Genomic DNA, 72089 nt, shown 5'->3' with positions numbered 1-72089 from the left:
CCGTTCTCCAACCACTCCCTCCCTAAGCCCTCCATTCTCTCTCACCCACTAAGCCCCTGTTACGGCCTTAATGGGACACAACCGGGTTCTTTTCTGGTAGTACTAAAGTTCTGGTATGCGGCCCCAAGTTAGTAGAGGCTTTCAAGGGGTGAGCTAAGTAATGCAAGTAAAACAAAAGGGGAGGTACATTAAATACAACCGTTCATCATCACCTTATCCATATATATTTATTTTCTTATCACCATTATATATATATATATATATATATATATATATATATATATATATATATATATATATATATATATAACACTAAACACTCGGCGAGGCTCAATCGATGCAGTCCTGTAACGTGTTTTCTCATCCGTGGTACTACTGTCAGCAGGTACCGGGAAACAACAATGAGTCTACCCTGGCCACGGGCCAGCCAAACCACAATCACACTAAGTGCCTCTTCGTGATGGCCCACAATCACAGTCCAGCCTGGTGCTGGCAGATACCAATCAGCCTCACGCTGCTGGGGCCGCAACTCGCTGGTTACTCTCCTCTTTCAGCACCTTAGTCAGTCGTCTCTTCTATTAACCAGCCCCGGGTACGGCGAATCCCGTCATTGCCACTCCACAGGCAGACAGTAGGACACTTCACATCTCTCTTCTGGCGGCGGCTCACTGCTTCCTCAAAGCAGACTGGTGTAGGGACCTTGGCTGCCCTGGGTAGACTGCCTCTCCTTGTATCACAGCAGCCCTACGTTGACTCTGTGAATACAGACACGTCACCAGTACACTGGGACACTACATGGGACCACTAGGAAACATCACTTACTGGCTTAGACACATACATCCAACTCTGCTTATGACAGATGGCGCTGCTTTTCTAAACACCACCTCACTAGAGGTCAGCACCAGCTACCTCGCAAGCCGACTAGGACAGGAATCTAGCGCCTCTAGCTGCTATATTCCCATCATCACTAGATGGTATTGTCCATGTTGTGGGGGGTTTCGGGAGCGGACTCACAGATGGCGTTGACGTCGCTTCTCCATGCTCCGACGGTAGAGTCGAGTTCGTAACAGCCCCTCTTCTCCCCCACCCCTCATGCCCTCCCCCTCTCTTCTGCCTCCCAAGCCCCCATCCCCTCCTCTCCTGCCCCCCAAGCCCTCTCTCCTCCCATACCCTCCCAATAGGTAGAAAATAATAATAATAATAATAAAAATACCCTCCCAAGCCACCCCCTCTCCTTCACCCCCTCAAGCTTCCCCCTCCCCTCTATCCCCCAAACCCTCTCTTATAGCCGTCCCTTCTCCCCCACCCCCATGCCCTTCCTCCTCCCATACCCCCAGACCTCCCCCACCCCCTCAAGCCTCCTGCTCCCCTTTCCCTCCCCAAGCCCTCTCTTATAGCCCTCCCTATTCCCACACCCCCAAGCCCTTCCTCTTCCATTACCCGCAAACATCCCCCTCTCCCCATCCCACCCAAGCCTCCCCTTCTTCCCCACCCCCCAAGCCTTCCCCTCTCCCCTAACCCCCCCCCCCACCCCTTCCCAAGAATCCCCCTCTCCCCTATCCTCCCCCCCAAGCCCTTTCTTATAGCCCTCCTTCCTCCACCACCCTCGCCATACTAGATCCTCCCAGCCCCCTCATACCCCAGATCCCCCAGGTCCCCCTTCCTAGGCTCTTCCATCCTAGACCCTCCCTGTTTCCCTTCTTCAGGGAAACAACAGAAACTTAGGAAGGATAGAGGAGCGTCAGTTTCAAGGTGATGTACTCGAACATATATGGAATTACAGGAAAGGCAAGTGAACTAAGGGAAAGAGCACAAGAAGTGAACCCAGATATAATTGGACTCACAGAAACCAAACCCTCAGGAATCATAACGAATGCGGTGTTTCCTCACAACAACACTGTAATAAGGGAAGGAAGGAAGGAAGGGGAGGAGGCAGAGTGGCCCTGCTAATGAGAAAGGAATTGAGCTTCAATGAAATGGTTATCCCAGGCTGTGAGGGGTTCAGAGACTACATAACAGGCACCATGACGATGGGAGGACCAAGAGCAGTAGTAGAGGTGATATATAACCACCAAATGACAGAAGACCCAGGCAAGAGTATGATAGAAACAACATGGCAAATAAGAATATAATTGAGAGGACAGACTCTGTTACCTGTAGTAATAGATCCCATCTGCTCATTATGGGGAACTTCAATCACGGAAAGATAGACTGGGAGAACAAGGAACCGCATGGAGGTGAGGATACATAGAGAGCTAAACAATTAGAGGTGGCAACAGAAAAAGTTTTAAGCCAGCATGTCAGGGAACCCACAGGAACGAGATGCAACGATAAACCAGCGAGACTGAACCTAGTCTTCACTCTGAACAACTCAGACATAAGGGAAATCGGTTTCGAGACCCCAGTAGGAATGGGCGATCACAGTGTACTGACGTTTGAGTACCTGCTCGAAGAAGTGTCAATGAAGTCAAAGAAGGGACCTATAAACAAAAGCCTTGCATTCCGTAAAGGAAACTATGTGGAGATAAGAAAATTCCTAACAGATATAAACTGGGGTAACAGAGCTCAGGGGAAAGATGGCCCGAGACATGATGGACTACATCATTCAGAAGTGTGAGGAGGCAGCAGACAAGTTTGTCCCGGTCCTAAAGGAAAAAAATGGAAAGAAATGCAGATGAGAAACACATGGTTTAATCAGAGATGAAAGCTAGCAAAGCAACTAAGTAAAAGGGCGTAGAGAAACTACAGAAATAACAGGACACTTGAGACCTGAGACAGATAACAGTGGGCCAGGAATGAATATGTCAGGGTGAGAAGAGATGCAGATGGGCAATACGAAAACGACATAGCAAGCAAAACAAAGACTCAACCTAAATTGCTACACAGCCACATCAGAAGAAAAACAACAATGAAGGATCAGGTAATGAAACTGTGGATATGGGGAGACAGATTCACTACAAACGACAAGGAAGTGTGTGGGGAACTCAATAAAAAATCCAAGAGGTCCTCACATTAGAGCAAGGAGAAGTTCCAGAGATAAAAGAGGGAATAGTTAACCAGGCACCACTCGAAGAGTTTGGGATTACCAGTGGGGATGTAAGGAAGCACTTGCTAGAGTTGGATGTGACAAAGGCTATATCCCCAGATGGAATCTCCCCTTGGATCCTAAAGGAAGGAGCAGAAGCACTGTTCCTGCCTCTCTCCATTGTGTATAACAAATCACTGGTAACAGGTGAACTGCCAAAAATTTAGAAGATGGCTAATGTAGTCCCGATATAAAAGATGGGGGAATAGACAGGATCACTGAACTACAGGCCAGTATCCCTAACTTGCATTCCATGCAAGCTGATGGAGAAGATTGTGCCAAAAAAATAGTGAACATTTGAAGCAAAGGACCTTTCTGTCACAACATCAACTCGGGTTCAGGGATGGCAAGTCCTGCCTCACAGGATTAATTGAATTCTATGACCAGGCAACAAAAATCAGGCAAGAAAGAGAGAGGTGGGCAGACTACATATTTTTGTATTGCCAGAAAGCCTTTGATACAGTACCACACAAGAGACTAGTGCAAAAGCTGAAGATGCAGGCAGAAGTGAACGGGAAGGTACTCCACTGGCTAAGGGAGTACCTAAGTAACAGAAGACAGCGAGTCACTGTGAGGGGTCAGGCATCAGAGTGGCGAGACGTTTCCCGCAGGGTTCAGTCCTTGGACCCATACTGTTTCTAATATATGTAAATGATCTCCCAGAGGGTATAGAAGCGTTCCTCTCATTGTTGGTGATGATGCAAAAATTATGAGGAGGATTAAGACGGAGGAAGATAGTATGAGGCTACAAGATTACCTAGACATACTGAATGAATGGTCCAACAAATGGCTACTAAAGTTCAATCCGAGTATATGTAAGGTAATGAAACTAGGCAGTGGAAAAGAGGAGGCCAGACATAGGATACAGAATGGGAGATGAAATTCTTCATGAAACGGCCGGAGAAAAAGATTTAGGAGTTGATATTACACCAAACCTGTCTCCTGAAGCCCACATAAAAGGAATAACATCTGCAGCGTATGCGAAGCTGGCTATCATCAGAACTGCCTTCAGGAACCTGTGTAAGGAATCATTCAGAACCTTGTATACCACATATGTAAGACCAGTCCTGGAGTATGCGGCCCCAGCATCGAGCCCGTACCTTGTTAAGCACAAGACGAAGCGGGAAAAAGTTCAGAGGTGTGCCACTAGGCTAGTCCTGGAATTAAGAGGCATGTGTTACGAGGAAAGGCTGTGTAAAATGCACTTCGCGACACTGGAAGACAGAAGCATAAGAGGAGACATGATCAATACCTACAAAATACTCAGATATTTTTACATTTAGGATAAACTGTTTAACACGGGGGGTACGTGAACAAGGGGACACAGGTGGAAACTGAATACCCAAATGAGCCACATGGACGTTAGAAAGAACTTTTCAGTGTTAGAGTAGTTAACAGATGGAATGCATGAGGCAGTGATGTGGAGGAGGCTGACTCCATACACACGCGGAACCAAAGAGCTAGAGCTCAACCCTCGCAAGCCCAACTAGGTGAGTACAGAGAGAGAGAGAGAGAGAGAGAGAGAGAGAGAGAGAGAGAGAGAGAGAGAGAGAGAGAGAGAGAGAGAGAGAGACAGACAGACACACAGAGACAGAAGAGTGAGAACCGTAGTATACATTGTCAGGTGCTGAAGGTGGACGAGGCACTGAAGAAGGTACTTGCGGGGGGAATCTCCTTTATTGGTTACAAGAACTACGTCACCATCATCGTGGAAGGTCGCTACACGGACGCGAGGGGCAACAATCCCTTCTTCATCAGCAACAAGGCAGTTCCTGTCTTAGCTGCCCTTGGCTTTGGCATCAGGCGAGTAACCATTCTAAGTAAAGTCGACTCTCGGTAAGCACAATTTTCTTTGGCCCATCATATTACATTTTGGTAATTCTGATAGCTAGAATACGTTTTAATATATAAATATTTGTTTTAATAAATAATATTCTTATGTGAAATTTAATTTTACATAACTATTTAATAAGTAAAATATTAAATATGTAAAATTTAATATGTAATAAAAATCATGTTTATAACAATGTTTGTTATAATTTTTTATATATATACAAGATTGAAGATAAATTAAAATTAATTTAATTTTATGTTAATATTAATTTTTTAAAAGAAAGGGAGCTCCATTTCACCAGCGATTCAGCCAGCTAGTGACTCGCTTGACCGACGCTGGGATTATCAGCTATTGGACTAAAGAAGTAATTGCTCGGAGGGTGATGGAGGAGAGGACGACTGCCCCGCTGAACCACGAGACTCTCCGGGGAGAAACATCTCTGGTAAAATGGAGCTGGATTTCATGAAACATAAATCAGGTTGAGAGAGAGCGGCTTTATACTGAGAAGTTACTTACAAATTACTTAATTCTCTACTTCTGTGTTATTAGCAAGACCCTCGTTACGTTGTGATTTGTTCTATATTCGATTCCCAGGATGACGGGCAGCAGGTGGTGTTGAGCCTCAACCATCTGCAGGGAGCCTTCTACATGTTGCTGGTGGGCTCCTGCGTCGCCTTCCTCACCCTGCTGGTGGAGAACCTCGCCCACTGCTGCTCCTCGCCTCAGTAACACCTTCCTCACCCTGCTGGTGGAGAACCTCGCCCACTGCTGCTCCTCGCCTCAGTAACACCTTCCTCACCCTGCTGGTGGAGAACCTCGCCCACTGCTGCTCCTCGCCTCAGTAACACCTTCCTCACCCTGCTGGTGGAGAACCTCACCCTGCTGGTGGAGAACCTCACCCACTGCTGCTCCTCGCCTCAGTAACACCTTCCTCACCCTGCTGGTGGAGAACCTCACCCACTGCTGCTCCTCGCCTCAGTAACACCTTCCTCACCCTGCTGGTGGAGAACCTCGCCCACTGCTGCTCCTCGCCTCAGTAACACCTTCCTCACCCTGCTGGGGGAGAACCTCACCCACTGCTGCTCCTCGCCTCAGTAACACCTTCCTCACCCTGCTGGTGGAGAACCTCGCCCACTGCTGCTCCTCGCCTCAGTAACACCTTCCTCACCCTGCTGGGGGAGAACCTCGCCCACTGCTGCTCCTCGCCTCAGTAACACCTTCCTCACCCTGCTGGTGGAGAACCTCGCCCACTGCTGCTCCTCGCCTCAGTAACACCTTCCTCACCCTGCTGGGGGGAGAACCTCACCCTGCTGGTGGAGAACCTCACCCTGCTGGGGGAGAACCTTACCCTGCTGGGGGAGAACCTTACCCTGCTGGGGGAGAAAATTAACCTGCTGGGGGAGAGCCTCACCCTGCTGGGGAAGAACCTCACCCTGGTGGGGGAGAACCTCACCCTGCTGGGGGAGAACCTCACCCTGCTGGGGGAGAACCTCACCCTGTTGGGGGAGAACCTCACCCTGCTGGGGGAGAACCTCACCCTGCTGGGGGAGAACCTCACCCTGCTGGGGGAGAACCTCACCCTGCTGGGGGAGAACCTCACCCTGCTGGGGGAGAACCTCACCCTGCTGGGGGAGAACCTCACCCTGCTGGGGGAGAACCTCACCCTGCTGGGGGAGAACCTCACCCTGCTGGGGGAGAACCTCACCCACTGCTGCTCCTCACCTCAGTAACATCCTTCCCTACATTAGAAGTTTAAATTTAGTTGAAAAAAAGATAGTTGGTATATAGTAATTTATGACGTAATTTTGAAATTATTTTCTAATCTTATTAATAAGAAAATGTAGTAATAAATTGTATGCAAACATATATTTATATTTTCTCTATCCTCTGTTCATAATTTTGTTAACACAAAAATATAATATGTGTTTATGAAGGATAATAACTGGCTTTGAATTGTAAAACATTTTTTATTCTGTTGTTATATATAAATATAATCCTGTGACGAATCTTGTGAATAAGCAGTATATTTTTTAACGAGTTTGCCTCATTTGCTTAAAAAGGTTAAAGCTTTACTGCAGATGTATAACTGTAGATTATACATTGTTACTCGTTCAACAGCAATGGTATGTTGCTTGACATCTTCAATGGGTTTATAAATGGCTATGAATTAACTTTGGAAAACAATTAAATAATATGATTAATTTAAAAAAAAATTATATAGTTTACGGTGTTGACTGATATAATTTGAATAGATATGATAAACACCGGAACAAATTAATACAATAAATTAAGTTTGCATTACATTCATTATTAACAATTTTCACGGGATATTTAATTACGAACTCTTTAAATAACCAAGATTGACAATGAATTAAACATATTTCAGAACTCTAGATCGTAACCATGAGATTCTGAAGAGAAATAAGTCTTACACAAAAATATTTACAGTTATGAGTAAATATAAAATAGACTTAACTCCACAAGCAACAGGAGCACCAGGAACATGATAGTCAGTGCGCATCGTCCCCCGCGCAGCCTCCCGCCTATAAATACTTGAGGCTGCTCCTGGTGTTGTCATGTAGTCTTCAGCCGCCGTCCCTGTTGGCTCCACACTGGTAAGTTGAATATTTTTCTGTTCATGGGTTTTCAGGTGCGTAGCAGTAATGTAAGTTTTGTTATTGTAAGTCTGCATTTCGGAGTGAGATTTTGTAGGAGAAAGAATTAGGCAAGAAGTTTGGTTGAGAAGTGACATAGAATGTGTTATTGAATCCTGGAAAAAATTGGATAATAATAATATACGCTTCATTTTTATAATTATTAAATACATTTATGAATGACAAGGATTGATATTGTGCTAAAGTATCAGTTAAAAGTGAAGATGCATTGCTCTTTGTTGAACAGTGGCTTCTACTTCTCCCTTTGTTTTATCTCACTTGATATCTCCCCATGCCCGACATTTACCCGTCTCTCTATTTGTACCTATCTGTTTAATATTTGTCTGTAATTATTATTCTATATATCACACTGAAATTCTCATTCCATTCCCTTAAACAATAAACATAATTTGTTTTATTGATATTATTAACAGAACACAGAATTATTTCTAAAGTGATCGCATACAAAATCGTTATAATTTCTAAATACAAATATTAAATACAGACATGTAAGAAACATGGTTAGTAAAAACATGTCAGTGATATTTTAATTTTGCTGAGCATAGCTTAGTGCTGAAGGCAATTTGGTAATTATTTGTAATGAGAATATATTACTATTTAAATTGTTAGGTTAGATAACGACATTGCCAATTTTAACCGTTTTCTTGTTATTGCGTTCGATCACTTCCGTGCGAGTAGCAGATATGTAATGACTGATCGAATTGTCATGATTATATTTATGAAAATCTCTAATGATAGTCTTTGAATGTACAGATTTTCTTCTGAAATGTGAGTGAGATATTCATGAATATTTAAAAGCCTCGAACTCGTAAATACTGAGCCGGCAATGCCGTAAAAATGTTTTCATTTTCATGAAATCAAATGTTACTTTAGTTTACAGCTTCAGAATTACATTAATCATTTTTAAGCATTTCTTAAGCCGAGAATATTTACATTAGATAAACTTTCTCACATCCACTTCAAATTCTTCCTGTCAATAATAATCCTGTTCAACAGAGCCGGCCACGATGGAGCGACCATTCCTCACCAATCCTGTGGTGATCTCTAACCGCACCAGGATAGTCTGTCTCTGGCTCCGTGGCATGTCAGCAAGGGAAATATCCTCGACTACGAGGTTCAGCTTATCCACAGTGTACAGGTGGATCAGACGGTGGTATGAGCAGGGATCAGTGCTCACAAAGCCCTACAGCAGAAGACGACGCTCAAGTCCACACAGTGGTGAAGCTCAAATACCTTCCATAATTAAGCCACGGCCTCTTAAACTGACTACGAATGTCGTTCCCACCTGCCATTATTACCAACATCTGAAGCCAATAACACATTTTTACCATCAGATTGCATCTCAAAATTGCTACCAAATGAAGTGTACACAATGACTACTATGGAAGACAATACAAAAAACTTATACAGGCATATAACTCCGAAAATTCTAATTAGCGTAGAGAATATATCCAGATGCGCCAGTTTCATACTGCACAATCAGATAATTTAGTAATTCAAACAAATTGTGAATAAAATTTGTTTCAATTGATATATTTATAAACTTCACGACAAATTGGCAAGAGGTGAGGAAGTGTTACCCATGACATGAGACCTTATTCCCCCATACTTTTTTTAAGGCGCACTGGGATTCGCTGAAAAGGAAAGGTTTATGTCTGGAATCATTCCAGACTAGCAGTTGTTAACAAACTTCGTGATCGCCAACAGTTGGCTCTCAGGAGCTTCGCTGAGAACTGGGCTTGCAATCTCAGTGGGTAGTTGAGGACTTACACCCGTGTAACATATTGCAAAGCCTGGCAAAAATGACATTATTGTTTTGTATTACTTTTGCTCACGACGAAGTAGTGGGAATTAGACCAGGTGGCGTGCGTCCGGAGAGTCAGGTTCACTTGCTGCTCTGCCAGAAGGTGACAATATGTCTGGGTGCGAGTGCGTCTTCACTGGTAATTACCCTGAGTGGCCCCACTGAGATCGTTTCTTCAGTGTGTTTTCTCACCTGGGCTGCTATTTAACGTTGTCACCGTAATTTGTATTAGATCTGCCTGACTAGTCTTTGCGTTTGTAGATAGGGATGTTAAAGCGGCGTAGACATGGGATGTCAGCATGGAGTAGGTAGAAGGAGTGGGGGTGTCAGTACGCAGTAGACAGAAGGAGCGGGTTATCAATATGGAGTAGACAGAGGGAGTGGGATGTCAACATGGAGTAAACAGAGGGAGTGGGATGTCAGCATGGAATAGATAGAAGCGAGAAGTCAGCGTGGAGGAGGCAGAAGAATTGGGATGTCAGTGTGGAGTAGACAGAGGGAGAAGGATGTCGTCATGGAGTAGACCGAGGGCATGAGATTTAAATATTTTTCACTAAATATGACTGCATATTCCATCTTGATCATTTTCATGTTTAGTGCTTTTATCCCTCTAACTAGTGCTCTTGCATTTTAGAGTAATTGGAAGAGGATTTGTCGACTGGAAGGGAAGTATCAGGGGCAATCGCAAAGCCATAACGACCATATAGCACTTTGAAGGGGTCAGGAAAAGGATTTAGGATGGGACGGGGGAAAGGAATGGTGTCTAATCACTTGGACGGTCGGGGATTGAATGCCGACCAGCATGAAGCGAGACCGTCGCTCTACCGTCCAGTCCAGGACTTGTCCAAATGTCATATTTGTTCGAGACTGAATAAATGAATATATATTAACTGTAGAATGTATTATATTTATTATAAATAAGTAATAGCCTGCATGTAAACTGGCAAACGACCCTGTCATAAACATAAATTATTTTCAAGTTATAACTTTATGGTAATTTAAAGAGTTGGTTTTATATAAAAAAATGTATGCTAAAATGTTTTTTTAATTTGGTTTTCTGTAAATGGAATTCCAACTGGAGTGTGCCCAAGTTGAGTGGGCACACACACTTTTTGAATGCCAAATTTCAACCTATCGTTAATAACATATCATATTAACATAGCAAAATGTAATGAAACCTAAACCAACCTATCCCAACCTTAATCAAAAGTAACCCTAACCTAACCTAACCATGGATTAGAGAGTAGATAATGCCAATAATTATGTAATTGTTCCCAATCCCTTCCGTTGAGCGGATTTTCTATCTGAGAACCGGATTTCATGTCACATATTTCGTATTTCCTCACACACACTCACACACACACACACACACACACACACACACACACACACACACACACACACACACACACACACACACACACACACACACACACACACACACATATATGTATATTTATGTGTGTGTGTATATACACCCTCAAATATATATATATATAATATATATATATATATATATATATATATATATATATATATATATATATATATATATATATATACATATATATATATATATACACGTCTTCGATTTTTTATACCTGCATTTGGGTGAGGTGATATGTTACAACAGTTTTGGATGAGGTGAAAACAAACTTTCAACACAAGCCAGAAAACGAAACAATGGTATTGAAGGTAAGAATTGAAGTAATTGCAGAGGGCCTATTGGCCCATATTTCTTGATGCTACTATATAGGAGCGGAGTCTTAAAGTGGGTAGAATATAGTTGTGCATTAATTGGCTGTTGATTGCTGGTGTTGACTTCTTGATGTGTAGTGCCTCGCAGATGTCAAGCCGCCTGCTATCGCTGTATCTATCGATTATTTCTGTGCTGTTCGCTAAGATTTCTCTGGTGATGGTTTGGTTGTGGGAAGAGATTATATGTTCCTTAATGGGGCCCTGTTGCTTATGCATCGTTAAGCGCCTGGAAAGAGATGTTGTTGTCTTGCCTATATACTGAGTTTTTTGAGGCTTACAATCCCCAAGAGGGCATTTGAAGGCATAGACGATGTTGGTCTCTTTTAAAGCGTTCTGTTTTGTGTCTGGAGAGTTTCTCATGAGTAGGCTGGCCGTTTTCTTGGTTTTAAAGTAAATTGTCAGTTGTATCTTCTGATTTTTGTCTGTAGGGATAACGTTTCTATTATCAATATCTTTCAGGACCCTTTCCTCCGTTTTATGAGCTGTGGAAAAGAAGTTCCTGTAAAATAGTCTAATAGGGGGTATAGGTGTTGCGTTAGTTGTCTCTTCAGAGGTTGCATGGCATTTCACTTTCCTTCTTATGATGTCTTCAACGAAACCATTGGAGAAGCCGTTGTTGACTAGGACCTGCCTTACCCTACAGAGTTCTTCGTCGACTTGCTTCCATCCTGACCTGTGGCTGAGAGCACGGTCGACATAAGGTAACTTTCCTGTAGACATAATATATGTCTACAGGAAAGACTGCTACCAAAATATACTAATATTAAAACGCACGACCCAGCAGCAAGCAATCAAGCCTTCACGATAAAATATCGCCAAGATCTGATTCGTGATCAGATATACAAGGCAGAAAATGAAATCAAAGACAACAAAGCGCAACTACTTCATGCTACAAACGAATGGAGAAACAGCAACATCGACGAAAGTCTCCGTACTCGCATTGAACAACACCTCGACATCCTCAAGACCGACATCACCTCAGCACTGAAACAAGGATAATCAAGAAACTAACAACGTTATATGGAGGACCTATGGCAATTCCACGACCAAGAGATGGCTTCCTGAACCTTGCTGGAATCAACCTCACTGAGGACCAAGTCACTCTCCTAAATCTGGGTATAAACTGTCACGTTATGTCCAGACCGAGTGAGATGGCCCGGAAAGTTGGAGATTCTGTTGGACGACATATTCGACCTCGAAGCACAAAAGAAGGTCACCACCAAAGATACCTTACAAGCAGAACTTATTGCGGAAGGAGAAAAGAATCGGGGCAACTACAGAAGCACCAAACTGTCCCCCGAGCTCAAAGCGGCAGCTAAGAGCCTTCGTGAGAACAAGGAGATAGTTGTCAGGAGAGGCGACAAGTCGCCAATATACGTCATTCTTAAAAAAGAAGAATATCTGGCGAAAATGAACCTCATACTCTCTGACCAAACTAAATTACAAAGGGTAACGAAGGACACTACAGCCGAACTGAAAGCAAAGGTCAACAAATTGATCGAAACTGTGAACGCCAAGAAATCTGGACTCCACCTGCCAAAGATTATTGGGGAATATAAACCTGGATATGCGTATGGAAATGTCAAGACACACAAGCCTGGAAACCCACTTCGGCCAATCATCAGCCAGATACCCTCACCCACGTACAGACTGGCGAAACGACTCAACGGCTTGCTGACTCCTTATGTCCCTTGCGCCTTCAGCCTGAAGTCTCCAAAGGAATTTGTTGACTTGCTGCGGGGAACACGGGCCACAGGGATAAGAGCCTCGTTGGACGTAGAATCTCTGTTTACCAACGTACCTGTGGATGAAACAATCGGGATGAAAGCCGACAGAGTGCACCATGATCCGACCTGTACTCCTCTTGACATACCAGAAAACGGTCTAAGGAAACTACTCCAAGCTTGTACTAAAGAGGCACCTTTCTTGAGCCCGGATGGACACATGTATAAGCAAGTAGATGGGGTCGCCATGGGTTCTCCCCTAGGTGTCCTGTTTGCAAACTTCTACATGGGTACCATCGAGCAAAGAGTCTTAGTCGACATGAACTTGAAACCGGCCATATACTGCATGTATGTTGACGACATTTTTACACAGGTACCTGATGTCAGACATCTGCAGGAGCTGAAGGAGGCATTTGAACAGAATTCTGTGTTGTGGGTTCACTTACGAGATGGAGAAGGATGTGAAGCTGCCCTTTCTAGATGTAACAGTCATGGAAAAGAGCGGTTTCCACACTGCAGTCTACACTAAGGAAACGAACATAGGAATGTGCCTAAATGCCAACAGCGACTGCCCAGACAGGTACAAGAGGAGTGTTGTTAATGCATATGTCGACCGTGCTCTCAGCCACAGCTCAGAATGGAAGCAAGTCGACGAAGAACTCTGTAGGGTAAGGCAGGTCCTAGTCAACAACGGCTTCTCCAATGGTTTCGTCGAAGACATCATAAGAAGGAAAGTGAAACGCCATGCAACCTCTGAAGAGACAAATAACACAACACCTATACCCCCTATTAGACTATTTTACAGGAACTTCTTTTCCACAGCTCATAAAACGGAGGAAAGGGTCCTGAAAGATATTGTTAATAGAAACGTTATCCCTACAGACAAAAATCAGAGGATACAACTGACGATTTACTATAAAAGCAGAAAAACGGCCAGCCTACTCATGAGAAACTCTCCAGACACAAAACAGAACGCTTTAAAAGAGACTAACGTCGTCTATGCCTTCAAATGCCCTCTTGGGGACTGTAAGCTCCAAAAAACCCAGTATATAGGCAAGACAACAACATCTCTTTCTAGGCGTTTAACGATGCATAAGCAACAGGGCTCCATTAAGGAACATATAATCTCTTCCCACAACCAAACCATCGTCAGAGAAATCCTAGTAAACAACACAGAAATCATCGATAGATACAGCGATAGCAGGCGGCTTGACGTTTGCGAGGCACTACACATCAAGAAGTCAACACCAGCAATCAACAGCCAATTAATGCACAACTATATTCTACCCACCTCAAGACTCCGCTCCAATATAGAAGCATCAAGAAATATGGACCAATAGGCTTTCTACAAACACTTCTATTCAAAACCCATTGTTTTGTGTTCTGTCTTGTGTTGATGAAATTAATACCCTATTAATGCCACCTCTTGTTCTGTCTTGTGTTGATGAAATTAATACCCTATTAATGCCACCTCACCCCATCCACCTCACTCAAATGTAGATATAAAATCAGAGATGCGTAAGTTCTATTCAGTTGTGTATTTGTAAAACTAAAAGTCTTTGAAAATGTAATAAGTTTTACGAAACGCGCTCGTGTCGCGTCAGACTAGAAATAAAAATGAATTTTGGAGAATTGATTTTTGATTTACCTCCAACAGTGAAAAGAAATGTACGAAAGATTGAGAAAATTCGTGTTAGAATTATTAATCTTACTTTTTCGGTCATATTTAATAATATATGTCTACAGGAAAGACTGCTACCAAAATATACTAATATATATATATATATATATATTTATGATCGATGTTCCCTTCGGGAATCTTAATTTTAAGATGAATAGGAAAACCAGGGATATACTGAACATCTTGTTTCAGATTCTTTACTTTAAAATGCATAACGTTTCGAATACTTCTCGTATTCATCATCAGATCTAAAAGAAAAAACAGAAATCACAATCAAATAACTGGTAAACAAAGAACTCATACTGAATATAATTGCCTATCAAAGAAAGGAAAATGCTTAAAAAACAAAACACTTAGCGCACTTAAAGTGATCAATACAAATAAAACTTATTAACTGTCACATATATTAAAGCTAATTTAAAAATCCATTATATTACAAGATGAATTTTATAACTACTAAAACAAACCATTCTATTAACCTTACGTGAAGTGATCAGAAGTGAAACTTGATACCTAACACATAGATACTAAACACTATAACAAATATTTATATAATGACTACAAATCTACAAAAAATGTATGTAAAATACAAACAGAATAAACGACAATTATAAAGTACTAACCAAAATCTTATAAAAAACTCAAATGTTAAATAAAATTAAATACCAAAAAATGTATTATATATCCTAAATAAAAGATTATATTAATGTACAATGTCAAGACTTGAAATAAGTAAGAAAGGGCAAAGACATGGTAAACTAAACAAAATTATAATAAAATTAAACTACCAAAATGAACTATAAATCAAATTACAGGGCCTACTGTGCACTATACAGTGTACAATTGAACAGCTGAAAGGTTGCTATTCAACAGAGGCCGCAGCTCCTTTATATATAAGGATTCCATTACTCTCAAATCTGACTGGCCATTCATACAAGTGTCCAGAATTTTAAAATCAGATTCCAGCAGAGAATGATCAAACTCATAACAATGGTTTCTAATCTCCGAAAATGCTGGTTTAGACAATGGTAATCCAGTCCTAAAAGATAATCCCCGGTGCTCAAGTATCCTAATCTTAAAGTTCCGAATGGAACTCCCGATATATTCAGCATTACAGCTGGAACAATTATACATATATACGACATTTGAGCACAAGGGGGTAGGCACTTTATCTTTAAATTTAAAATAAGAGCCTATGGTATTTGTGTTGACAAAAATAAATCTAAAGTCTACGGCTGTTAGAACACTGCTGCAAGTCTCTCAAACGACTCCTTACTGAAAAGCTAATAGTTCCATAATAAATGGTAATTATAACAATTGATGGAGTAGCAATGGGGTCTCCTTTAGGTCCTGCACTGGCTAATGCTTTTTTGAGTTTTCATGAAATAAATTGGCTTGATAATTGTCCTTCGGCCTTTAAACCAGTCTTGTATAGGAGATATGTAGATGACACTTTTTTGTTATTTAAGGACCAATGTCATATTGAGAAATTTAGAGAGTATCTTAATGCAAAACATAGTAATATACGTTTTACTGCAGAGTGTGAAGTTGATAATTCATTGTCGTTTCTTGTTGTAAAAGTGAATAACCTTAATGGGTTCAACACTAATGTTTTTAGGAAACCAACATTTACTGGTTTAGGTTTAAATTTTAATTCTTTTGTTCCTGATATTTTTAAGAAAAATGCAATTAACACTCTACTGAATAGGGCCTTTGTTTAATGTTCTAATTGGAATAACTTTGATCAAGAAATTAATTTTCTTGTGAAATTTTTTTCAAATAATGGTTATCCTTTGCATATGGTTTATACCTTTATAAGGAATTTCTTAAATAAGAAGTTTCACCCATCGTGTAGGATTACTACAGTAGGAAAGGGATCTTAAATATATTAAATTACCATTTTAATGGCACTATTAGCTTTTCTGTAAGGAGTCGTTTGAGGAGACTGTTGCAGCAGTGTTATCCTCAAGTAGACTTTAGATTTATTTTTGTCAACACAAATACCATAGGCTCTTATTTTAAATTTAAAGATAAAGTGCCTACCCCCTTGTGCTCAAATGTCGTATATATGTATAATTGTTCCAGCTGTAATGCTGGATATATCGGGAGTTCCATTCGGAACTTTAAGATTAGGATACTTGAGCACCGGGGATTATCTTTTAGGACTGGATTACCATTGTCTAAACCAGCATTTTCGGAGATTAGAAACCATTGTTATGAGTTTGATCATTCTCTGCTGGAATCTGATTTTAAAATTCTGGACACTTGTATGAATGGCCAGTCAGATTTGAGAGTAAAGGAATCCTTATATATAAAGGAGCTGCGGCCTCTGTTAAATAGCAACCTTTCAGCTGTTCAATTGTACACTGTATAGTGCACAGTAGGCCCTGTAATTTGATTTATAGTTCATTTTGGTAGCTTAATTTTATTATAATTTTGTTTAGTTTACCATGTCTTTGCCCTTTCTTACTTATTTCAAGATTTGACATTGTACATTAATATAATCTTTTATTTAGGATATATAATACATTTTTTGGTATTTAATTTTATTTAATATTTGAGGTTTTTTATAAGATTTTGGTTTAGTACTTTATAATTGTCGTTTATTCTGTTTGTATTTTACATACATTTTTTGTAGATTTGTAGTCATTATATAAATACTTGTTATAGTGTTTAGTATCTATGTGTTGGGTATCAAATTTCACTTCTGATCATTTCACGTAAGGTTAATAGAATTGTTTGTTTTAGTAGTTATAAAATTCATCTTGTAGTTTAATGGATTTTTAAATTAGCTTTAATATATGTGACAGTTAATAAGTTTTATTTGTATTGATCACTTTAAGTGCGCTTAAGTGTTTTGTTTTTTAAGCATTTGTCTTTCTTTGATAGGCAATTATATTCAGTATGAGTTCTTTGTTTACCAGTTATTTGATTGTGATTTCTGTTTTTTCTTTTAGATCTGATGATGAATACGAGAAGTATTCGAAACGTTATGCATTTTAAAGTAAAGAATCTGAAACAAGATGTTCAGTATATCCCTGGTTTTCCTATTCATCTGAAATATATATGTATATATATATATATATATATATATATATATATATATATATATATATATATATATATATATATATATATATATATATATGTCGTACCTAGTAGCCAGAACTCACTTTTCAGCCTACAATGCAAGGCCCGATTTGCCTAATAAGCCAAGTTTTCATGAATTAATATATTTTCTCTATTTTTTTTCTTGAGAAATGATAAAGCTACCCATTTCATTATGTATGAGGTAAATTTTTTTTTATTGGAGTTAAAATTTACGTAGATATATGACCGAACCTAACCAACCCTACCTAACCTAACCTAACCTATCTTTATAGGTTAGGTTAGGTTAGGTAGCCGAAAAAGTTAGGTTAGGTTAGGTTAGGTAGTCGAAAAGCAATTAATTCATGAAAACTTGGCTTATTAGGCAAATCGGGCCTTGCATAGTAGGCTCAGAAGTGAGTTCTGGCTACTAGGTACGACATATATATATATATATATATATATATATATATATATATATATATATATATATATATATATATATATATATGTCGTACCTAGAAGCCAGAACGCACTTCTCAGCCTACTATGGAAGGCCCGATTTGCCTAATAGGCCGAGTGATTTTCTTTATTTTCAATAAAATGTTTCCAGTTGGTTTATTTTAAATATTTTTATTATGTTATATTATATACATAGTTATATTTATTATGTTATATCAATCTTGTCATTAATCACCCTTTTGAAGATGTATTATTAAATACGAGAGTACTTAAGGAAATTCATGTTTCAATTCTTCCTCCGTGGTATGACTCTGTCACATTTTTCATCACTTGATATGATTTATATGAATATGACTGAATATGAATACTTGAATATGAATGCATACTCTGTATTGATTATTTTCTTGTTTAGGGCTTCTATCCCTCTCACTAATTAGTGCTCTTGCATCTTGATTTAATTGGGAGAGGATTTCTCCAAAAGTCATCGGCGTTCGAGGTGAAGAAAAAGAAATAAATAACTGTAGAATGTATTACACTTATTATAAAATTATACAACGTTTCGAATCTGCATGGTTCATTCTAAAGTGATAGGACAGTACAGGACATATTTTATTTATACCAATAGGGGGTCAGGTGCAGTCAGGTAGGCCAATACAAATGGGTCAAGAATAAGACATAAAGGGGAGAAGACTAAGGCATAAAGTGTGAAGAATAAGGCGAAAATAGGGGACGAAGCACATAAAACGATTAATCAGGTAGTCGAAGTGGCATGTTGAGCAGTATCTTCTGTGTTGGCATCATGACGTTCCGGTCTTGTTCTTACTCTCATGGCGGGTAGAGTGAATAATTCCGTAATTCGGGTATTTATGGTGGTTGTTCTATTTTTATGTGGATTGCTTCAAGAATTTGTAATCTTCTTACATCTTGGGTTTTGTCTATTATACAGTGTTCTGCCTTGAGTGGGGGGGGGGGGGGCTTTTGGGATTTAAACCTCCAAAAGAGAGCTGTGGTTGTTACACCAGACTGTTACTTGCGTGCAGGTGGACAGTGTCCCGCAACCAATCCCTGGCGAAACAAACAACCAACCTCGGCAGCCACACTCCCGCTACAATCAGTCGACCAGCAATGGACATTAGAGTGCTTGAAATTTACCTTGGAGATCACCCTGTACGCCTCTTGATCTTGGAGAGAGGTTCAGCATCACATACTTAAACAGACGGCTCCAACACTGGCCTCGTTGTCATGTGTTCACATTCTCTCTCTCTCTCTTTCTCTCTCTCTCTCTCTCTCTCTCTTTCTCTCTCTCTCTCTCTCTCTCTCTCTCTCTCTCTCTCTCTCTCTCTCTCTCTCTCTCTCTCTCTCTCTCTTCTCTCTCTTTCTCTCTCTCTCTCTCGCTCTCTCTCTCTCTCTCTCTCTCTCTCTCTCTCTCTCTCTCTCTCTCTCTCTCTCTCTCTCTCTCTCTCTCTCTCTCTCTCTCTCTCTCTCTCTCTCTCTCTCTCTCTCTTTCTCTCTCTCTCTCTCTCTCTCTCTCTCTCTCTCTCTCTCTCTCTCTCTCTCTCTCTCTCTCTCTCTCTCTCTCTCTCTCTCTCTCTCTCTCTCTCCCGTTTTATGGTAAACCTAATCAGGACAAGAGCAAAAGACATTTAACATCTACATTTAATATACAAAGAAAACATACATAATACGTAACATACAAAATAGAACATTATCATACAACACTCTAAACTGTTATATGAGCTTACCGCAGAATTTGTGGTGTATGGTATTCAAGGCCCTGGTCCTCCACAATGAAACCCATACAGGCCACCCACACAAATGCTTCAGGACTGCCTCACAAGGCTTCCTCTAGTCCACGACTTGAGTTCACAACATCGCCCAGCAGGCGCCACCACAGAAACGCCTGCTTGCTTCCTTCTTCTTGAAGGCACAACAATTAGAGTTCCACAAAGGTGCGGCCAATCACTCACTTCCAGGCTGCCTCTAAATATCAAAATCACAGAGAAATGGTGTACTATGTCCCCAAGAGCTTCCTCACACATGCAGACAAGTAGTCTTCACTCCAGCACTAACCCAAGGAACTATATTCTTCCTTATTCCCAAAGAATCAACGAAGTATAACCACCACTGTCGACAGTTGAGACTTAAGTGAGGTCACGACTTCCTGCTAGCTTCACTTCACGTCCGCAAAGTATCGACATCTCATTTCATGTCACTTATTACCAATGGCCATCTTCTGCTCATATCCTGAGATTACTCACTGACGTATATTCAATTCTTTAATATATACATATTTCCATTGACCTCTCAATCAGGTCCGGTCGGCAGAATAACTCTCACAGGGGGAAGACACGTTACACCAAGGCTACATGAGGTCATAACATTCCCCTCCCCTTATTTTTTAGAGTTATTCTCAGTGGTTAAGCTCGTGTCAGTGCATCAGCGACCAAATTATCTCGCCCTCTTATATGCTTTATTTCCAGATTATATTCTTGAAATAACAGGAACCACCTGGTCAGCCTCAGGTTCGCGTGCTTTATCTTGCTCATGAACATCAGGGGATTATATTCTGTATACACAGTAACTGGGTGACTTTCCCGATTTAAGTATACCTCAAAATGTCTTAAGGCCAGGACCAATGCCAAGGTCTCCTTCTCTACTATACTGTATGATCTCTAAAGCTTGACAAACTTCTTCGAGAAGAAAGATACGGGTTAATACATTTCATCCTTCTGCTGCGTCCGTACAGTTCCGGCCCCTACATCACTGGCATCCACGAACAGAGCAAACAATGCTCCAAAATCCGGTGACACTAACACAGGCGCCTCAGTCAATAACCTCTTGGTTTTCTCAAAAGTCTCTTGCACTATTCCGTTCCATTCCCACTTCTTATTCTTAGACAACAAACTTGTTACAGGAGAGGCTACGGTGGAAAAATTCTTACAGAACTTCCTGTAATATCCGATCACACCTAAGTAACTCCTTCTTTCCTTTGGGTGCTGGGAAATTATGGATGGCTTCCACTTTTGTTCTCACTAGAACAACCTCAACTTGCCCTACGACATATCCTAGGTATTCCAGGCGGGCTCTTGCATTCCATACGTCAAGAGTCAGACATTTATTGTCTGTACCTCCTCTGTCGTCCTCATACGTCTTTTCGTCGTCCTCACGCTTCGGTTTGTCATCATCGCACTTCAGTGTCTCGTCATCATACTTCACTCTCTCGTCTTCATACTTTACTCGCCTGTCTTCAACAACGCTCCCTTCTTTCGTCTCCTCATTAATCTGAGACTTCGTCCTCTTCGACTCCCATCGAACCTTCGACTTTCTACGCCTCCTCCATGCTTGCTTTATTATTACCTTTATCTTCTCAGGTTTCGCTCTATTACACAACTCCATTTCTTGTCCTTCATCTCTTCCTCGTTCCCTCAAGGCTTTTTCAAGTACTGCATTACACTCAACAGTACCCGACCGTACTTGTCGCTCTATTCCTTCTAGAGTGCTAGTAAGCATCTCTTCGCACATACTATCTTTTCTAACAACCTCTTCTTCGCTATCACTCTTCTTCAATATCTCTCCTTCACGCTTCCAGTGAAATGCTTCAACTTCTGACATCTCACACAACTCAACCTCATCATCCCTACACTTCTGTTAATGTGGACAACTAGTCACTCTACTCTCGTCCTCAGTCTGTCCACATTCTTCTTCTTCACCTCTGTTCAGGGCAGTTATCTCCTTTCCAGGTCTTTCCAGGTCTCTTGCCGTCTCGGCGAATGTACTTGCAGGAGCCTTCGTCATTTCTCTGAAGCGCTTTCTGTAAGTTTCAGGAGTCAACAGGAAAGAACGCAATATGCTGCTCTTCACTGTCCAATAGTCTTGGCACTCCTCCAAAGACAATTGGGTATATGCTTCTCTGGCAGCGCCTATCATACGTAACTCTATTAATTGAGTCCACTCTTCCTGCGGCCACTGCCTGATATTGGCTATTTTCTCAAAATGCTCGAAGAAGCTCTCTGACTCCTCAGGCACAAAAAGGGGAATGTCTTTTTCTCTAACTTTATTATCCGGAGGGTGTGATACATGAACGGTGCTCTCTGGCAATCCACGTTTAATCCTTTGGTCTGCCAAAGCTCTATTTGCTTCTATTTCCATTTGTTTTGTTTTCTCTTTTTCTTTTTCTTGTTCTAACTCCATTTCTCTTATTCGGGTTGTCTCCTTTTCTTTTTCTACTCTAGTTTGGTTTTCTCTTTTTCTTGCTGTACCTCTAGTCTGGTTTTCTCTTTTTCTTTCTGTACCTCTAGTCTGGTTTCCTATTTTTCTTTCTTCACTTCCTTCTTCATTTGTAGTTCTATCTTCAACTTTTCCAGTTGAAACTGCCTCAATTTGTCCTCACGTTTATGTCTCATCTGGAGCTCGAGCTGAAATCTTTCAAAATTGCTGTTTCTGCTACTCCTGCTACTGTGGCTACTCCTACTAGATCCTTGGGATTTCACTTCATCCCATTCATTATCCTCCTTTCCACTTCCAGCTCCTTTCTGGGCTCCTTGTTCTGCCACTTTGTTCCTAGCTCTCAACTGTCTGAGGATCTCCTCCTTCATTCAGGCCACTTTAGATGACTTTACCTTGATGCCACATTCCTCCGCTATCTGCTTCAACTGCTCTTTGGTGCAACCTTCAAAATCCTCAGGCTTTGCTGACTCTACAAATGCTTGCACCTTCTCATTCTTGTCCTGTGGGTCTTCCCGAGAGAGAGAGAGAAAATACCTATGGTCACATGGGATACCTACTGCTGCAATGGGTGTGTCAGTCCAACCTCCTGGACTCGAACTGTGGGTGTGTCAGTCCAATCTCCTGGACACGGTGTGGGTGTGTCAGTTCTCTCCTCGACAGGCCCCCAATATTTGTTCCTCCCTGAGGGGTATTGGGGCTTTTAGGACTTAAACCTTTAAAAGAGAGCTTTAGTTGTTGCACTAGACTGTTTCTTGCATACAGGTGGACAGCGTCCCCCAACCACTCCATGACGGAACAACCAACCTCGGCAGCCACACTCCCGCTACCGTCGGTCGACCAGCAATGGACACTGGAGTGCTTGTAATTTACCTAGGAGATCACCATGTATGCCTCTTGATCTTGGAGAGGGGTTCAGCATCACATACTTAGGGGTACGGCTCCAACACTAGCCTCGTTGTCTTGTGTACACACCCCACTCAAGCTGCTATGACTCCCCACTCTCTCTTTGTTTGGAATGCTCTCCTAAATCCCCCTTGCGTGATTTGTATCTTCTGCCACTCTGTCCACTGCCATGACCCTCTATCGATTTCTTTCTCTCTCTCTCTCTCTCTCTCACTTTCCCACTTTCTGGGAAACCTCACCAGGACAAGAGCAAAAGGCAGTTAATCATCTACGTCTACTTGTACATCTCAATCATGTACTGTATCACCTCACACCAAGCGAATATAAGGCTTGGCATTGCATGTAAAACTTGTCTTTGAAAATGTAAGGACTGACTTGCAAAACGCTTCCCTAGGTGTCAGACCATAAATAAAGTGTGAAAATGAACTTGCTGCCCCAATCCACCCCAAATATAGGTGTATTTGGGGTGAGGTAAAGGCCGACAGGTACGACCACCAGGGCCTTCTCTGGCAAAGCAAATAACACATGTGCGCATGTGCTTTGTGCTTTGTGCAACGCATGTGCGTTGCTGAGCGAAAGCAACCCCCCCCCCCCCCGTCTCTCAGTCCTCCCCACCATTCCTCCCTCCCCCATCCCTATGTCCTCCCCATTATCCACCTCTCCACTGTCTCCTCCTCCTCCTCCTAACCATTTCCCCACTCCACCGTCCCCTCGTCCTCTTCACCATCTCCCACTCCCCCGTCCCCTCGTCCTCCCTACCCTTCCCACCCTCCCCTGTTCCCTCGTCCTCCCAATCAAATTTACACCTGAAACTAATACTTTTTGTTGGAAATATTTGTTAGTATGTTTTCTTAAACTTTGGCTTCAGTCAAAAGACTTTTTTCAGTTTATTTAGTTTCTGTTTTTCTGGAACTCCTTCAGGATCTCTAAATGAAGGTATGACCCAATCTGGAATATGCAACAAAAGATGATACCTCAAATGTCTAAGACAAATCTTTATGCAACATATCCAACTGGTCACAATAAACATGATAATTATCAGTGTGTATCCCACTTTTCTTTTCAAATTCGACACTTCGACAGTCTCCGTGGTGTAGTGGTAAGACACTCGCCTGGCGTTCCGCGAGCGCTATGTCATGGGTTCGTATCCTGGCCGGGGAGGATTTACTGGGCGCAATTCCTTAACTGTAGCCTCTGTTTAACGCAACAGTAAAATGTGTACTTGGATGAAAGAATGATTCTTCGCGGCAGGGGATCGTATTCCAGGGACCTGCCCGAAACGCTACGCGTACTAGTGGCTGTACAAGAATGTAACAACTCTTGTATATATCTAAAAAAAAAAAAAAAAAAAAAAACTTGGAAATTGACACATATCATGATGGCTTATATTGTGCTTGAAAAGATTAAACTGTGATAAAAACGTTGAGATAACCGACTAAGCCTTGATAAGATTGAAGTCATCTCTCTAGAACTGGATATTTATGTCATGGAACTTCCGATAAATTAACAGTATTAGGCCTAATTTTTCTTAGTTTATCATTGGAAAATCATCTATAAATATATTACTCTTAAAAACTTGACGATATTGTTGGGAAAAGTTCATAAAAGTGTCCTAAACAGTCAAGGAACTTATGAAGTTGTAAACGTTCAAAATCTTTGTCATTCCCAACACAAAACCTCCCGAATAGTCGCTCTTTGGAAGCGTGGACTTTAATGTTATTACCTGATGTAATGATGGTGTGTAATGAATTGTGCAGGCGGCCATCAATATTTTGTTAACCAGATATTGATGTATAATGCAATGAATGGTGAAGATTTTATGAATAGTTTTTCAAATAAGCAACAAAACCGCGACTGCAGCACTTACTGAAGATGCTCCATCAGGTGCCCAAGTCGGTATGTTAGTAGGCAGAATCTCACTTACTTTGAATAAGTTCCCAACAATATCAAACACTGATTCTCCTATAGTTTCCGTTTTTAGTTGTCTTGCAGATAACAACTGCTACAAAATGTGGAGTGAGGATGAGGAGGATATCCCTGACATGGTCCTCAAATGTAACAGATTGTAAACAAAAAGACAACAACTACAAGCCAGCTACAAACACCCGCTTGCATTACTACTTACCCAGATACCACGCTACTTCCAACTACTTACTCACTAAGAAACTACCTGGACTTGCATCAAATTGTTGAGAAGTATAGTGTCATGAGAATGGGAACTTGGGGCTCAGCAACTTACCTGCTGTCTTGAGTTTACACCCCCAAACTGAGCAACCGATGACTATGGGAAATAGGCTTACAGGTTCCGGAAGATGAGAGGAAATGTCAACACTGTGGAGAAATGCCCGACAGACCACTGGAACATTATCTAACACAGTGCACAGTTACAAACCCATTAAGATTTCAACTTAGATTCAACAGAGCAAAAGAAGTTGTTAAACACATATGGCAAAATCTTACTGAAGCGACCATACGAGTAATAAATACTCATACTCCGCCCAAGTAAAACTGAAACAAGCAACACTTAGTGGGCCAGCCAGAGGCTTAGGGCCCGCGCAGGAATATCCCTGCCAAAAAAAAAAAAAACTCTTCTCATGTAAATCGGGTGCCCCTTGATACAGTTTCCCCTATTTCCTCTCTTTATTAATTTGTCCATAGGGTTTATCAAAATTCCACAAATGATCATCAACTCTCTCTTTCACAACTAGAACTCTCACAGGAACAAGAGTAAACAAAGTTGTCAAACAGACAAACATTACTAAGCTTTTGGGGCTCATCTTTGACACTCGTTTGACTTGGATGCCCCATATTTCCTACCTCTGAGTTTAATGCTCTAAGGTCCTTAACTTACTTAAAGTCTTGTCTCATACTTCTTGGGGAGCTGATAGGCGTACGCTCCTCTCTTTACATTCCTCTCTCGTTGTCTAAACTTGATTATGGTTGCCCCTGCTTACTCGTCTGCTTTTCCCTCTACCCATCCCCGTCTTGACGCTCTGCACCATACTGTGTTATGCCTCAACTCTGGTGCCTTTCGTTCGACTCCTACCATCAGCCTGTATGTTGAAACTGGCGCCCTATCTCTACAGGATCGCTGTGATTGCTACTGTCTGAGCTACCTTGCACGGTCCTCATAACACCCACACTCTCGCTTATTGTCGTGTCTAGACCTTTACCTCACTTGTGGTTCCTGTTCCCCTTCACCACCTACCCTTTCTGTACGGTTTTCTCACTTACAAGATGCTCTCTCTGTTCGTGCTACTAATATTTTTCCTCGTGTCGTTACGTCTTTGCTATAGTGAAGGGTCCCCCTTCCTAAATTTTGTAAAGCCCTGACCTACGTGACAAAAGCCTTTACCCCTACTACTGTTCTGAAACGCCTTTTCATTGAACACTTTTCTTTCCACTCCCGCTCCATTTCCGTCTTCACCGATGCAGACGGTGTAGGCTACTCTGTTCTTTCTCCTGACCACACCTATATGTGTTGCCTGCCTGCGGAGACTAGCACCTTCACGGCACAACTTTATGCTCTTCTCTGTGCTTTTTGTTTACTGTTTTTTTCGCATTCAGTCCTTCTTTGTGATTGTAGTTGACTCTCGCAGTGGCCTCATGGCTCTGGAGTCCTTTCATCCAGTCCATTCGGTGGTGGTCGAGATTCAACATTAGATTTAAGACAATGGAGTTTTGCTGGGTTCCCAGCCATATTGGTGTCTCTTTGAATGAACGTGTGGACGCTGCCGCTAAGGAAGCTATCCGCACTTGTCCCATCTCCTGTAAAGGTATTCCTTATTCCGACTTTTACTCAGTTATCCATTCCACCATCCTTGCCCGTTGTTAAGGTTGTCGGTCGTCAGTTATTGGTAACAAACTTCGTGCTCTTAAGAGTAGTGTTCCCATGGCCTTCCTCCTACGATCGTAACCAGTGGTGGCAAACGGCTCTGGCGAGGTTGCATATTGGCCATACATGCTTAACTCACTGACACTTAATGGAGCACGGCCCTGCTCCTTATTGTCCAAACTGCATTGTCCCTAATACAGTCATGGATATCCTTGTTGAGTGTCCTGACTTCTAGGACGAGCATGTCTTACTTCCTGACCGTCCCTCACAGTCACTTGTCCCTTGATAGAATTCTTGGTGAATCAGATACATTTGATGTCGTTCGTTTTATGCATTTATGTTCTCGTATTGCTTCCTTAATGATATTTAGCGCCCTATGATTGTCCCACACATTTGATGGTACTACATAGCTTTCCCGGCTTGGTGCCTTCTTTTGATAATTACATTACATTACAAAAATATTAATAATAACATTAAATGATGCCTTGGATGGGGTCCCTGACTTGTAACATGTAACTTCATCACAGTGTCTTCAAAACTTAGTTATTCAACATCTTAGTCTATAATGTCTCATACATATAAATATCGTATGAATGCAATAAAATCGTCTCTCTAATATCACAAACTCCTGCTTGTTATAATCACTTATTATGAGGATCATACATAACTCTATAATTAAAAGCACAAACAATTACCTAAGAGTATGGAGTAATATCAGTGTTAAGGACCACTGCTTCAACAATTATTACTCTTTCATGAAGTCTTTGTATGTCAAATTGTCTCACTAGGCTACCGTTCTCTTCTTCATCAATCACGCTTGACATAGGTCACATAAGCCTCACCAAACCTAGGCTTTAACATGTAAATAAATTTAACGAGTAAACACCCTCACCTTCATTATCTGTCAAGTAAGCCAATATAATGAACTCTTCTGTGAGATTTTTTCTTTCTTTGAATTTTATTTGATAAAAAAAAAATATTTACTTTTGATGTTACGTTAATGTAAGTACCTCGCATGGGAAGCAGACCTCAAACAGAAAGAACTGCTTACTAGCAGATATTTAACTTCAAGCCTGAAACCATAGGAAAATCGGGAGCAAACCGCCAGGCTTCCACCACATAGGTGAAAACCTGTCCACTTAGGTCGTTGGCTCCTTCTAGCACTGGACTAATAAAGGGTAACCGACGGGAACTCACTTCGAATTATTTTGAAGTGTAGTGTTATAATTCGAACTCGAGCTCTGGGAACAGACTCAATGTACACATAAGCATGCAAGGCGTTGCAGAACATGAAAGTGGAACAATAATGTTGCGGGATTGAACTAAACGACCGTTTCTAGAACAATAACAATTTATTCAATAAAAATCGAGACTACTACAACGAGTTTACATTAATTTACTGTCTACACAGTGGCACATTTAGCAACAGCTAATTCAACAACCTGGTGGACCCACGGAATCCTTTCCATCGTCGCTGACTGAATATCTTGAGGTTATCTTGAGGTTATCTTGAGATGATTTCGGGGCTTTAGTGTCCCCGCGGCCCGGTCCTCGACCAGGCCTCCACCCCCAGGAAGCAGCCCGTGACAGCTGACTAACTCCCAGGTACCTATTTACTGCTAGGTAACAGGGGCATTTAGGGTGAAAGAAACTTTGCCCATTTGTTTCTGCCTCGTGCGGGAATCGAACCCGCGCCACAGAATTACGAGTCCTGCGCGCTATCCACCAGAATACGAGGCCCCCTAAATGGGTAAATAAATAAATGACACCATCTGAACAGAGTGGTGCTAACTGGTGACGCAAGCTTGCAATCAATATATGTTACGGCCCTCACAGTGAGCAATACTATAATCACAAAAACTTGAATGGCTCTCGATCAGTCATGGCGCTGAGGGCGGCGAGGCGAGTTCCACCCTAGTTGCTGTGTGAGGAGGGTGGCCGTGATGGCTGTGGGGCGCACCACGCCCACCCTGGGGCGTGGTGCGCCTGTTGAGGAGACATGGAGTCTTACCGGCCTCCATTAAAGAGGACCTCGTCGGCTGGTCTGGCTTTTACGGTGCCAGTGGACCACTTGTTGGTTGGTGTTGCCCTGGTGGATGTTCTGCACGTGCAGTTATCAGAATTAGTGGGCATCCAGCTGCTGCAGGGGAACCGCGCCGTGGTCAAGTTTCGCCATCAGGCTGCATTTCAGGCGTTTCTGGAGCGGTGTGAGGGGCGTGTTTACCCTCTCTCTGTAGAGATCGGCCGAGCGGACAGCACGCTGGACTTGTGATCCTGTGGTCCTGGGTTCGATCCCAGGCGCCGGCGAGAAACAATGGGCAGAGTTTCTTTCACCCTATGCCCCTGTTACCTAGCAGTAAAATAGGTACCTGGGTGTTAGTCAGCTGTCACGGGCTGCTTCCTGGGGGTGGATGCTGTTACCTATCGTTCGTTACGGCTCGTGACCCTACATCAGCCAAGCTTTAATTATGTCTAGGGTTACTACAACTGCTGTTCTCTAAAGCGGGTCACCAGTGTAACCCCGTGAATGATAACAGGCACAGATTTTAAAAGTATATCTCCCTTAGGACTGAAGAAATATACATACAACTTTTAATATATATATATTTCAATATACATCTCAATAATATATATATGAACAGATGGTCCCTATTAAAGCAAACATCAAAATATTGTCTCTCCCAGAATAAAGATCTACTAAATGACACAACAACAAGTAAACAGACTTATCTCCCACATGTTATTCCTTCTGGTCCCTTGAAGCTACTAACTACTTGCGCACCGTCATTACCCATAATTCTCTCCCCGTCTGCCTCATCCAGGATGAGGGATGGAAAATACAGACTTTTTAATATTTAAAACTAATTGAACAACCACTTGTTCTCAAACACATAAGGGATGCAAATAAAATATAATAGTTACTTTCAAAATATATAAGTTACAATGCCACCTGCTTAATTACAGTAAATTAACACAATATGTAATATTAAAAGGTGACATCTGGAACTCCCATAACTGAACAGGTCCAGCAATTCTAATTTCCCGAATCTAACAGGTATTAGACGTGTGAAGAGCAACCGCGCTCCTGTCCCCACTGACATTGCCACACCACACGATAATTTACAAAAATATAATGTGTACATATATGATGAAATGGAACAAAATAAGTTTATTTAAATTTATATACGTATTCAGCTAGGAGTACGTAACACTTCCACCTTCAAGAAAAAAAATGCAATGGATTGAAGATCAATGGCATTTTTTCCAAAGTAAAATGTATGACACTTGAGATTTATGGTATTAATTACACCAAACATGTAAAAGTAATAAGAACACATTTCTGGACAAAAATGAAAACACTCCCAATATAGTCTTACAGGAAACTCAGAAATTTCAGTCTTATGACTATGTTCTACATATGTGTCACTGGAGTATGCAAATTTATCTCTCCAAGGTACTATCTCATTTATTTCACTTTGTTTCAGATCATATTTCAGACTCCTATCAACATTATTATCATTAGTAGCATGAATAGAATTGTCAATAAACGTAGCTGCTTGCACACAGTTATCACGGCAATTTATCTTTCTATCTGTTTCTACTATTTCTCTAAGATCATTCCCGTATTTCCATGTGATCCCTTTTCCACATTGTGAATTTTTCCAAGACAGACTCCATTTTCCATTACTCCCTTTTTCTGGAGCTGAATTGCTTAATTGAAGCCGACTGGATGTACAGTAGATTTGGGACTTCTCTTGGGTATGCTCTGACAAAGACATCTGCTCTTCATCACTCTTGATCTGTGGAACACATACTCTCGCCCAATGGATACTAAAATTAGAGAAATTAGCATTAAACCTCACAATTATGTATAAAACTTTCCCATTCATAGAACCTTCCGAAACACAACACACCGACTTAGCAAACCTTTTACCTCCAAACCAATGAATACAACCCAAGATAAGTGCAAAGACTACCTGATCGAACTGACTCAGATGATCCATAAGGAACACAGAAGTCAATTTCCTCATAACTCTGTCATAACGATCAGTGAAAGAAAACAGGCATATGCCTAGGCACCATATCTCAATCATAACTCTCAAGACAAGTTCACACCCCCTGATGGTGAACTTGAACCCAACACACACTTTCATCAACCTTCTAGTCTTCCAAAAGACTAAATAAAAGATGCCGAAAACTTGACAACCCTCACCATCACTTCCCAAGTGATTTACGTCTGATGACAAACAATCAACCAAGAGGTTTAAGGGTCTTAACATCTTGAAGATGCACAGCAGATTACCTGGGAAACACCCAAGGACAATCTGAAACCCTTCACAATGATTAACACTAGGTAGGATAACCTTATCCCCCCAACTTGAAATACACCTCTGGAGCCTCAAAAATCTGCTCCCCAGTATGATTAAATCCTTCACCCACAATATGACTCTGAAAGTCAACTCCAATATGACTCTGAAAGTCAACACCACACTTGAGTGGAGCATACACTTTTATCACTCGTGCATCAAAATAAACTGGATCTGAATATAGAGACACTGCTCTAATATAACTCACCACTTCCTCAGAACTACTGGATGCACAACCTACTTGAGTAAACTCTCTCTGCTCAACCACAAGGCTGGACAAAGATGTCCCAGAGTCTATTACTTCACAAGAAAATGGCTCCTGCAGAATAAAAGTAGATTTCAACATCCTACACACACTCTGACTCATTTTACACAATGAGAAATACTTACTCCACATGGAATAAGAATCACAACTCCGCAACTTAGATCCAAATGCTACCTTACCACTCTCAATGATTTTACCAAAATTTCCTCCCATGACTTCTGGAGCTGCTCGGAGTACTGTCTGCTCACAATCAATAATAACACTACTAAGCTGGGTCACATCCTCACAGACAACTGCAGAGGGAGGCTCAATGGGTCTCCATCTACTCAACAGAAGCTGATCCTCTGGCTGCTTTCCCACACTCTCCAGAACTGGATCTACAGTACAGACTGTCTCCTTGCTTCTCTCTGAAATCTTAGGGTCAGTTCTACTCAATGCACACAAATTAAGGGAATCTGAAACGAGCGGGCAAGTAACAGTTAGTTTGACCTCCTCCCCTATACTATCACCTTGACTAGGGTGAGGCGGGGCCCTCTACAACAGACTTACTCTCGACAACTGATTCTAAAGTTGGAGTGAGCGGGAATACTTCTGCCAACCCGACATTTTGTCCTAAACCATTCACTTGGCTGGAATACAATAGAGTCGTGGCTTTTAAGTTTCTCTCAACTCCTGGCACAACGTTCGTAGTGAGCGGGCAAGACAATGGTACATGGACATCCTTTCCCAATTTATTGGAATAAAGCAGAGTCATAGTATCAGGCTTACTCTCAACAACTAGGTCGGCTACACAGGAATCTGGAACAACCACATCCCACTTCTCCACTGAAGGGGTACTGGTTACTGGAAGAATTGCTTGAGTAACAACATTAGAACTGACAACTGAATTTATAATAGTACTGACATCAGCACCGGTAGAATGGACAAAACCATATTCTACAACAGGCTGTTCATTCATAGAACTAATTTCAGCACAGGCAGAATAAACATGGTCTGCAACTGGCTGTTTACACAAACAGGGATCAATCTCACCCACAACACGATTTATGGCCACATCATTACCCAATATAACATCCACATCTGGGATGGGCAACTGTGTACTAACACCCACAGTGCATAAACTTGGTGTAAGAGTGGATCTGAAATTAATGTCTATTAGAGGTACAGTTTTACATCCTGCAACACTCTGAAGAACAACAAACTTTCCTGTCTCTCTCTTTTCAGCATCAGAAAGAATACTGGATGAAATTATGGTTTGGGAAGCACCTGTATCACGAAGAATAACCACTGGCTTCCACTTCCCATTAATACACAAAACTTCACCTGAAGACATATATGGTGAATACTGTTTCACCCAATTGGGATTTACAGTTTCATGTTTATTAGTAAATTTATTTTGCACACCTCTACAATAAATGAGACAAGTTGGTCGTAACTCAGGGTGCAATATAAAACAAGAATTAATTCCATGGCCTTTTCTCTTACAATGGGAACAGGACCTTACAGTGGACACACCTGTGGAACCAACTGTAGGTTTAGAAGTAACCTTATTATTATTTGACATTCCTGACAATGAAGTAGCAGGGTTAGGTTTTGTAAGAGAAGAGCTCATGGGAGTAACTGGATCACTAGGACTGGATGGATTCTGATAAGGAGTTCGGTGAGCATTATAATTTACTCTACGACTAGACTTAGGTGAAGTGGCCGTAAACTGGGCCTTAGTCAACAACTCATGCTCATCCGCGAGCTTTGACAGCTCATAAATGTCTGTTACATTCTTTTGTTCTGCCATAAAAGTAGACAACTTGTCTGGGAGACATGACAATACTTCTTCCATGATAAGAAGATTCTTTAGAGCATCATACTCAGTTACTGAAAGTGACTTTAACCATCTGTTGCAAAAATTCGTCTTCTGACGAGTAAAATCTGCTATTGTCTGATCACTTACCCTCCTTAGGTTCCGAAATTTCTGCCTGTGTGCCTCTGGATTTAATTGATACGCATTTAAGATGCTTTTCTTTACAAATTCATAATCAAAGCTATGAGCGTCAGGTAGGGATGTAAAAACCTCCTGACTACGCCCTTTAAATTGAGACTGCATGATTGCTACCCATTGATCCCTTGGCCAGTTCATTCTGATGGCAATCTTATAAAAATGTGCAAAGAAAACCTCAGGATCCTCCTCATTAAACTTGGGTAACTCTATATACTTATTCATCCTTATGGGATTATTATCACTATTTGTCACTATTTTATCACTATATACTTATTCATCCTTATGGGATTATTATCACTATTTGTTGAAACATTACTAGTATTTCCATGCCCAGCTGCCATACGCTGTGTTTCAAGCCTATAGTTAGTGTCAGCCATTTGTTGTTGAATCTCTAATTGTTGCTTCTAGTTGCAACTGTGCCATAATTTCTAAATGCCTAGTCTCAAGCTCCCTCTGCTGAGCTTCAGCCTCTAATATTTGCTGTTGCTGTTGAGCTTCAAGCTCTAATTGTTTCTGTTCCTTTTGAGCTTCAAGCTCTAATTGACGAGCTTCTAACTCAAGACGCTTTAACGTCATCTGATCACTCGACTCCTCTCTTAACTCCTCCAGAATTTCTTCGCCTAACTCTCCATTCTCAACAAAATGCGTCACAATGACTTTTACAAGTTGAGCTTTAACCATTCTATTGTTGGCGGTCAAATCCAACTGATTTGCCATTTGTACTAACTCAAGACTTTTTTAGGCTCTTAATTCCCTCAAAGTCTGGATGAGCCAACAATGACAACACTTGACTCTCCATCGTTACTAACACTTGGCACTTGATTAACAACAATAATTAAAACAATGGCACTGCACTACACTTCACTGTAAAATTGTCACAACACTGAAAATTCGCTTGGCCTCACTGCACAAACAAAATATATAGGATGACTTACCTCAAAATCGTGAAACGTTGTTACTTGACTCACAGGAAGGCTTGCTTGGCACATGGAATAGTTCTTAAGAAACACACAGACACTTAACACACTGGTACCTAGGAAGGCAAGGTTAGATTAGCACAGTTAAGTTTAAGTTGGAACAATATCTCCCGGACGGGCCCCCATAACTCTTGTTACCTATCGTTTGTTACGGCTCGTGACCCTACATCAGCCAAGCTTTAATTATGTCTAAGGTTACTACAACTGCTGTTCTCTAAAGCGGGTCACCAGTGTAACCCCGTGAATGATAACAGGCACAGATTTTAAAAGTATATCTCCCTTAGGACTGAAGAAATATACATACAACTTTTAATATATATATATTTCAATATACATCTCAATAATATATATATGAACAGATGGTCCCTATTAAAGCAAACATCAAAATATTGTCTCTCCCAGAATAAAGATCTACTAAATGACACAACAACAAGTAAACAGACTTATCTCCCACATGTTATTCCTTCTGGTCCCTTGAAGCTACTAACTACTCGCGCACCGTCATTACCCATAATTCTCTCCCCGTCTGCCTCATCCAGGATGAGGGATGGAAAATACAGACTTTTTAATATTTAAAACTAATTGAACAACCACTTGTTCTCAAAACACATAAGGGATGCAAATAAAATATAATAGTTACTTTCAAAATATATAAGTTACAATGCCACCTGCTTAATTACAGTAAATTAACACAATATATAATATTAAAAGGTGACATCTGGAACTCCCATAACTGAACAGGTCCAGCAATTCTAATTTCCCGAATCTAACAGGTATTAGACGTGTGAAGAGCAACCGCGCTCCTGTCCCCACTGACATTGCCACACCACACGATAATTTACAAAAATATAATGTGTACATATATGATGAAATGGAACAAAATAAGTTTATTTAAATTTATATACGTATTCAGCTAGGAGTACGTAACAGATGCCTGGTCGAGGACCGGGCCACAGGGACACTAAAAAGCCCCGAAATCATCTTAAGATAACCTTAAGATAACCTCTCTGATACCGCCGGTTCTGTTAAGGTAGTGAACCTCAGCGTCGCCTTGACGTATGTGTCGGTGCGTCGTGCCCCCTTCGAGTTTAACGACGATCTCCTAACTGCTGTGTTTGGATGGTTTGGTACTGTGCTAAGCATTCGTTGGGACAAGGTACTTTCAGGGCACTGTACTGGGATGCTTGACGGTTCCCACACCCTGACCATGTCTCTGAACAGTAGTGTTCTGTCCTCTGTATCCGTGTTGGGTTACACGCTTCTTTGCCAGTATCGGGGGCAACCGCGCACCTATTACAGGTGTGGTAATGTGGGTGATCTCGCTGCGGCGTGCGACGTGGGAACGACTGGCAGGGTGCATGTTTTTCGTGAGGAGGACTTTCCACCCCTGTTGACTTCGGACACTTCTGAGGATGGAGTGGGTGCTGTGCCTGAGGCGCCTGATTGCTTGTCTGCTGCTCTGCCTGTTGAAGCGGATACTATGGCTTATACGTCCAGTCTGTTACCTGCTGTGGCCCCGAAGGTAGTTGTTGCACCGGATTGTACGGGTGTCGGGCCGTCGCCCGTACTGTGTGTGGTGGATGTCCATGTCCCGCCCCCGTCTGTGGGTGTTGTACTGGCTCCCGGGGACGCGGGTCCTGCTGTTTTGGAGGGAGGTGGGGGGGGGGGGTTTCGGCAGGAGGAGGTGCCTGCCGTGTCTGTGAGTGTTGGCGACTGTGGTTCTACTCTTTCCATCCCTTTGCAGAAGCGTGCGCGTCGGTGTTCTGAGGCTGTTTCCCTGGATGATGCGGACAGTGTGGGTGATGTGGCCTCTGTGGACTCTTTTAACTGTGCGGGTGTTGCCTATGTAGATGTGAAGATGGTGGCTGTGCCTTCATAGGGGCCTGCTGGAAGTGGTGTGGTGCAGCCTGTCTCGAAGCGTTCGTGGCGGGCTCGGAATGTGTCTTCCCTTCGTGGAGTGCCTTGGGAGATGGTGGGGGAGTATGGTGATCTGGCGCCCCCCCCCCCCGCCGTGGATGATGGTGCTGTCAGGGTCTTAGAAGTTGCTACCTGTGCCCCTCCCCCCCTCCTGCGTCACCTGCTGTTGGATCTCCGCAGTGGGGGGTTGCCCCTGACGATCGGGACCTAATCGTGGTGTTATGGAAAGATGTTCGCCGGGGGGGGGGGGGCCTCGGCTCCTGTGCCCTGTGGTGGGGTCGATGCCACGCCTGCAACCCCTGCGGTTTCTAGTCCTTCATTGCAATCGGTCTGGGGGAAGCCTAGTCCCGACTGCTGGGGTTGTGCCCTGTGGGGGTCCGGTGTTGGGCCCTTATCGGGATGCCCAAGTGCTTCCGATCCCGTGGGGCTCGTCCACTGTCTGGGTGTCGCGGGTGAAGGAGTTTGTTTATAGGGTGCCGGATAAGATGTCTCAGCCGAGGCCACCGCCTGGTGGCCAGGTGCCCGATCACACGTGGGTGGTTTGGGAAGCGTACTGCTTGCACTTTCTGATATACAAGTTCCCGGAGAAATATTAGTTAACGTCTTGCACGCAACGCTACGCCAATCGACACTCAACAATGCAACAATAACTCGAAAGCCTTTTAATTACATCACACTTGAGACGTCTAGCATTCAGTGAGTAATTTCCTATTAATTACTGTCAATCCGACAGCCTAGTAATTCAGACGAATATTGATAGACAAAGCTGTCACCCAGCTGACAGGTTTTTCCAATCTTACGACAAAATTACCTTAACGAGGGTTCTACTACTCTACTACACAAGGCAACACAACACCCTTGTGTAAACAAAAACATGAACACCAAGTGAATTCACAAAGTGGCGGGTGCTAATTCGCTGTAATCAGCTACTAGTGCTTAATCCCCTGCCCACAGACAGATACGAGCAGTCCAACGAATTATGACAGCTATGACAGCTCAAATGACTTGGACCATGACAGGACAGTCAACCCTTTACGTTAATCAATCACTTAATTAACGACGGCTCGTTAATTCGTTAACACTACGTTAGTCGTCCTTCCGACACTTCCTCACCACTGCGTGAACTGACTGTGACTGTTGCAATTACACATATTAGCAAGGAGTGCACCACTAACTGTCGCTCGGACAGTTAACTGCACCCACAAATTTACGTTACTCACAACGTTGTACAACAATCACAACAATGCCCTCGTTAAGCAATCATGTCCCCCAGTGACGTTAATGACTTTAATTCTCACGGAATCCTTCACAGTACACAACGCATTACACAAAGAACACAAACTGTCGACAGTTCACAACATGATACAACACGGTACAACATGGTACAACCTTGCCGCCCACAGCAACTTGCAAAACACTTCCTTAGTAAATTATGTCAATAATAGTTCACGGCGCTAGCACAACACAACAGTATGACAAAGCACTTGGCCACAATCTATATAAATTAAAATGGAAATGTTCGTTTGTGCATAACCGCTAATCTCCGAAAGTTCTTCACCGATTGCTTTGAAATTTTCACACAACGTTCCATTCGCATTCGGCCAGGTTTTATATACATACTATATAGATGTTATTTCTGTGATGGTGAATAAACATGTTTTTTTCTGAAAAACTGTGTTTTTCGTGTGTTTTTCATGTGAGGGAAATCTTCGAAACCTTTTTACCGATTGCAGGCAATGAGTCAAAATAACGTGGCTAAAGTTGTTTGACCAGACCACACTAGAAGGTGAAGGGAAGACAACGTTTCGGTCCGTCCTTGACCATTTTCAAGTCGATTGAGAATGGTCTAGGACGGACCGAAACGTCGTCGTGCCTTCACCTTCTAGTGTGTAGTCTGGTCAAACTCTTTACCGATTGCTTTGAAATTTTGACACAACGTTGCATTCGAAGCGCGTCGTTTTCTATACCGCTATATAGATGCCACTGCTCCGACAGGTAAAGACATGCGATTTTGAAAAACAGCGCCATCTATTGCACATAACAGCAACATGCACGCTATACTAAATATGCCACGAATTCCAATTCAATGTTTCTGATTGCATTGATAAATTTTATTTTCTTATATTTAAATTTTTTTTTTATTGAATTAGTTTTGTGACATTGTATTGAAATTGAGATGTGTTGTTTACCATACTGTTTATTTCGTAAGTAAAAGTACAGATGCCACACCTGTGACAGATAAAACTATGCTTTTCTTGAAAAACAGCTCCATCTGTTTCATGTAACAGCAACACACATGCTATACTAAATATGTCACAATTCGATTTCAATGTTTCTGATTGCATTGATAAATTTAATTTTCATAGATTTTGATATATTTTCATTTTGATTTAATTATTTTGTGTGAATTGCGTTAGAATTGAGTTGTGTTGTTTACCATACCGTTCATTTCGTGAGTATAGTTTATTTTTGTATTTATTCATATTTTCATTTCATTTTTTAACTGTTTTTCTTATATTTCAGTGATGGGAACATCAGATCACTTGATGTTCCCAGTTTTCTGATGGGAACATCTGACCATTTGGGAAGGCATCGAATGAGGGAGTGGGGAATAGTGGGGATGACGAGGGGACGGAAGTGAGAGATGGTAGGGAGGACAAAGGGACAAGGGAGGGGGGTAATGGTGGGGAAGGACGAGGGGACGGGGAAGTTTAGGATGGTGGGGACGAAGAGATGGTGGAGTGGGAAATGGTGGGGAGGACGAAGGGACGGTTGAGTGGGGAATGGCTGGGAGGCCGAGGAGACGGGTGAGGGGGGAATGGTGTGGAGGACTGGGGGAAAGGGAAGGGGGCTGTGGCTCAGCAACACACATGCGTTGCTGGGCCACAGCAACGCATGGCCAGGTACTTCTATTATTATATAAAATTATCAATTAACAAAGGGAAAAGTCCCATTACACACTACACTGCCAGAACAGGAATGCTCTGCAAAGAATTTACATACACGGCACAATAGAGAAATGGAATACATTTCCATTTCCTTATCTTCTTCTTGGAGATACAGTAAAATAAAGGACAATTCCACACAACTGAATATGTCTATATGTCCTCTAAATACCTACACGTCTTCCATCACAGTTATGCCCACTCCTCAACTTGAATGACGTTAGAACAGGTGTAATTCCCACGTCTCCAATTTCCATCACCTCACCAGGTGTTAAAAGGGATAATGGCAAGACGGAACACTTGGTGCGAAGCTTCAGAGTTTAACCCACCAAAACCAAAAAACAGGTACTTACTCCATCTTCACCGACCAGTCCCATTCACACACACTCATCCGAACCCCCCACTTGCTGCTGCCGTAGGTGGTGGAGTGGGCGTCTCCCACTCCGTACACGTGGTCGGCTTGACCACGGGGTGGCTAGTGCGTTGTCCCGACACAAGGACCAGGGTGGGGGTGGTAGGTACTCTCAGACGGCCAAGGGTAGGCACGAGGGAGGCGCGACACGGAGGCGGCTGGTACCCACATACTGCGAGATGGTACCACGCCCTCAGCACGGTGCGATAAGACACGGGACGGCGCTATACGGCGTGGCATGTGAAAATGAAAGAGTCCCACACTGTTCACTGGTAATTCCACAGAATTACGAATTCAATGTTTCTAACACAACACTGAAACCTTCACAAGTTCACACTCGTTAGCTTTATCGCCGATTTCCCTCTTCCACGATACCGGATTTTTACTCCTTCGGTCCCGGGACGATGGTTCGACGATCGAGAGTGACTTTTGTGACGTTGCAGGCGGTCTTTCCGGTGCTTGGCCTAGCACGAGAACGACACGTCCTCCTCTAGCAACAGACACTTGTAAGAATGGCTTTCCTGCCAAGTGAGAGGCCAACGAACTGATATCCTCAGCTCCTTCCACCAATCACAGCTAAGCATCTCAGGAGGCCTAGGAGCGTCGGCAAATCACAATCTCAAGAGATGACGCTTTACCCCCTGGTACGAGAAAATCACGTGAGAGAGAAGGGAGGGGGGGGGTCAGTCTACAACCTTTAACCCCCCCCCCCCCAAACCCCCTCTCTCCACTTGAACTTGTACAAAAATTCACCAGAAACTCCCCGCTATAACTTTCTTCACAGACTAGATACAGCCACCACGTTAGCCTTAATGATTATCACTCGTATACGGCTATGTGAGAGTTGTATTTCGAAATCTGATGTTACGGTGCACATGCACCTGTGCACACGCACTGTGCACCCATTACAGTGAACAAGGAACTGGAGATATTTATCTCCTGACATCTTCGACACAACCAAACAAAGATGTCCAACGATCCCTGTGGGTCAACTGTGGATTAATCTTCCTTATAATCAGTTAAACTTACTCTCTGTCGATTTATCTTCTTGCAGGTCAACTGTAGAATAATCAACCAACAGGTCTGCAAACGGATTCGAACTCCTCACAGCTACCATTATGTGAGGAGACTCAGCTCACCTGTCAACAGGTCCTCACCTAGGAAAACTAGACCTCTTCTAGGTCTATCATAGTGGACTACCATGATATGATCACTCTCCCTCGGCTTCAGACTGCCCTTAATGTTCCACAAGTCGACACTAGCTCCACATTTGCCCTCTTCTTGCTTACAGAACTCGTCTCCGTCGCAGTTCACTCTAGTTTCTTCACCAAAACACAAGAAGTGTACTTTCTTCTAAGTGAAGGCGAATTGCATGCGCCCTCCTTGACCCCACACTAACAAGTGACGTTGCAAACCCTTTGCACACGACTCGTCACTCCCTTGCTCTTTCCTCATTGGCTAGCGATGGCGTCATCGAGCTTCTTCCCCCTTGGGGACTCCCACATACTGTCCCCATCTTTTCCTGCTCCAACAAAGTTACTCAATGACACCGTAATGACTCCAACAATGCCTTTTCCGTACCACCCAACGATCGTTTACTCTGCAAGCTGTGCTAAATCATCTTATATATTGATCTTCTGTAGGACCGAGTGAAGAATAACTCTCATGTTAGGGGCAGAGCCTAAGTCATGAGGCTACCATACCATGAGGTAACTTAGCGGCCCCGCGGCCCGGTCCTCGGTCAGGCCTCCTCGTTGCTGGTCTGATCAACCAGGCTGTTAGACGCAGCTGCTCGCAGCCTGATGTATGAGTCACAGCCTGGTTGATCAGGCTGTGTGGTTCACAACACAACTCTTTGATCTAACTTTCATCTTTTATAAAGCACACATAAGTGAATAGCAGACTCATTGCTGGGCAAAATTGACTCATCCAACTATAAGTAAATTCTGTTGTCCTTAGCATGCTGCACAAAATATTGTTATCATTTTTCATCATTCACATATATGTATTTGCACTATTATTACTGAAAGGAATCGTCTTATTTTTGTCGTGTGATGACTTCTGGGAACCAGTTCTCAAAATCTGACTGCAGGAAGGATGAGTGCCCTCACAGATTGGGCAGGTTTCCAGATTTGACAATTAACAATAAAATGTTTCATGATGCATGCAAATCATCTGTGTTTTGTTGCAAAAAATTACAACAAAAAGTACTTGACAGTGTAAAGTGCTTCTGAAATTTTTCGCTGAGTAATATAAAAGGATAAATTCTTCTTTACCTCATCAGATTGTGCTCCTTTCACATTATCAATCAATCCAGAAATCTTCATTGCCGTGTTAGGAAAAACGTTTTCACATATTATGCAGAAGTTGGCTTTTGGCTGCTTGAATAAATCCAAATTTCAGATATTCTATATTATATTGTCGAAATTTCGTCTTGGACATTATTTTCTCCTATTTTGTTCTCTGAAATAAGGAATGTAAAATGATTTATTAATAAGTTAATAATTCCAAGTAAAATTTATAGAAAAACTTACAGAGAACTAACAGGCAGATTTATTGTCAAGGTAATATTTTACTTAAATAATTTTTTCAATCCTAGAACTGAAAAACAAAAAGATTATTTAATATTTTAATATTCACTGACCAGAAAACAAATACCTAAAATAATCATTCTCGTAGATCTATGCAGTTATGTAACATCTTGACCCAACACATAATACGTAATATTTATATACGTGTTCGCATACCTTTTTCAGTTGTAGAAACATACACATATACCTATATTACTAACGCTCCTCACAGTGTACATATTATGGCTTACTACACAGTTCAAGTTATATTTTACGAATGACTAGTAAAGAAGGCATAATGATTAATATTATAGAATGCTTTGTATATAACTACTTACCTGTTGATGATTGTTGAAAGCAATAAAACAGTAAACACTTTTCGAATGGATGCGACAACTACACTCCAGAGTAGTCATTTGTAAAACTGATCTGTGAGCGTTCAACGCTGCTCCAACTGCCTCTCTGCCACCCCTCACTCATCTTGGTACTCTCCAGGGTGCTCAGCAGCCCGTTCTCCTAAGGTCAAGAAACTGTCGCAGTAAAGAATCCTATCCTAACCTACCTGAGAACCCAAAACAGAAAAAGGGAAAATATGTCAGTTTCACGAGGTGCTACCATTTTCTAGTGCGAAGATTTGTGACCTTAGGTTGAGCATGCGTCAAAATGCGATGCTATATTAGGATGACCGGTTGCTCAAAGCGCCCCTTCGGGAGCAGAACTGCCTACTTTGGATGGGGTGGGGGTTCTCTGCTGTAGAAAAACGAAGAGTAAAGGGTAACTTAAGTGAAGTACACTAATGGATCAACGGGAATAATGGAGATATAGCAAAGGTTTTAATACATCAACACACAATACATCACAAAAGAATGGATATACATTTGGATGGTTTAAATTCAGGAGACATTTGGGTTAAAATTTGTTTTGAAAAAGAATTGGTCTATTTAAGAAATTACAGATAACATGATAGACGATAGATTGTATTTAGCATAGCTTAGACATAAATATATAACAGTCTCCGTGGTGTAGTGGTAAGACACTCGCCTGGCGTTCCGCGAGCGCTATGTCATGGGTTCGTATCCTGGCCGGGGAGGATTTACTGGGTGCAATTCCTTAACTGTAGCCTCTGTTTAACGCAACAGTAAAATGTGTACTTGGATGAAAAAACGATTCTTCGCGGCGGGGATCGTATTCCAGGGACCTGCCCGAAACGCTGCACGCGTACTAGTGGCTGTACAAGAATGTAACAACTCTTGTATGTATCTCAAAAAATAAAAAATAAAAAAATAAGAGTATCAGCAGATATTAATAGAAGCTGCCTAGGATTGGGCATGGGCAATAAGCCTTCTACAATTTCCTTTACTATTATATTCAAAGATATAATTATCTTTTAAATCTTCCCAAATAGTTTAGTATTGGACTCTCAGTGTATACTAACTGAGAAGGGGAAAAATATGTCATTTTGTATATTTGTCATGATATAAGTCAACGTAGCCTAGGCTACTCCAATAGGGGATTTGTTCTTGGGCTTTCTCTCCGTGACTGAGGGCTAAAATTATTATGTTAGAATGTATAAACTGTAGAGATAGAGATGACAAAATAATGTAGAGAATTAAGAACTGTTCCTGAACAAATAACCTCGATGTGTCACAGCGGAAAGATTGATGATATTCAGGAGAGATATAAGAATTTTGCACCAAGATTTTAACCTTTCGTTAAATTGTTTGAATGTCTATTGCAAATTGTCTATATACCTAGTCATAAAAGTATTTGTGTGTACGTCTAGTAAAAAACTACATGTGTAAAGGAAGAAATGTATATGTTTGTCGCTCAGAATGTTCGGTAATATGTTTAGTGTTTGTGTTGTGTCTATATATGTATCAACACGTTGTACTGAACGGGGTGAGAATAGCTTGAGCTACCTTATCCTTTTGTGTGTATTATACCTCAATAAAATTATTTCAATTTAATTCAATTTCCATGTCGCGAATAATTAGTGTTGATATTAAGATTCAACAGAAAATTGACAGGAGGCAGAATCGAGAGGCGATCTGCTTCCTCCTCTATGTAGAGACAATTTCCAGGGAAATCGGTAAGTTCAAAACGAAGCGGAGAGAGGCTGGACCAAACACTGTCTTGGAAGACGGTGACGTCACTCCGAGGGAGCTGTCCACCGACGGGAAATTCGTCATAACACTTCCTGGATGCACCTCCTGGAGTCGCCGGGAACGTGAGGAAAGATGGGCTGAGAGAGTGTCACGGTGCGGCGAGAAGCAGATTGTCCCTTGGAATTGGTCGAGTGTTGCCGAAAGGGACTTGGTTCCTCATTTGTTACATCCCTTGAGGAGAGGCCAGGGGGCTATCTTATCTTGAGGTTATCTTGAGATGATTTCGGGGTTTTTTAGTGTCCCCGTGGCCCGGTCCTTGACCAGGCCTCTGTTACGTACTCCTAGCAGAATACGTATATAAATTTAAAATAAATATTATTTTATTTTATCATTGCATGTATATGTACACACATTGTGTTTTGGGTAAATTGTCGTGTGGTTTGGCAGCGTCAGTGGACAAGAGCGCGGTTGTCTCTGCACACGTCTATTACTTGATTGATACGGGAAAGCTGGACCTGTTCAGTTTGAGAGTTCCAGATGTCACTTTTATTTAGTTAGGAAATGTTTTATATACTGTAATTAAACAGGTGTCATTATACTTATATATTTTGTAAGCAACTATTATATGTAACTTGCAGTCTTATGTGTTTTGAGAACAAGTGGTTGTTCAATTAGTTTATAATATTAAAAAGTCCTTAGTTTCCATCCCTCATCCTGGGATGAGGCAGACGGGAGGTGAGAATGTGGGTGGCGACAGAGCGAGAGTTCAGTAGCTTCGGGGAACCAGGAGGAATAACATGTGGGAGATAAGTCTGTTATATTTTGTTGTGCCATAGTTACTATTATATATATTGTGCCATGACAATTCTTTCATATATTCTATAAGTTAACTTTACCATCTGTATTTTTATATTATACTGTCTTGAATATATGTATATAAATTATTGATATATTCTTCAGTCCTATGTGAAGATTCTATTTTTGTGCTCATTACTTATTAAGGGGTTATACTGGTGATTCGCTATTGAGAACAGCAGTTGGGTAGTATCCCTAGACGTAATTGAAGTTGGCTGCTGTAGGATCACGAGCCGTAACGTACGATAGGTAACAAAGAGTTATGGGGGCCTGTGCCGGGAAATATTGTCCCACTTTAACTTAACTATGCTAATCTAACCTTGCCTTCCTAGGTACCAGTGTGTCAAGTGTCTCTGTGTGTTTCTTAAGAACTATTCCATGTGCCAAGCAAGCCTTCCTGTGTGTCAAGTAACAACGTTTCACGATTTTGAGGTAAGTCATCCTATATATTTTGTTTGTGCAGTGAGGCCAAGCGAATTTTCAGTGTGGTGACAATTTTACAGTGAAGTGTAGTGCAGTGCCATTATTTTAATTATTTTTGTGAATCAAGTGCCAAGTGTTAGTAACGATGGAGGAGAAAGTTGCAGCGTTGGTGGCTCACCCAGACTTTGAAGGGATTCAGAACCTTAAAAAGACTGAGTTAATACAAATGGCAAATCAGTTGGATTTGACCGCCAGCAATAGAATGGTTAAAGCCCAAATATTGAAAGTCATTGTGACGCATTTTGTTGAGAATGGGGAGTTAGAGGAAGAAATTCTAGAAGAGTTAAGAGAGGAGTCGAGTGATCAGATGACGTTAAAGCGTCTTGAGTTAGAAGCGCAAATAGCCAATGCTAAGCTTGAAGCTCAAAAGGAACAGAAAATATTAGAGGCTGAAGCTCGTCAAAGAGAGATTGAAGCTCAACAGCAACAGCAAATATTAGAAGCTGAAGCTCAGCAAAGGGAGCTAGAGACTAGGCGTTTAGAAATTGCGGTACAGTTGCAAATAGAAGCCACAAAAAGCAACAATTAGAGATTCAACAACAAATGGCTGACACTAACTTCAGGCTTGAATCACAGCGTATGGCAGCTGGGCATGGAAATACTAGTAATGTTTCAACAAATAGTGATAATAATCCCATCAGGATGAATAAGTATATAGAGTTGCCCAAGTTCAATGAGGAAGATCCTGAGGTTTTCTTTGCACATTTTTATAAAATTGCCATCAGTATGAACTGGCCAAGGGATCAGTGGGTAGCCATTATGCAGTCTCAATTTAAGGGGCGTAGTCAGGAGGTTTTCACATCCCTACCTGACGCTCATAGCTTTGATTACGAATTTGTAAAGAAAAGCATCTTAAATGCTTATCAACTAAATCCAGAGGCACACAGGCAAAAGTTCAGAAACCTAAGGAGGACAAGTGATCAGACAATAGCAGATTTTACTCGTCAGAAGACGAAATTTTGCAACAGATGGTTAAAGTCACTTCCAGTCACTGATTTTGATGCTCTAAAGAATCTTCTTATAATGGAAGAAGTATTGTCATGTCTTCCAGACCAGTTGTCTACTTTTATGGCAGAACAAAAGAATGTAACAGATATTGATGAGCTGTCAAAGCTCGCGGATGAGCATGAGTTGTTGACTAAGGCCCCGTTTACGGCCACTTCACCTAAGTCTAGTCGTAGAGTAAATTATAATGCTCACCGTACTCCTTATCAGAATCCATCCCGTCCTAGTACTCCAGTTACTCCCATGAGCTCTTCTCTTACAAAACCTAATCCTGCTACTTCATTGTCAGGAATGTCAAATAATAATAAGGTTATTTCTAAACCTACAGTTGGTTCTACCAGTGTGTCCACTGTAAGGTCCTGTTCCCATTGTAAGAGAAAAGGCCATGGAATTCATTCATGTTTTATATTGCACCCTGAGTTACGACCGACTGGTCTCATTTATTGCAGAGGTGTGCAAAATAAACTTACTAATAAACGTGTAACTGTAAACCCCAATTGGGTGAAACAGTATTCACCATATATGTCTTCAGGTGAAGTTTTGTGTATTAATGGAAAGTGGAAGCCAGTGGTTATTCTTCGTGATACAGGTGCTTCCCAAACCATAATTTCATCCAGTATTCTTTCTGATGTTGAAAAGAGAGAGACAGGAAAGTTTGTTGTTCTTCAGAGTGTTGCAGGATGTAAAACTGTACCTCTAATAGACATTAATTTCAGATCCACCATTACACCACGTTTATGCACTGTGGGTGTTAGTACACAGTTGCCCATCCCAGGTGTGGATGTTATATTGGGTAATGATGTGGCCATAAAACATGATGTGGGTGAGATTGATCCCCGTTTGTGTAAACAGCCAGTTGCAGACCATGTTTATTCTGCCTGTGCTGAAGTTAGTTCTATGAATGAACCTGTTGTAGAAGATGGTTTTGTCCCTTCTACCTGTGCTGATGTCAGTACTAATATAAATCCAGTTGTCAGTTCTGATGTTGTTACTCAAGCATTTGTTCCAGTAACCAGTACCCCTTCCGTGGAGAAGTGGGATGTGGTTGTTCCAGATTCCTGTGTGGCCGATTTAGTTGTTGAGAGTAAGCCTGATACTATGACTCTGCTTTATTCCAATAAATTGGGAAAGGATGTCCATGTACCATTGTCTTGCCCGCTCACTACGAACGTTGTGCCAGGAGTTGAGAGAAACTTAAAAGCCACGACTCTGTATTCCAGCCAAGTGAATGGTTTAGGACAAGATGTCGGGTTGGCAGAAGTATTCCCGCTCACTCCAAGTTTAGAATCAGTTGTCGAGAGTAAGTCCGTTGTAGAGGCCCCGCCTCACCCTAGTCAAGGTGATATAATAGGGGAGGAGGTCAAACTACCTGTTACTTGCCCGCTCGCTTCAGATTCCCTTCATTTATGTGCTTTGAGTAGAACTGACCCTAAGATTTCAGAGAGAAGCAAGGAGACAGTCTGTACTGTAGATCCAGTTTTGGAGAGTGTGGGAAAGCAGCCAGAGGATCAGCTTCTGTTGAGTAGATGGAGACCCATTGAGCCTCCCTCTTCAGTTGTCTGTGAGGATGTGACCCAGCTTGGTAGTGATATTATTGATTGTGAGCAGACAGTACTCCAAGCAGCTCCAGAAGTCATGGGAGGAAATTTTGGTAAAATCATTAAGAGTGGTAAAGTAGCAATTGGATCTAAGTTGCGGAGTTGTGATTCTTATTCTATGTGGAGTAAGTATTTCTCATTGTGTACATTGAGTCAGAGTGTATGTAGGATGTTGAAATCTACTTTTATTCTGCAGGAGCCATTTTCTTGTGAAGTAATGGACTGTGGGACATCTTTGTCAAGCCTTGTGGTTGAGCAGAGAGAGTTTACTCAAGTAGGTTGTGCACCCAGCAGTTCTGAGGAAGTGGTGAGTTATGCTAGAGCAGTGTCTCTATATTCAGATCCAGTTAATTTTGATGCACGAGTGATAAAAGTGTATGTTCCACTCAAGTGTGGTGTTGATTTTCAGAATCATATTGTGGGTGAAGGATTAAATCATACTGGGGAGCAGATGTTTGAGGCTCCAGGTGTGTATTTCAAGTTGGGGGATAAGGTTATCCTACCTAGAGTTAATCATTGTGAAGGGTTTCAGATTGTCCTTGGGCGTTTTCCAGGTAATCTGCTGTTCATCTTCAAGATGTTAAGACCCTTAAACCTCTTGGTTGCTTGGTTGTCATCAGACGTAAATCACTTGGGAAGTGATGGTGAGGGTCGTAAAGTTTTCGGCATGTTTTATTTAGTCTCTTGGAAGACTAGACGGTTGATGAACGTGGGTGTTGTGTTCAAGTTCACCATCAGAGGGTGTGAACTTGTCTTGAGAGTTATGATTGAGATATGGTGCCTAGGCATATGCCTGTTTTCTTTCACTGATCGTTATGACAGAGTTATGAGGCAATTGATTTCTGTGTTCCTTATGGATCATCTGAGTCAGTTCGATCAGGTAGTCTTTGCACTTATCTTGGGTTGTATTTCTTGGTTGGAAGGTCAAAGGTTTGATAAGTCGGTGTCTTGTGTTTCGGAAGGTTCTATGAATGGGAAAGTCTTATGCATAATTGTGAGGTTTAATGCTACTTTCTCTAATTTTAGTATCCATTGGGCGAGAGTATGTGTTCCACAGAGGATCAAGAGTGATGAGCAGATGTCTGTGTCAGAGCATACCCAGGAGAAGTCCCAACTCAACTCAACATACAGCCTGCTTCAATTAAGCAGTTCAGCTCCAGAAAAGGGGAGTAATGGAAAATCGAGGCTGTCTTGGGAAAATTCACCATGTAGAAAAGGAATCACATGGAAAAATGAAACTGATCTTGAAGAAATAGTAGAAACATATGAAAAACTAAATTGCCATGATAACTGTGAGAAAGCAGCTACCTTTATTGACAATTCTATTCATGCTACTAATGATACTGTTGTAGATAGGAGTGTGAAATATGATCTAAAACAAAGTGAAATAAATGAGATAGTACCTTGGAGAGATAAATTTGCATACTCCAGTGACACATATGTAGAACATAGTCATAAGACTGAAATTTCTGAGTTTCCTGTAAGACTATATTTGGAGTGTTTTCATTTTTGTCCAGAGATGTGTTCTTATTACTTTTACATGTTTGGTGTAATTAATACCATAAATCTCAAGTGTCATACATTTTACTTTGAAAAAATGCCATTGATCTTCAATCTATTGCATTTTTTTCTTGGAGGTGGAAGTGTTACGTACTCCTAGCAGAATACGTATATAAATTTAAAATAAATATTATTTTATTTTATCATTGCATGTATATGTACACACATTGTGTTTTGGGTAAATTGTCGTGTGGTTTGGCAGCGTCAGTGGACAAGAGCGCGGTTGTCTCTGCACACGTCTATTACTTGATTGATACGGGAAAGCTGGACCTGTTCAGTTTGAGAGTTCCAGATGTCACTTTTATTTAGTTAGGAAATGTTTTATATACTGTAATTAAACAGGTGTCATTATACTTATATATTTTGTAAGCAACTATTATATGTAACTTGCAGTCTTATGTGTTTTGAGAACAAGTGGTTGTTCAATTAGTTTATAATATTAAAAAGTCCTTAGTTTCCATCCCTCATCCTGGGATGAGGCAGACGGGAGGTGAGAATGTGGGTGGCGACAGAGCGAGAGTTCAGTAGCTTCGGAGAACCAGGAGGAGTAACATGTGGGAGATAAGTCTGTTATATTTTGTTGTGCCATAGTTACTATTATATATATTGTGCCATGACAATTCTTTCATATATTCTATAAGTTAACTTTACCATCTGTATTTTTATATTATACTGTCTTGAATATATGTATATAAATTATTGATATATTCTTCAGTCCTATGTGAAGATTCTATTTTTGTGCTCATTACTTATTAAGGGGTTATACTGGTGATTCGCTATTGAGAACAGCAGTTGGGTAGTATCCCTAGACGTAATTGAAGTTGGCTGCTGTAGGATCACGAGCCGTAACGTACGATAGGTAACAGCCTCCACCCCCAGGAAGCAGCCTGTGACAGCTGACTAACACCCAGGTACCTATTTTACTGCTAGGTAACAGGGACATATGGTGAAAGAAACTCTACCCATTGTTTCTCGCCGGCGCCTGGGATCAGACCCAGGACCAAAGGATCACAAGTCCAGCGTGCTGTCCGCTCGGCCGACCGGCTCCCGTAGGGCAGGTGAATATAGAAGGTCAATGAGGCACGAGAGCCGGCCCGAGGAACACCCAAAGAAGGAGAACGAAGTTGACCCTAAGCTGCAGAGGATCAGCTCAGCTGCCGATCAGTGTGTACGAATGACATCAGCTAGGAGGCTGGGACTGGTAAGACGCACAGTGGAGGTACAGCTACTGGAGACTAGACGATAAGGGGCCTAAAGTGGACATATTGGGACTAAGGTTTCCATTGAGGCCAGGGTTGTTCAGAGGAGCCAGGTCTTAGAGTGCAACTTTCGAAGTTGTACAAAAAGAGAGCCGAGATTTTTAGTCCTGGCACCCAGTGAGGGCGACTGTTCCTGAATATTAGGGTCCGCGCGGATGCGGACCCCTAATATTCCCGGGATGATGTCCCAGAGTTATGATCCAGGGTTGCCAGATCCGAATTTTTGAAAGTAGCGAGTTGACGGTCTAAAAGTAGCGAACTTGTAGTTAAAGTAGCTTAATATTTTATTTAGCGACTAATACGGTTTGCAGTGTAATACATTTTAATACATAGAGAAACACAACATAACAATCAGCGTTCGAAGACCTCGTCCAGCTCCTCGGAGGTTGGGTGCGTCCTCAGGATACAGCACGCATTTCCCCTCTGAACTGCGACACTGAGGCGCTGGAACAAGGAAACTGGCCGCTTGTGGCCGGTGCACGTCTGAGTTCATAGTTCCCAGGACCGTGTTCTTGGCTGAGGGTTCCTGGGTAGTTGGAAGAGGCCCCTCCATTCCCCAGGCGAGCTGAGACATCGCCGGACGTGGGAGGATGGACACGGTAAGTGGCAGCAAGGGTGGCTAGCTGTCCCTCGCATTCACCGCTCATGTGGATACTTGTGTCTTCCTCCCTTTAAGGAGGAACCTGAATGCTTTCTGTGACCTGGGCCATATCTGGGTGCATGGAGGGTAACACATCTCTGCAACATGAACAATGTTGGCGGTGAATAGGTGGGTGGGAAACGGCCAGGCGCAGGGTGGGCGGGGTGGTGGGGAGGAAGAGGGAACGGTTGTGCTGTGAGGCCGGCGGGCAGGGTGGGAGGGGGGGGGATCGTTGACCGGGCACCACTCGGATTAGGGGAGGGGGGTCAGGGCAACACTTAAACACTGGTATAATTTTCTTGTATATCACTTACAATGGTGAATGAATCATACACATGTAGCCTGACACACTGAGAGCTCGATTAATACTAAACATGATGGCTGATTTTTCTTTTTCTTTCCAAAATATATTTCTATAAACACACGGGTGACCACCGTGTGTTTTGAACACACACACACACATATATATATATATATATATATATATATATATATATATATATATATATATATATATATATATATATATATATAGATTAATAAATATCACCGAAAAAGTAAGATTAATAATTCTAACACGAATTTTCTCTATGTTTCTTATATTTCTTTTCACTGTTGATGGTAACTGAAAAATCGATTCTCCAAAATTCATTTTTATTTCTAGTCTGACGCGAGACTTGAACGCGTTTCGTAAAACTTATTACATTTTCAAAGACTTTAGTTTACACACACACAACTATAACTGAACAGAGTTTAAACAGCTTCGATTTTGTACCTGCATTCGGGTGAGGTGATATGTTACAACAGTTTTGGATGAGGTGAAAATAAACTTTCAACACATGACAGAACACAAAACAATGGGTATAATATTTTGTAAGTTAAAGGGAAGAATGGAAGTAACTGCAAAGGGCCTATTGGCCCATATTTCTTGATGTTTCTATATTGGTGCGGAGTCTTGAAGTGGGTAGAATATAGTTGTGCATTAATTGACTGTTGATGGCTGGTGTCTACTTCTTAATGTGTAATGCCTCGCATATATTAAGCCGCCTGCTATCGCTGCATCTATCGATGATTTCTGTGTATTTTGTTAAGACTTCTCTGGTGATGGTCTGGTTGTGGGAAGAGATTATATGTTCCTTAATGGAGCCCTGTTGCTTATGCATCGTTAATCGCCTGGAAAGAGATGTTGTTGTCTTGCCTATATACTGAATTCTTTGAGGCTTACAGTCCCCAAGTGGGCATTTGAAGGCATTGACGACATTGGTCTCTTTTAAAGCGTTCTGCTTTGTGTCTGGAGAGTTTCTCATGAGTAGGTTGGCCGTTTTCTTGGTTTAATAGTAGATCGTCAATTGTATCTTCTGATTTTTGTCTGTAAGGATAACGTTTCTATTAACAATATCTTTCAGGACCCTTTCCTCATTTTTATTAGCTGTGGAAAAGAAGTTCCTGTAAAATAGTCTAGTAGGGGGGTACAGGTGTTGTGTTAGTTGTCTCTTCAGAGGTTGCATGGCGTTTCACCTTCCTTCTTATGATGTCTTCATCGAAACTATTGGAGAAGCCGTTGTTGACTAGGATCTTCCTTACCCTACAGAGTTCTTCATCGACTTGCTTCCATCCTGAGCTGTGGCTGAGAGCACGGTCGACATAAGCGTTAATGACACTCCTCTTGTACCTGTCTGGGCAGTCACTGTTGGCATTGAGGCACATTCCTATGTTTGTTTCCTAAGTGCAGACTGCAGTGTGGAAACCTCCGCTCCTTTCCATGACTGTTACATCTAGAAAGGGCAGCTTCCCATCCTTCTCCATGTCGTAAGTGAAACGCAACACAGAATTCTGCTCAAATGCCTCCTTCAGCTCCTGCAGATGTCTGACATCAGGTACCTGTGTAAAAATGTCGTCAACATACCTGCAGTATATGGCCGGTTTCAAGTTCATGTCGACTAAGAACTTTTGTTCGATGGTACCTATGTAGAAGTTCGCAAACAGGACACCTAGGGGAGAACCCATGGCGACCCCATCTACTTGCTTATACATGTCCCCATCCGGGCTCAAGAAGGGCTCTTTAGTACAAGCTTGGAGTAGTTTCCTTAGAATGTTTTCTGGTATGTCAAGAGGAGTACAGGCCGGATCACGATACACTCTGTCCGCTATCATCCCGATTGTTTCATCCACAGGTACGTTGGTAAACAGTGATTCTATGTCCAACGAGGCTCTTATCCCTGTGGCCCGTGTTCCCCGCAGTAAGTCAACAAATTCCTTTGGAGACGTCAGGCTGAAGGTGTAAGGGACATAAGGAGTCAGCAAGCCGTTGAGTCGCTTCGCCAGTCTGTACGTGGGTGTGGGTATCTGGCTAATGATGGGCTGAATTGGGTTTCCAGGCTTATGTGTCTTGACATTCCCATACGCGTATCCAGGCTTATATTCCCCAATAATCTTTGGCAGGTGGAGTCCGGATTTCTTGGCATTCACAGTTTCGATCAATTTGTTGACCTTTGCCTTCAATTCGGCTGTAGTGTCCTTCGTTACCCTTTGGAATTTAGTTTGGTCAGAGAGAATGAGGTTCACTTTCGTCAGATATTCGTCTTTTTTTAAGAATGACGTATATTGGCGACTTGTCACCTCTCCTGACGACTATCTCCTTGTTCTCACGAAGGCTCTTAGCTGCCGCTTTGAGCTCGGGGGACAGTATTGTGCTTCTGTAAATGCCAACACAGAATGATCATGCCGGGGCCGCATACTCCAGGATTGGTCTTACATATGTGGTATACAAGATTCTGAATGATACCTGGCTATTAGGTACGACATATATATATATATATATATATATATATATATATATATATATATATATATATATATATATATATATATATATATATATATATATATATATATATATATATATATATATATATATATATATATATATATATATATATTACACTGGATTAATCTTTGTGTTTAGATAGGAGCTGCCTCGTATGGGCCAATAAGCCTTCTGCAGTTACCCCATTGTTTCACCTAACATTTATCCCTTATGTATCCCGCCATGTTTTCACCTTTATTGTATTATCACCTGTACCAGTGCGGGTATAAAATCAACAAGTATTGTAAGATCAGTTCATTTGAGAATGAACCATGGAGATTCGAAACGTTGAGCAAATTATATAAATAAGTGTAATACACTCTATAGTAAATCACTTCTTTTCTTCACCTTAAAAGTACGAAAATGAGTTTTGGAGAACTCCTATTTCAATTAAGCCCTGATGCTAAGACAATAGTTAGAGGGATAGAAGCCCTAAACCAGAAAATAATAAATTCAGAATATGCGGTCATATTCAATGAAACATGTTTGAAAGAAAACCTGCTGCCAGTATACACCAATATATATATATATATATATATATATATATATATATATATATATATATATATATATATATATATATATATATATATATATATATATCTATATATATATGTCGTACCTAGTAGCCAGAACTCACTTCTCAGCCTACTATGCAAGGCCCGATTTGCCTAATAAGCCAAGTTTTCATGAATTAATTGTTTTTCGACTACCTAACCTACCTAACCTAACCTAACCTAACTTTTTCGGCTACCTAACCTAACCTAACTTATAAAGATAGGTTAGGTTAGGTTAGGTAGGGTTGGTAAGGTTCGGTCATATATCTACGTTAATTTTAACTCCAATAAAAAAAAATTGACCCCATACATAATGGAATGGGTAACTTTATCATTTCATAAGAAAAAAATTAGAAAAAATATATCAATTCATGAAAACTTGGCTTATTAGGTAAATCGAGCCTTTCATAGTAGACTGAGAAGTGCGTTCTGGCTACTAGGTACGACATATATATATATATATATATATATATATATATATATATATATATATATATATATATATATATATATATATATATATATATATATATATATATATATTTATATATTTATATATATAGGGGGGTACCACCACTGGTGCAATTATAGGGACCCACAGCCTCAGAGAAGGGAACACAGAGCACTCAGGGAAAAACTTGCCATTTAACTCTGAATACGAAAGAGTGTTCGCTTCTCCTACCAGCCAATATATATATATATATATATATATATATATATATATATATATATATATATATATATATATATATATATATATATATATATATATATATATATATATATATATATATATATATATATATATATATATATCTATATATATATATATATATATATATATATATATATATATATATATATATATATATATATATATATATATAGATATATATATATATATATATATATATATAGGAGCATATAGGAGCAACACAACTGGTATGTACAAGACGCCTTAATCCACTTGACCATCACGACCGGACATAATGAGGTGATAGCCGAAGCTATTTGAACCACCCCACCGCCGGCACTCGGATAGTAATCTTGGGCATAGCATTTTACCAAATCACCTCATTCTTTGGGGCACACGTGAGGAACACAAATGCGAACAATATTCAATATTTGTTCGCATTTGTGTTCCTCACGTGTGCCCCAAAGAATGAGGTGATTTGGTAAAATGCTATGCCCAAGATTACTATCCGAGTGCCGGCGGTGGGGTGGTTCAAATAGCTTCGGCTATCACCTCATTATGTCCGGTCGTGATGGTCAAGTGGATTAAGGCGTCTTGTACATACCAGTTGCGTTGCTCCTGGGAGTATGGGTTCGAGTCACTTCTGGGGTGTGAGTTTTCAGTTGCATATTGTCCTGGGGACCATTCAGGCTTGTTCGCATATATATATATATATATATATATATATATATATATATATATATATATATATATATATATATATATATATATATATATATATATATGTCGTACCTAATAGCCAGAACGCACTTATCAGCCTACTATGCAAGGCCCGATTTGCCTAATAAACCAAGTTTTCATGAATTAATGTTTTTTCGACTACCTAACCTAACCTAAACCTAACTTTTTCTGCTACCTAACCGAACCTAACCTATGAAGATAGGTTAGGTTAGGTTAGGTAGGGTTGGTTAGGTTCGGTCATATATCTACGTTAATTTTAACTCCATTTAATGAAAATTGACCTCATACATAATGAAATGGGTAGCTTTATCATTTCATAAGAAAAAAATTAGAGAAAATATATTAATTCATGAAAACTTGGCTTATTAGGCAAATTGGGCCTTGCATAGTAGGCTGATAAGTGCGTTCTGGCTACTAGGCACGACATATATATATATATATATATATATATATATATATATATATATATATATATATATATATATATATATATATATATATATATATATATATATATATATATATATATATATATATATATATATTTATATATATATATGTCGTACCTAGTAGCCAGAACGCACTTCTCAGCCTACTATGCAAGGCCCAATTTGCCTAATAAGCCAAGTTTTCATGAATTATTTGTTTTTCGACTACCTAACCTATCTAACCTAACCTAACTTTTTCAGCTACCTAACCTAACCTAACCTATAAAGATAGGTTAGGTTAGGTTAGGTAGGGCTGGTTAGGTTCGGTCATATATCTACGTTAATTTTAACTCCAATAAAAAAAAAATTGACCTCATACATAATGAAATGGGTAGCTTTATCATTTCATAAGAAAGAAAAATGAGAAAATATAATAATTCAGGAAAACTTGGCTTATTAGGCAAATAGGGCCTTGCATAGCAGGCCGAGTACGACGTTCTAGCTACTAGGTACAACATATATATATATATATATATATATATATATATATATATATATATATATATATATATATATATATATATATATATATATATATATATATATATATATATATTAGTATATTTTGGTAGCAGTCTTTCCTGTAGACATATATTATTAAATATGACCGAAAAAGTAAGATTAATAATTCTAACACGAATTTTCTCAATCTTTCGTACATTACGCTTCACTGTTGGAGGTAAATCAAAAATCAATTCTCCAAAATTCATTTTTATTTCTAGTCTGACGCGACACGGGTGCGTTTCGTAAAACTTATTACATTTTCAAAGACTTTAGTTCACAAATACACAACTGATTAGAACTTACGTATCTCCGATTTTATATCTACATTTGAGTGAGGTGGGAGGGGTGATGTGGCATTAACACAAGACAGAACAAGAGGGGATATTAATAGGGTATTAAAAGTATCAACACAAGACAGAACACAAACAATGGGTATTGAATAGAAGTGTTTGTAGAAAGCCTATTGGTCCATATTTCTTGATGCTTCTATATTGGAGCGGAGTCTTGAGGTGGGTAGAATATAGTTGTGCAATAATTGGCTGTTGATTGCTGGTGTTGACTTCTTGATGTGTAGTGCCTCGCAAACGTCAAGCCGCCTGCTATCGCTGTATCTATCGATGATTTCTGTGTTGTTTACTAGGATTTCTCTGGCGATAATTTGGTTGTGGGAAGAGATTATATGTTCCTTAATGGAGCCCTGTTGCTTATGCATCGTTAAACGCCTAGAAAGAGATGTTGTTGTCTTGCCTATATACTGGGTTTTTTGGAGCTTACAGTCCCCAAGTGGGCATTTGAAGGCATAGACGACGTTAGTCTCTTTTAAAGCATTCTGTTTGTGTCTGGAGAGTTTCTCATGAGTAGGCTGGCCGTTTTTCTGGTTTTATAGTAAATCGTCAGTTGTATCCTCTGATTTTTGTCTGTAGGGATAACGTTTCTATTAACAATATCTTTCAGGACCCTTTCCTCCGTTTTATGAGCTGTGGAAAAGAAGTTCCTGTAAAATAGTCTAATAGGGGGTATAGGTGTTGTGTTAGTTGTCTCTTCAGAGGTTGCATGGCTTTTCACTTTCCTTCTTATGATGTCTTCGATGAAACCATTGGAGAAGCCGTTATTGACTAGGAGCTGCCTTACCCTACAGAGTTCTTCGTCGACTTGCTTCCATTCTGAGCTGTGGCTGAGAGCACGGTCGACATATGCGTTAACAACACTCCTCTTGTACCTGTCAGGGCAGTCGCTGTTGGCATTTAGGCACATTCCTATGTTTGTTTCCTTAGTGTAGACTGCAGTGTGGAAACCTCCGCCCTCTTCCATGACTGTTACATCTAGAAAGGGCAGCTTCCCATCCTTTTCCATCTCGTAAGTGAAACGCAGCACGGAACTCTGCTCAAATGCCTCCTTCAGCTCCTGCAGATGTCTAACATCAGGTACCTGTGTAAAAATGTCGTCAACATACCTGCAGTATATGGCCGGTTTCAAGTTCATGTCGACTAAGACTTTTTGCTCGATGGTACCCATGTAGAAGTTTGCAAACAGGACACCTAGGGGAGAACCCATGGCGACCCCATCTACTTGCTTGTACATGTGCCCATCCGGGCTCAAGAAGGGTGCCTCTTTAGTACAAGCTTGGAGTAGTTTCCTCAGAATATCCTTCTTTTCCACAGCTCATAAAACGGAGGAAAGGGTCCTGAAAGATATTGTTAATAGAAACGTTATCCCTACAGACAAAAATCAGAGGATACAACTGACGATTTACTATAAAACCAGAAAAACAGCCAGCCTACTCATGAGAAACTCTCCAGACACAAAACAGAACGCTTTAAAAGAGACTAACGTCGTCTATGCCTTCAAATGCCCACTTGGGGACTGTAAGCTCCAAAAAACCCAGTATACAGGCAAGACAACAACATCTCTTTCTAGGCGTTTAACGATGCATAAGCAACAGGGCTCCATTAAGGAACATATAATCTCTTCCCACAACCAAACCATCGCCAGAGAAATCCTAGTAAACAACACAGAAATCATCGATAGATACAGCGATAGCAGGCGGCTTGACGTTTGCGAGGCACTACACATCAAGAAGTCAACACCAGCAATCAACAGCCAATTATTGCACAACTATATTCTACCCACCTCAAGACTCCGCTCCAATATAGAAGCATCAAGAAATATGGACCAATAGGCTTTCTACAAACACTTCTATTCAATACCCATTGTTTGTGTTGATACTTTTAATACCCTATTAATATCCCCTCTTGTTCTGTCTTGTGTTAATGCCACATCACCCCTCCCACCTCACTCAAATGTAGATATAAAATCGGAGATACGTAAGTTCTAATCAGTTGTGTATTTGTGAACTAAAGTCTTTGAAAATGTAATAAGTTTTACGAAACGCGCCCGTGTCGCGTCAGACTAGAAATAAAAATGAATTTTGGAGAATTGATTTTTGATTTACCTCCAACAGTGAAGCGTAATGTACGAAAGATTGAGAAAATTCGTGTTAGAATTATTAATCTTACTTTTTCGGTCATATTTAATAATATATATATATATATATATATATATATATATATATATATATATATATATATATATATATATATATATATATATATATATATATATATATATATATATATATATATATATATATATATATATATATATATATATATATATATATACAATCTTTAGACAACACCCACCAGTGGGCCTCGAACCCAGAAAGCACAACTACCTTCCAGTAGCTGCCATAACTAGTACGCCCTAACCCACTACACCATCAGACCCTTAAAAGAAGTAAAGACTTCGATATATATATACACCTCAAATATCTCCACTTCACAAGGGCACTAGACAAGTGAGAGGTTACAATGTGTTTTTCATCAAGCCACTGTTAATGTGGGAGAGCTCGTGTCCATGCTATAAGCCTATACTTGCTTAAACTACAAGTGAAGATTAACGATCTTTGGACAACACCCACCAGTGGGCCTCGAACCCAGAAAGGACAACTACCCTCCAGTAGCTGCCATAACTAGTACGCCTTAACATAGTAACCTCTCACTTGTCTAGTGCCCTTGGGAAGTGGAGATATTTGAGGTGTATATATATCTCTAAGTCTCTACTTCTTTTAAGGGTCTGATGGTGTAGTGGGTTAAGGTGTACTAGTTATGGCAGCTACTGGAAGGTAGTTGTGCTTTCTGGGTTCGAGGAACACTGGTGGGTGTTGTCCAAAGATTGATAATCTTCACTTGTGGTTTATGCAAGTATATATATACTTGCTTAAACCACAAAGTCTGAAGTAAGTTTATTTCTTTGTATTCATATATATACTGAACATACATTTTAATATGTCTGATTTATGTTAAGAGCAACGAGAGATTGTTGAGAGGGTTTAGGCTGTATAATTGTTCTTGATATAACAAATATCTGTTATATCAAGTTATATATTTAATAGGTGTTAAATTGATTTTTATTCATTATATAACATATATCATTGAGGTGTTTATTTGGTTTTTCATCATGATATAAAATATATGTGTTGCGGTGTTCAAAATTGATTAAGGTTATGTTTATTTTCTAATGTGATACCATATCACACTGGTGATATATTTGATCCATAATTGACTATGATATGCAGGTACAACAGTGATTAGTTTTTTAGTATTATTGATGTAAATTATTCATGTGCCATAAATGACAGTGGAATATAACTAATCAGATGAAGGATATTGTTGATGAGAAGATTTAATCATATGACCCATAAATTACATTGGCATATAAATAATCAGATGAAGGATATTCCTGATAAAATGTTCTTTGTAAAAAAAAAAATAATAAATTTGAAGTGTAGAATTTATTGTAATATATAACGGGATAAGTTATGACCATTTCTAGAAGACTAGGATACTAGAGTGGGATAGTATTAGGATATGTATATTGATGGTATTTATTTGAGTTGCAGATAGATGTAATTAATATATAAGACATATGAAGAAATATTGGGATAAGTCCTAGTGATTAATATTGCCCCTGCCTTGTGCGACCTTGGGAGGAAACGAGATAAATTAGACTGTCTGAATATTAACTAGCTGGACAAAGTAAAGGACACTTAAGAGGAGAGGAGTTTCAGGAGGCTTAAGCTGAAGTTGCAGTGGGAGTAACTGACAATCAGGTGGTCAGTGAAATTCTCCCACGCCTCAATTTGGGAATTGCTTGAGAGGCTACGGCAAGGTAGTTGCCTCCGTCTCCCTGAGAATATTGGTGTTTTTTATGTAAGAACGTGCACCGAATCTTGTCTTTCTGGACAGATGTTAAGTCGGAGACGGCGTTAGCCCCCCGTTACATCACAATGCATCCAAGTGATCATTATAAAATGAATTTGTTTAGAACATTCTAACATTTAAACATCCAACTATTCCATTCGCGTTGTATAATGGATATCAAAACTATTTATTCCTTACAGATTTAGAATGTTTTATTACTAAATTTTAAATACTTCAGTTATTGTTAAATCTACTTTGAATCAAGTCTCAACTATTTGCATTTTGTTTTTGAATGTCCAATGCTGTTAAAAGAGTTTTACCCAAATTGTACAGTGTACCCAGATCTGTGTTTGACGTTGATGCTGAAACTCCTTTACATTTCATGAGAGCTATTTAATTGTATAAATACGTATTATTATGATATTCTTTTCTAAGTATTAAACAAAACTCAGAATTGTCATACAAACTGGCACACAATAAATAAAATTTAATGATTTCTCATTTTAGGTCAGAATGGTGTATTTTCCTTATGGTATTAAAGTGATGGTGGTGGCTGTGGCACTGGAGAGAACCACTTCTGTAGTCAACGGGAAAGTTGGTGAATCTGAGCAGGTGGGCGTGATGCTGGGTCAGGAAGTGGAGGAGGTGGGTCAGGAGATGCAGCAGGTGGGCGTGAAGATGAGTCAGTTGGTGGAGCGCCATCTCAACAGCTGTCACCTGGTGATCATCACCAATGCATATCACTCTCATGTCACCTCCACAATTGTCAGGTAAAACAAATATATATACAGTATTTATATGTTCCGGTGACTGCAAATTACACTTTTCAAAACAGGATAATTCTGATGCAGTATATATATGGCATTAATGAATACCATATTAATTTCGGTAGAGTTTCTTTCCAAGTTTATGCAATTTACAGAACAATTTTATAACTTTCAGCAAAATAAATATAAGTGCTACTATTTTCTTCAGTGCAAAAAAGTACTAAAGCTGAAGTTTTTATGCAAGCTGTATTACTTGATGAATATTGTTCGTAAATGTCCACTAACACCCTACTAGTGTTCCTTAATTAATCCTTAAATTAATGATAATCACACAACATGCAGGAGACCATATTAATTAAGGCTCCCAGCGAGGCACTCTGGACCAGTAGTAACACCATCCTTGTGCATGCTTATTGTGTCTCACAGAGTAGCACTTCTTGACCTTGTCACCTCTCGTGACCTTCACCACCCCTACGTTTTGTTTGTAGGCTTCTGAGACCGGCCACAGTGGTGAGCTCAGTTACTGTTTACTAGAGAGACCAGCCACAGTGGTGCGTTCAGTTACTGTTGGCTAGTGAGACTGGTTACAGTGGTGCGTTCAGTTACTGTTGGCTAGTGAGACCGACCACAGTAGTGAGCACAGTTACTGTTGGGTATTGAGACCTGCCACTGTTCTCGATATTACTAGTCACCAGTACTTGTGATCGCTACTGTTGCTGGTGTCACTAGCCAACAGAAACTGAGCTCACCCCTGTGGCAATGTCATCAGAAATTGTCCAGCAGTAAAAATCACTATGTTTAGGTCACACAGCCTAATCTTGCTGTGGTTGTTTAAATCCCTCTTTGCAGGTCTTCTGAGAAGGAAAACTGCCATTTAATATTTGATGAAAGATACTTTTTAACTCGAACATTCGTCATGCATTCCTTCAATTGAACACAATGGACTTAGCCAATATCTTTCTTTCCTTCCTTTCACAATAATGGATGGGAACTAAACTATATGTGAGGCCTTTCACTTCAGGCACATCGCTATGGACTTGCAGTCAAGCATTATCGTGGACGTAGAGTCAATCGTCTCCAATGATCTTCAACCCGAAATGGATTACCAGGAGCACGAGTCTTTTGCACCACCAATCAATCCACCATTTTGGAAGCAGACATCACAAAGCCAAGCAACCGAGAATCATCCACATCGCCCCCAAGCAGCACAGGAGGAGCTCGCACGAGACAACCTCCTCCAGGGGCTGTGGGGGGACTCAAGAACCACCTGCCGGGGTCTTATTCTCGACCTCACCTCCAGCAGCAACACCACTCATCTCGCCCTCAGGTACGAGATATGTATATCCTTTATATTAGACATATATCACAAGAAAACAATGAATGTTAAATTAATTGGTATTTACTTACATTTATCAAGACATACATCTTTTAAAGGTTACAGAACTGATCTTGCCCACATCATGGGCAAGATCACTTGTCACCTCTCGTTCTCGTCTTCTCTTGATCATATGCCTCGCATTCTTTTGCAAAGTCCATTCTATCCAGCGGTCGACCCCAAAGACATATTCATCAATTTTAACATGCTGTTCATTCAAAATAGGAATTTTCCCAAATATAAATTAATATTCTCATATATAAGTATATTATGCATTTTTAAAAATTGGTTAGGTTAGGTTAGGTGTTCAGGTTCTGTGGGCGATAATTTGTATGTGTAGAACAGTCGAGGAAAAGCATTCATTTACCCCCTCAAATCTGTGGAACGTGCGAAATGACAACGCCACGCTAGTTGTTGTTGTTGTTCTAATAATGGGTTAGATTACAAATAAATATGGCTTTGTAACGAGTCTCATTAGTCAAAACACCTCACAGCTGTCTATGTAATTCACATATCTATCAAAAGGAATATAGAATTGAGCAGAGGATATAAATGGACATATGTAGATTACAGACAAAGGAAGATGGCTCTACTTTTCTGCTGTAGCGTTTACTGACCTTTTATGTAACACGCAGAGACAGACACACAGAGACAGACACACAGAGACACATGGACACAGATACACAGACACAAACACACTTGGATACAGAGACACACAGGCACAGACACACAGAGACACACACCAACAGGGGAGGGGGGGGGGGGCTGTGGCTGAGTGGACAGGACTTGGGGCTCGTAATTCTAGGGTCCGGGTTCGATCCGAGGCGATGGCGGAAAAACTAATAGGCAGAATTGCTTTCACTCTGATGCCCTGTTGAACTAAATAGGTACCTAGCAGTACCTATTAGCAGTAAATTGGTACCTGTGAGTTAGACTGCTGTTACGGGCTGCTACTTGTACTCACCTAATTGTGCTTGCGGGGGTTGAGCTCTGGCTCTTTGGTCCCGACTCTCAACCGTCAATCAACAGGGAAACACACCAACAACACAAGCACACACACACACACACACACACACACACACACACACACACACACACACACACACACACACACACACACACACACACACACACACACACACACACACACACACACACACACACACACACACACACACACACACACACACACACACACACACACACACACACACACACACACACACACACACACACACACGACAGACACCCAACACCCCTACCCCTGTCAGCCCCCACTAAGTACCCACCTAGGGCACCCTCCCACCTCCTCCCACTCACCCCTCTCCCCAGGACCTCCCTTCTCCCCTCTCCCACATGCCTTCCCGTCTCTCCCACCCCCAAGCCCTCCGCTCTCCCCCGCCCCCCTAAGCCCCCACTGTCCCCCACCCCACCTAAGTCTTCCCCTCTCCACCACTCCCCTAAACCCTCCCCTCTTCCTCACCCACCTCAGCCCTCCTTTTCCCCCCACGCCCCCCAAGCCCTCCTCCCTCTTCTCCCCCCCCCCCCAAAGCCCCCCTATCTCCTCTATCCCCCAAAGCCTCTCTTCTCCCCATACTCCCCCAACCCTCCCCCTCTCACCCCCCAACCCTCCCCCTCTCACTCTCCCCCCCAACCCTTCCCCTCTCACTCACCCCCCTACCCTCCCCCTCTCACCCACCCCCTTACCCTCCCCCTCTCCCCCACCCACCCAAGTCTTCCCTCCTCCACCAGTCTCCCCGTACCAGATCCCCCCAGCTCCCCAGTGGGAGCTGGGGGGATCTTACTCACCCCTGATCTTACAGGTCCCCCCAGAGGAGAAGCAGAAGAGAGTAAGTTTCAGGGTGATGTACTCGAACATAGATGGGATCACAAGCAAGACAAGTGAACTAAGGGAAAGAGCACAAGAAGTGAACCCAGATGTAATCGGATTCACTGAAACAAAACAATTCACTTAATCATAACGAATACCGTGTTTCCCCAGGAGTACACAGTAATAAGGAAAGAGAGGGAAGGTAGGGGAGGAGGCGGAGTGGCCCTACTCATGAGAAAGGAATGGAGTTTTAAGGAGATGGCTATACCTGGCTGTGGGGGTTTCAGAGACTACATAGCAGGCAACATGACAATGGGAGGACCAAGAATAGTAGTAGCAGTAATATACAACCCTCCACCAAATGACAGAAGACCCAGTCAAGAGTATGACAACAACATGGCAGTTAACACTGTAATTGAGAGGGCAGCCTCTGCTGCCTGTAGAAATAAATCCCACCTGCTCATCATGAGCGACTTCAACCACGGAAGGATTGACTGGGAAAACAAGGAACCACATGGAGGCGAGGATACGTGGAGAGCCCAACAATTGGAGGTGGTGACTAGAAACGTTTTAACCCAGCATGACAGAGAACCCACAAGGATGAGAGGCAATGACGAACCAGCGAGACTCGACCTAGTCTTCACTCTGAACGACTCCGACATAAGAGAAATCGGTTTTGAGGACCCAGTAGGAATGAGCGACCACAGTGTACTGGTGTTTGAGTACCTGATTGAAGAAGGGTTATTGAACTCGAGGAGGGATACCGAAACCAAAAGATTAGCATACCGAAAGAGAAACTATGAGGGGATAAGAAAATTCCTAACAGATATAGCATGGGAAACAGAGCTCAGGGGAAAGACGGCCCAAGATATGATGGATTACATCACGCATAAGTGCAAGGAAGCAGCAAACAAGTTTGTCCCAGTCCAAAAGGAAAACAGAGAAATGAAGATGAGAAACCCATGGTTTAATCAGAGATGTATGCTAGCTAAGCAGCAAAGTAAAAGGGCATGGAGAAACTATAGGAATAACAGGACACTGGAGAGCAGAGAAAGATACCAGAATGCCAGGAATGAATATGTCAGGATGAGAAGATAGGCAGAAAGACAATACGAAAATGACATCGCAAGCAAGGCAAAGACTCAGCCTAAATTGTTGCATAGCCACATCAGGAGAAAAACAACAGTAAAGGAACAGGTTATGAAATTAACGATAGGGGCGGAAGGATTCACTACAAATGACAAGGAAGTGTGTGTGGAACTGAATAAGAAATTCCAGGAGGTTTTCACCTTAGAGCAAGGAGAAATTCCAGAGATAAGAGAGGGAATAGATAACCAGGAACCACTGGAAGAGTTTGAGATTACCAGCGGGGAAGTAAGGAAGTGTTTACTAGAGTTGGATGTGACAAAGGCTATAGGCCCAGATGGAATCTCCCCTAGGATACTAAAGGAAGGAGCAATAGAACTGTGCCTACCACTCTCCATAGCGTATAACAAATCACTGGCAACAGGGGAACTGCCAGATATTTGGAAAGCAGCTAACATAGTCCCGATATACAAGAAAGGGGATAGACAGGAGGCACTGAACTACAGGCCAGTGTCCCTAACCTGCATACCATGCAAGCTGTTGGAGAAGATTGTGCGAAGAAAGCTAGAGGTGCATCTGGAGCGAAGGAACTTTGTAACACAGCATCATCATGGGTTCAGGGATGGCAGGTCCTGCCTCACAGGGTTACTTGAATTCTACGACCAGGCAACAAAAATAAGGCAAGGAAGAGAAGAGTTGGCAGACTGCATATTTTTGGATTGTCAGAAATCCTTTGAACCAGTACCACACAATAGGCTAGTGAAAAAGCTGGAGATGCAGGCTGGAGTGAAAGGGAAGGTACTCCACTGGATAAAGGAGTACCTAAGCAACAGGAGACAACGAGTCTGTGTGAGGGGTGAAGTCTCAGATTGGCGAGATGTTAGAAGTGGAGTCCCTCATGGGTCGGTCCTTGGGCCTATACTGTTTCTGGTATATGTAAATGATTTCCAAGAGGGTATAGATTCGTTTCTCTCAATGTTTGCCGATGATGCCAAAATTATGAGGAGGATTTAAACAGAGGATGATAGTAGGAGGCTACAAGATGACCTAGACAAACTGAGTGAATGGTCCAAAAAATGGCTGTTGAAGTTCAACCCGAGTAAATGCAAAGTAATGAAACTAGGCAGTGGAAACAGGAGGCCATACACAGGATACAGAATAGGAGATGAAATACTTAATGAAACAGACAGAGAGAAAGATCTTGGAGTTGATATCACACCAAACCTGTCTCCTGAAGCCCACATAAAAAGAATAACGTCTGCGACATATGCGAGGCTGGCTAACATCAGAACAGCGTTCAGGAACCAGTGTAAGGAATCATTCAGAATCTTGATCACCACATATGTAAGACCAATCCTGGAGTATGCGGCCCCAGCATGGAGCCCGTACCTTGTCAAGCACAAGACGAAGCTGGAAAAAGTCCAAAGGTATGCTACTAGACTAGTCCCAGAACTAAGAGGCATGAGTTACGAGGAAAGGCTGCGGGAAATGCACCTTACGGCACTGGAAGACAGAAGAGTAAGGGGGGACATGATCACAACCTACAAAATCCTCAGGGGAATCGACCTGGCAAACAAGGGAAAAATATTCAACACTGGCGGGATGCGAACAAGGGGACACAGGTGGAAACTGAGTACCCACATGAGCCATAGGGACGTAAGAAGGAACTTTTTCAGTGACAGAGTAGATAACGGATGGAATGCATTAGGCAGTGATATGGTGGAGGCTGACTCCATACACAGTATTTAATGTAGATATGATAGAGCCCATTAGGCTCAGGAACCTTTACACCAGTTGATTGATCTATTGAGAGGCGGGACCAAAGAGCCAAAGCTTAACCCCCGCAAGCACAAATAGGTGAGTACACGCACACACACACAGTGTGTGTGTGTGTGTGTATACTCACCTAATTGTACTCACCTAATTGTGCTTGTGGGGGTTCAGTTCTGGTTCTTTGGTCCCGCCTCTCAACCGTCAATCAACAGGTGTACAGGTTGCTGAGCCTATTTGGCTCTATCATATCTACATTTGAAACTGTGAATGGAGTCAGCCTCCACCACATCACTTCCTAATGCATTCCATTTGTCAACCACTCTGACACTAAAAAAGTTCTTTATAATATCTCTGTGGCTCATTTGGGCACTCAGTTTCCACCTGTGTCCCTTAATGCGTGTGCCCCTTGTGTTAAATAGCCTGTCTTTATCTACCCTATCTACCCTACTTCTGAATGATTTCTTACACAAGTTACTGAATGCCGTTCTTATGTTGGCCAGCCTGGCATATGCCGCTGAGAATTTTGAATGTAGTGATCATGTCCCCCCTAACTCTTCTGTCTTCCAGCGAAGTAAGGTTTAATTCCAGTAGTCTCTCCTCGTAGCTCATACCTCTCAGCTCTGGTACTAGTCTGGTGGCAAACCTTTGAACCTTTTCCAGTTTAGTCTTATCCTTGACTAGATATGGACTCCATGCTGGGCTGCATACTCCCGGATTGGCCTGACATATGTGGTATACAAAGTTCTGAATGAATCCTTACACAAGTTACTGAATGCCGTTCTTATGTTGGCCAGCCTGGCATATGCCGCTGATGTTATCCTCTTGATATGGGCTGCAGGGGACAGGTCTGGCGAGATGTCAACCCCCAAGTCTTTTTCTCTCTCTCTGACTCTTGAAGAATTTCATCTCCCAAATGATACCTAGTATCTGGCCTCTTTCTCCCTACACCTATCTTCATTACATTTCATTTGCTTGGGTTAAACTCTAACAACCATTTGTTTAACCATTCCTTCAGCTTGTCTAGGTCTTCTTGAAGCCTCAAGCAGTCCTCCTCTGTCTTAATCTTTCTCATAATTTTGGGATCGCCAGCAAACATTGAGAGAAAGGAATCTATTCCCTCCGGGAGGTCATTTACATATATCAGAAACAAGATAGGATCGAGTACAGAGCCCTGCGGGACTCCACTGGTGACTTCACGCCAATCTGAGGTCTCACTCCTCACTGTAACTCTCTGCTTCCTATTGCTTAGGTACTCTCTTATCAACTGGAATACCTTCTCAGCTACACCTGCCTGTCTCTCCAGCTTATGTACCAGCCTCTTATGCGGCACTGTGTCAAAAGCTTTCCGACAATCCAAGAAAATGCAATCCGTCCAGCCTTCTCTTTCTTGCGTAATCTTTGTCACCTGGTCGTAGAATTCTATTAAGCCTGTCAGGCCCGATTTGCCCTCCCTGAACCCCTGTTGGCGACTTGTCACGAAGTCCCTTCTCTCCAGATGAGTTACTAGGTTTTTTCTCACGATCTTCTCCATCACCTTGCATGGTATACAAGTCAAGGACACTGGCCTGTAGTTCAGTGCCTCTTGCCTGTCTCCCTTTTTGCATATTGGGACCACATTCGCCGTTTTCCATATATCTGGTAGGTCTCCCGTTTCCAGTAACCTACTATCCACTATGGAGAGTGGCAAGCAAGGTGCCTCTGCACACTCTTTCAGTACCCATTGTGAGATCCCATCTGGACCAACAGCCTTTCTAACATCCAGATCCAGCAGGTGTCTCTTGACCTCCTCACTCGTAATTTCGAACCCTTCCAAGGCCGCCTGGCTTACTTCCCTTTCTCCTAGCACAGTGACCTCACCTTGTTCTATTGTGAAAACCTCCTGGAACCTCTTGTTGACTTCATCACACACCTCTCTGTCATTCTCTGTATACCTGTCCTCGCCTTTTCTAGGTTTCGTTACCTGTTCTTTCACTGTTGTTTTCCTCCTGATGTGACTATGGAGTAGCTTTGGTTCGGTCTTGGCTTTGTTTGCTATATCATTTTCATAACTTTTCTCTGCTTCTCTTCTCATCCTGACATACTCATTCCTGGTTCTCTGGTATCTCTCTCTGCTTTCTGGTGCTCTGTTATTCCGGAAGTTCCTCCACGCTCTTTTGATCAGTTTCTTTGCTTCCATATATGCCCTATTATACCATGGATTCTTCTGTTGCTTCTCGGATTTTTTCCTTTGTGAATTAATATGGGAATTAATTCTCACGGACATAGGCCCTCATTTTGTTAAGGCCTCTAACATCTGCGTATGATTCCTCTGCTTTTTCAGTTGTAAAATTTAATTATATACGGCTTTGCCTATTACAATCGTATAGTGTAAAATGAGACCACTGCTTAACAAGTAAAGCAATATACTTAATGTAAGCATAACAAAGAAACAATAACATAAAATTCAAGCATTAGGTATCTCTAGAAATGTTTAACTGCAATAATGAGGTGTAATCACACATAATAAGCACTGATCAAGTGAGTATGAATAAATGGATATACTAATATAAATCTACCAGATACATAGCTATGTTAATTGAGCAAAAACAAGCTCCACAGACTTATCTACTATATTGCAGATCCTCTCCAGCCAGTTCCACCCACGCGACTGGCGTGCTAAAGCCTGCTTGGCATGGTGTTTACAAGTTACCAAAATAGATCACACAAAATTACTCTCAGATACTCTGCTAGCCGAGAGCAATACTTATGAACATATTTATAAATATAGTTATATATATTTAACACTACTAAGGTGTAATTAAAAAAAAATGTACATACAAGAACAATGAATAATTACAAAAGGGCATCAGGATGACAGGTTGGATACACTGCTGGCATCATTGGAGGCTCTATATAAGGGCATCCCCCTTATGGGATGTCACTGTCCCCACACACATGGATAAACATGTAATAATAACAAAGAAATATATCCTACAAGCACACTACAGTATGCTATAGTTAACTCAAACCGTAATTACAAGAAAACAAATGGACATTATTTTATCTCCCAATAACTGAGGAAAGATTATAGGAACATAAATGCTTTATCATTATAAATGTCATGTCAAGTATTATTG

The 72089-nt window shown here is 41.4% G+C and overlaps 1 protein-coding gene across 1 annotated transcript; it reads left to right on the top strand.

The window, feature by feature from the left end:
• The first annotated feature begins 51205 nt into the window (after window positions 1–51205).
• LOC123754660 (uncharacterized) lies at window positions 51206–71632 on the top strand. The gene is made up of 4 exons (XM_045737132.1): window positions 51206–51331; window positions 62649–62911; window positions 63930–64235; window positions 71572–71632. Exons 1-4 carry the CDS (start codon window positions 51206–51208, stop codon window positions 71630–71632), a joined length of 756 nt encoding a protein of 251 aa, XP_045593088.1.
• Window positions 71633–72089: the final 457 nt, after the last annotated feature.

The sequence above is a fragment of the Procambarus clarkii genome, chromosome 18 (genome assembly GCF_040958095.1).
Source record: "Procambarus clarkii isolate CNS0578487 chromosome 18, FALCON_Pclarkii_2.0, whole genome shotgun sequence".
NCBI lineage: Eukaryota > Metazoa > Arthropoda > Malacostraca > Decapoda > Cambaridae > Procambarus > Procambarus clarkii.
The sequence above is the reverse complement of the archived record's forward strand: the minus strand, read 5'-3'. Positions and strand labels throughout refer to the sequence as shown.

Coding starts and splice junctions, on each gene's coding strand:
- LOC123754660 (XM_045737132.1), top strand. CDS start 51,206: ATGAGGCACGAGAGCCGGCCCGAGGAACACCCAAAGAAGGAGAACGAA. Junction 51,332..62,648: donor CAGCTAGGAGGCTGGGACTG/GTAAGACGCACA, acceptor TTCTCATTTTAG/GTCAGAATGGTGTATTTTCC. Junction 62,912..63,929: donor GTCACCTCCACAATTGTCAG/GTAAAACAAATA, acceptor CTTTCACTTCAG/GCACATCGCTATGGACTTGC.